Source organism: Acanthisitta chloris, unplaced genomic scaffold, assembly GCF_000695815.1.
Source record: "Acanthisitta chloris isolate BGI_N310 unplaced genomic scaffold, ASM69581v1 scaffold1405, whole genome shotgun sequence".
Classification (NCBI taxonomy): domain Eukaryota; kingdom Metazoa; phylum Chordata; class Aves; order Passeriformes; family Acanthisittidae; genus Acanthisitta; species Acanthisitta chloris.
Genome location: NW_008674094.1, coordinates 94,731 through 151,778, shown reverse-complemented (window position 1 = coordinate 151,778; position 57,048 = coordinate 94,731). Strand labels below are relative to the sequence as shown.

The 57,048-nt window shown below is 40.7% G+C and overlaps 1 protein-coding gene across 1 annotated transcript; it reads right to left on the bottom strand.

Moving 5' to 3' along the window:
• Nucleotides 1–10,811: 10,811 nt before the first annotated feature.
• MSANTD1 (Myb/SANT-like DNA-binding domain containing 1) lies at nt 10,812–32,375 on the bottom strand. The gene is given in 4 exon segments (XM_009075181.1): nt 10,812–11,869; nt 21,456–21,740; nt 31,655–31,919; nt 32,342–32,375. Coding segments are annotated over 4 exon segments (825 nt in total). The 3' UTR covers nt 10,812–11,628.
• Nucleotides 32,376–57,048: the final 24,673 nt, after the last annotated feature.

The following is a 57,048-nucleotide window of genomic DNA, read 5'->3' as shown; positions in this document are numbered from 1 at the left end:
TCCGCTTGTCGCCGCACTGCGCATGCGCGGGCTGACGGCGCCCTTTCGAACGCTGTGATGGAGGAGGAGGACGCGTCATGCAGAAAAAAGGGAAGATTGAACCGAATCTGTTTGATTTTCCTACAGAACCTGGAAAGATTTTGTGATCTGTGAGGGAGATTGGGATCTTTATTGTTAACGGGGAGTTGTAGAAATCGTTTGTGTTTGGACGATTGCTTCGTTTCAGTGTTTGTGTGCTGAAAGCCTGAAGAGGAACTGAACCTGGCAGCCACAAGGTGAAGAAATGGTAAATTTTCTGGTTTGTTGGTTATTTTCCTGTCTCCAGAGCAGGACATCTATCCCACAACTCGCCGTTGCTGTTATGTCCCTAATATAGCTTCCAGATCTTAAAACTGTGGGTTGATAGTTTAACTTCAGTAATTTGTCTAATTTTTATCCAGTCTAGGAAATATTCTTAGTAACTCCTTTCCTAGCTAAAATACTTATAGTATACCATAATCTTCAGGGAAAAACAAAAACACAGGGGAAAAGAAAAAGCTCTATGAATAAACAGAGGATCGTGTCCCTCTCCTCTGACCTCCACCTTCTCATTCTGTGTTTTACTTTGTCAGTCCATCCCAAGGAGATTTCTACCAACATGAGACATTTCAGATTGACTTAGATCCCAGTTTTGTTCTCCCTCTCATCAGGTTTTGTGGGAAAAGCTTCTGAAGGGAAAAATAACCCAGTAAAATAAGCTTTGTATCTTTTTCTCATCCTTAGAGAAGACATTGTGGCAGACCAGTGTAACAGACCTCCTAACTTCTTCAGACATACTGTATCCTATAAAAGTAATTATGAATCCTTTAGGGAGGCTAAAAGTTCAAAACAGAAAGAAGAAAATTGAGTGATTGATTTTAAACCTCACAATTGATTCTTTCGGGTGATGTGCAGTAATTTTTAAAAATACTCTAGAGATTTAAATTGGCCCAAAGAAACTATAGTTCTTGATCCCTTTGACAGGGAAAGAATTGCCTTCCACAAACCAAAGGTGTTGTTTTGCATTGCCATCCCTTAACAGCCCAATTATTTCCAGCTTCCATATGAGGCTGTCAAGATTATGTGTCTTTTCCACTATTGCTCATGTTACCCCAGCAGATGAAGCACTGACTTGCACTGTCTCCTTGCCCACAGAAAGAAAGATTGATCAACCATGTATTTCAAACAGTCTGACCTTGTAAACAGCTGTAACAGAAGAAAATCTCTTTGAAAGGTGACGCGTAGTAAAGTGGAATTGTAACTATTCCACAGGGATATCTGCAGGTCTCCCATTGAGTCTTGAAGGAGTTAATAAAAGGAAATTATGCTTTATTTTGTTTCAGAGTGATGCTGAAAAGTGGCTTCAACATCTACTAACTATAAACTAGTTAATCCATGCCAGTGTCAGATTATTCCTTCCAAATATACTGAACCTGCTCTATCTGTGATAGCTGACAGAATTGATTGGACTATTGTAATAGCACAGAAGTCTGTAGTTAGTCTGACTTCACAGAAGGCTGTTTTGTAGTACAGCAGAATTTCCTACGTTGGTGTTACTCAGCAAGGAAGAAGTGAACATTGAAGACTGGCAGGGCAACAGGTGTGTTCACACACTAGTTACAGTCAGAAAAATCCAGCTCATGAGTGAATTTAGTGCTTTGCTTCAGCAGTTTTGGAAATGGTGATTAAGACTTCATGGCAGAATCTGGAACAAGGTGATTCATGGCCCCTCAAAATCCACACAAGGTCTCAGCTGTAACTTACTGTTTCCACCGCTGTTGGAGAAAATAAAGGAATAAAGAGTGTGAAACAAAGTGATAAGGATTTGTGGCTTTGGGGCTGGAAAAGCTTTGGCTTGTAAAGCTAAGTAGCTTAATGTTGGGTGCACAGACATCTCAATCACACCAAGGGTGGCTGTCACAAAACGGCTTGTCAGGTTTCATCTGGGGAGGTTTACAGTGCATCCTGTAGTGAAGTGTGATTATTGCTGTCACAAACACCAGGTCAGAAGTCAGAAAATAAATTTAGTCCAGCATCTGACGCAAACTCTGTGGTTTTAATTACCCTTGTTTAATTAACTTAGTTAAAGAAATGGAAGTGTTGGTTGCTTCAAAAAGGTTTATAGACGTACAGAAAAATCCTCACGGAAATGTCAATTTTCTCATTTATTGTTTTCAACCTGTTCAAAGTAATAAAACTGTATATGATTATCAGTATTTGATGCTTGTTCAGTATACAAACATGACTCTGATTTTCCTACCTTAATTTTATTCTGAACAACAGGGAAGATTATGTATTGTATACATTGTAGTTAGCTTGTGTTGGCCAGTTAATAAATAGCTGGGAGCAAAATCCTCATTATAGAACTTATTTCTTAAATTCCAAAAGCTCATCCTTCTTCTGTTGACCATCCAATTCAGAGAGTCAGCAACAATCATGTTTTCCACACTGAGGACTGCAGATTGACACGCAGCCATCAGTAACTCCCTTGGTTTACTGGTTAATCTAATATTTAGAAATAACTTTTCCTTTATTTTAAACAGTTTTCTACCTAGTGTGAGACACTCTTGGCAGTGGGAAGAAGATGATATTTTTGTATGAATGCATTTTGGGTTTCCCACCCTAGCACAGTGATGTATAAAAAACCTTTACAAGGAGCTGTGAAGTAGTAGCACTAAAAGGGGGTAGATACTGATCTTGTTAAATCTTGACTGGCCAATAGAGGACATATCCTCTTAAATCCTATTTAGAGTTAAAAGGATTGTTCTAGATACCTTGTGCATCTACTTGACTTTGTAATTGTGTCCTTACTTATTTTATTATTTAAATAAACATTAAAATATGGTTAAATAGCTTTTGTGTCGAAAGATTCTTGTGTGCACATAAATATGGGAATGGTACCATTTGCAAAATTGAAGGTTTGGATGGGAAACTGTCTGGAACATTTTTTCCTGTGTGAAAACAGGCACAGCTAGGCCACAGTCCTGACTGTGCCCTGGGATAGCACCACAATATATAAATAATTGTTTTACAGGCTAAGAAAATTTCTTTCTCTGCAATAGAATGTGCTATATTTATTTTCCCAAATTCACTAGCAGGTATCAAATTAAGCATTTTGTTGTAGGCAAAAATTGAAAAAAACATATTATTGATCATTGATCTCAGTTTTTCTTCCCTTATCTATGACTACATGTGGTTAAAGCTGTTAAACCTTCAGTGCTGATGAGCAACCCTAATATACAGAACCAAAACATCTACCAAAGCATCTATTTCCAGGACACAAGCATACCTAATATACTTTTGCCAAGACCTGGAAATCCAAGAATTGAGTTTGGCCTTAGTGGTGTCAGTGGAAGCACAGAAACCTCTACCCCATCATTCCTTGTGGGCAAATAATTTATAACCAGGGTTGCTCAGTTCCTGAAGAATGCCTTGCTGAGCCTGAAGGAGTATAAAGTTTTAATTTCCTATTGTCATGGACACCTTTTAATATTGTTAAAGCAGATACACCAAAATGAAAAAAAAAAATCTAGTGTATTTCTTTCACTTTTTTTTTCTTCTGAGGGCATTGTTGGTTATGTTTGTTTATTTGGTTTTTGGAGCTTTAATTTTCTAATTCAAAATGGCCTGATTCATTAAGCTGCTGTGGCTTTGCAGCTCCACTGAAGCTGTGTCTCCTGTCTCATTGGGCTCATTTAAGCAGAGTGCCTTCAGTCCCACTGGGCTTAAAAATGTGCATCATCTAGCAGCTGAATTCTCATGTTCTGAAGAAGTATCATGTGTTTTTGGTGCTGTAAGGAGAATGGATATCTCAGGGAGGTATTCCTTGTGGCTCCCAGTACCATGCCAAAAATGTCATCATCATCTTATTCTGCAGTAGCTTCTCACAGAGCAAGCAAGCTCTAGCCTTGCACCTAAAGAGCAAGCTACATTAGGATCATGCATAGGATCTTCCAGTGCTCGACTCCTGTCTCCCTCTTTGTTCCTTTTGAAGCGTTTCCAGTGTGGCTCTCAGGTTCACATACCATACAAGGTGACACACTAGGACTCTGCTTACTAGGTTTATCACTAAGCACATGTCCTAAGTGATGAGGTGCAAGTGTCATAAAAATGCCACTCATATCCCTAAACCTCAAGAAAAACATGCTGAGAGCTCTTCATATTCACACATGATACCATGACAAGAAGCCACATTAAAATGAGAGCCTGAGGCACTGAAGAGGTGACATGAGTAATAGACAGAGAAATCGACTTTGCATATTCCTGTTTAACATAATTCCCCTGATAAAAGACCCTGGCTCCAGGACAAACTCTGCAGCATTAAAGCGAGGAGGAGGGATCCTCTACTCTAGTAGTTAACCCAGGAACCAAAGAACACATTTTACCTTGTTCCACCCAGGTTGTGACAAAGTCATGTCCAAGCATTTTCCAATTTCCTCATTCAAGCTTTTTATCTCCAAACTCTGGAGAAGACAGAAAGTCCTTTTGGACCAAGTTCAGTCAGTCTTTGGGATACCCACCAGAGACACTGCTCTGCTTGTGGTAATCACTTCTCCTGAAGTTCAGCTGACTGCAGTGACACTCAGATCCACCTTGGCAGAGGTGGTTTTGGTACCAGCAGCTCTCATGCCTAATAATGCAGAATGACAGGATTCTCCCCTGGCTCTCAAATCTGGTTTAGCTCAGGCTGACTTCATCTTCCTCCACCTCATAACTACGTCCTGAGCGGCTTTTAAGACTTGAAGATACTTCGTGGAATGGGTTAGGCTGGATGGGACCATGGTGGGTCATCTGGTCTAATGTCCCTGCTTAAGCAGGGTCATCCTAGAGCACATGGCACAGGATTTTGTCCATATAGTACTTGCTGATTCTGGGTAAAAATCACCACTAGTATAAATTCATAAATTTAAACTCATATAAAACTCATTAAGGTATACTTACATAAAGCAGAATAATTTCTTTGTGTTCTACCAAACACTTTCATTAAAGACTAGACTTGCAATTATTCTGAATGACCTTATGAAATGAAAAGAAATTGACTTCTCCATTAAGTGCATTTGCTAAGAGTCATTTTGCCCTTGACAGCATGTGTGGAGTTCTCAGTACTTTCACCATCACTTCTTAAGGTTCCTCTCAGAACAGGTTAAGATCTTGCCTGCTACTAAAATTTCTGTTCTGTGGTAAAAGTTGAATGTTGATGGATCATTTATTTGAACCTGTGGCAGCCACCTTCCTGCTTCCTCTTGCAGCTTCTTAAGGATACAACATTTGTGGTGACTGTTTTGGTGATCCATGCTGAAATTCTGGTGATTGTGGCTATTCCTACATCAACATTCTTTCCTTGATAACTGGCTTACTCCAAGTTATTGCCTAGCATAACACGCTAGTTTCACCTGAAATATGAAAAAACAAAGCATAGGCTAATTTCCTAAGACATATTTTTCTGAGTTGTGAACTTGAACCACATAATTTACACATCAAGTGCACTTCCTTTTTATTTGGAGTGGGCAAGACAAGATCACAAGACTTCGCTGTGTCCCTAGCTAAGAGATTCAGAGGCACAGCCTTAGCTGGAGGTGGGTGACTGCCTCCAAGAACTATCTGAGAGGAATTTTCTTCCAGGAATGCTGCACCAGTGTTCAGACAATTTAAACCTCCACTAGGCACCGTGCTGTTCCTCATGGTTCAGCCCAGGGCTGTCAACTGAAGATGCTGGTATCGCTCTGTAAGCAAACCACGGTGCACATGGGATGTTGCATGGAGTTGTTCATTGCACAAATGAGCACACACGGTCAGATAATCTCACAGAAGGAAAGTCTACTTAAGAATAAGGTTCTTCAGCATATACTGCATCTTTTTTTAACCACCTTTCTAAAATATGGCCATGACTTAGAGGAACACACTAATCAAATCACAAGAACTTCTCGGGAGGGAGCAGGGAGACACAAAGCAAGTTCATAATTCCTGGTGTAACCTGTATTATGCCATTGAAACTGTGGTGAAATTCGGTGTTATTTTTTACTGAATGTAAACCAATGTAAACCATCTCTAAATAGGCTTAAATCCATGTGAGATGTATATTTAAACCCTATGTGGACATTATTTTGTGAAAGATTTAACAGTGGTGTATTTCACCTAGTGAAGTTCCAAGTCAAGCTAAATTAAAAGGAAGGATATAAAACCTTATTCATGTAAGTCTAAAGAAAGTATAGCATCATAGTTAACAGAAGGTAAGTTCACTTGGGCAAGGTTTTATGTATTCATAAAAGAGATTGCATTTGATCTAATTATATTAAATTAAAGATAAATTATAGTTAAACCTGTAGGGGAAAGAATGAGGATCATGGAGAGTTTTTAAAGTAGTTTTAATTAATTTTCTAAATATGTTTACTTTGCAGTTCATAGAAAATTGATATTCCTATAGCTTCCCTCAGTGAAACAAGCCTTCCTCAAGCTGTGATAAGTACTTCTCAAATTTAAGTATGTTGGAAATTTTATACCTTTAATAGTATGTACCAATTCCTTTTTTTTTTCCCTGCAATGCACAGCAGTCCAGAACTTACCCCTAAGATAACATACAGTCAGGAATTTTGACTTTGATTGACAATGTTATCAACACATCTACAAATCCAAATTCAAATATATATGGTTTAATGTCTTACACATTTTAAGGGTTGTTTACCAAATTCATAGAACCTGATGGAAGCAGCACAGTTTAAGAAAGCAGAATCATAAAAGGATTCATTTTCAGATGACTGAAGACAGCTATTTTGAAAGATATTTTTATATGAGCTACTTCCTTCAAAAATATTTTAATATTGAACAAGAGATGTCGAATACAAGGAACACCCTTCACTACATTGCAAATATTTTACAAGGACATGGTTCCTAAGGGTGGCTTGAACTACCCAGACATTTGTACCCAGTCATTGTGACTAGACCATGCTTATGCCAAGAAAGGTTAGACCAGGGTCCCTTCCAACTACATGGTTCTATGACATCATTTTGAACTTAAGTGAGGATCAAACTGAGATCTTACAGGCAGTAATTAGTCAGCCCTTGATAACTGGATGTCATTTACTGCAGACAACTGGTGTGTTTTTTAAAGAACATACCTGAAATTATTCATGCTTGCTAGAAACATTGTTCAATAAAACATCTTCAAATAAGCTGTACTAAGAATGAAGAATTTCCAACCTGAAAAATTATGCATAGGCAGAAAGTTTCACACTCAAAATGGCAAAGTATTTTACATGTTTCTGTTAAAACACTAAAAAAGATCAACACGAAAGTTTAATGATGTAGTCTGAAGCTTGCACACACAGGAAGTATGCTACCCATAAAATCAGGGGAAATAGATTAGCAATCTAGAGACCAGATGGTTAGTATTTACTTGCTGACATAACACCACCAAATGTTCCTAAATTTCTTTTTCAAATTTGCCTTTCCCATTACAGTATCAGCATAGGAACTGAGCTTGCAAACCCATACGTACAGAGTTCAATATATTTATTCCTCAGAGCAGTTTCAATGGCTTTAGAACACAAGACTGCTCACAGAGCCAGGCTGTCAACTTTGGGTAAGTCCACAGAGTTGTAAACTATTTTCCTACACCAAATTGGGCAGACTGTGTCTGGAAAAATAATTTTAACATCCTGTATTTGTGTTTTTCTGCTGGTTTTGCACTTTGCAAAGAGATAGCAGTTTACGGAGAAAATGATAAAATACATTCCCCATCCATAAATATATTGCCTGGTTTGGTGGATAACTGTTAAACTTGTCAAGGCCTGAAATAAACTGAAATCTTGAAATGCTTTTCCACTTTGAAGTCAAGGAGTACAAATTATTTTAACCAGTGAAATGTTAACACCAACATGAGAAAAAGCTGCTTAATTATATTAGGATCCTCCTACAAATTACTTTATCTCTCTAGTTTGTGAAAAAATATTTTTGCTTCCAAATATTTGTCCAGAAACTTAATTTTCTCTGGTGAAAAAAAAAAGTCACTTCTTGCTGTATGCTATTTATAGCTTGTCTAAGTTATCTGTAGGAGCTCTCTACTCAAAATAAACAGAATTAAACTAGTGTAAGCTCTTCATACTCTAAGTTTTCTCCTTCAACATTATGCTTTTTCTTTCATTTTCACTTTCTTGTCCTTTGAAATGTTGTGTTCCTTCTCATCCCTGTCATTACTAGCTTTGGAGGCATTTACATTGCCCCTTTGCCCAACACTTTTTTTTCCATCTTTCATCACAATCTGCTTCTCCTCAATTGTTTCCTTGTTTCTCAAGGTCTTATTTTCACATCTGCCTCCTCAGGTTCCTTTTCCTTCTATTTTTACATCACTTACAGAGTCACCTGCCTCCAGGCGGTGTATTTTCTCCCCTATTTAATTTTTCCATTTGCACCATCTGTGTGTGTATATGTAATACAGGCACCTCATTTAGTGAAAGTGATTTCATACTGAGTTGACCCCGTTACTGCCCTAAAAAGAAGACATTTGTTTTCTTATGCTACAGTTTATTTGTTGATCACACTTCTAGAAGCCATGAGGGAGTTCCTGTAATGTCATAGTTATAATGATAAACTTGAGTAACTCCTGATGTGCTCCCCTTGAACCCTTATTACACTCAACTCCCTACTCATACAGACACTGTAACTCAGGTTTTGCAAAACCAGGAATTCTACCAAGCATTTTAATTCTAGGCAGGTCTTTTAAGTTATAATTCATCTGAAAATCTCAAACATTCAGATATCCACACCTGCAACTAACTGTCCCATATAGATGAGAAAGCTGTGCCTAACTTAAAACAAAAAAAAAAATCACAAGAAATGCTCAACCTATTTGTTCATGGAAATGTTAAGTCTCTGCAGGAACAAAATAAACAGCAGCTAAAAGAAGCTATGGGTAGGTAGGACATTTTCAACCTGTTAAAAAGCATTAGAAAAATTCTGTCACACATGAAATTACTAATATTTGTCTACAGCAGTGCTGTGTTCACTCTCTAGCCAAAACCAGGGCCAGAACACGGATAATCTGCATGGGTGGGACTAAAACCTTTTGTTAAAGAGATGAGGTTTTAAAACTGAACTTCTATATTTAACTGCTAAACATGATGTTATATATAGAAAAAGTCTCACAACCTCCAGAAAACACCACTTCCTTTAATCGTTTAATGTGGTTATGTAAGACAATGCTCGGAGTCTAATCTGGAATGCTGCAGATCATTCTGGTCATTCACCTTCAAAATGGGTCAACTCAAAGAGCTAAATTACCAAAACAGTCATCAAAATCCTACCTTATAAAAGCGTTGTCCGTCAGAAGGGCTGCGTGGAACATGACCTCTGGCTCTCAAGAGTGAACATGGCAAAATCAGTGTCAATGCAAGAAGAAGCTGGTAGCAATTGATGAGGAATAATCCCAGAAGCAATCTTCTAAATTGCAGTTTACCCATCTGTAATGCAGCTCATCATACACTTCTGGGGACAAAACACCTAACTCATTTTAGGATAGAGGTCCTCACATTTACGAAAGAGATTGCATGACGTGGTTCCTTATGGTAGCATAGTAGGAATACATGGATTTCCTCCATTCCTGTGTTCCTACAGCTCTGGAGCTGTAATAACATGCAAGGAGAGGGGCTACCTACTCTACGGTACAAAGTTCAAATATTCTGCCATTGTTATTGCTCATTAATTGGATTTAATTGCTTTATGGTTCAAGTAGATAATATCACTAAATATTATTAATTCCCATGGAGTCAGGGGAGAGTTTCTTTATATCTTACTGTTAGCAGGTGTCAGGAAGCTCTACAACATGGATACATCAGCCTACCTGAATCTGTGACAGATCTACATTTGAAATGCACAAAACCATCTTTGCAGAATCAGAGCAGACACTTGCCATTTTTCCAATCATGCAATCATTGTAATAAAGGTGGAGTGAAGGAAAGTTATTTCATTTATACTTCAGCAGCCACAATTTTCTGCAAGTTCAGTCTTCTACTACATTTGGTTACCCTGCTGTCATGAATTAAACTCCGTAAGAATGGGCCACATTTAGATATTTAATAATCCTTAATCTTCATAGTTGCAGGACCTTATAAGAAATACTTCTGCATATTATTCATTTGCTCGGTGAGTATAACCTTTATCCTGTTCAGCAAGCATAATTAAAGATTTATTTGGTGTGTCTGGGTTTTAAAATAGTTTGGCTCACCTTAGCATAGGTAGCGACACATTAAATTATATAGGAAAATGCAAACAGCTTCAAAAACACAGTTTCAAGAGGGGACAATATTTAATAGTAAGAATGGAAAGTGGCCTGAGTTCCTAGTAGTAATTCTATCATTTCAAGACCCAAATCAACCTTCCCTCTTGCCAATAGAATGAAAGCAGCAAAAATACGTTTCTCAAGGAGAACACAAAAAAGAAGTGGTGAATAGGAAATCCAGTGAGTGAATTTTTGAATTTAAGGTTATTACATTCTCACTTTTCACCGAAGAGCCAAAGACTTGCTAGTGCTTCATCTGAGCTCCCTAGACACAATCCTTCGTGCCTGCGGCTCCCTCGTGTGGTGCATCCCTGTCCATCTGCCTCGCAGCCCCTCTTCAAACACAGCTGTGCCAGCAGACACTGCTGCTGGGGTGTTGACTGTTCTTCCATCTCTCTATTTTGAGCATCAGCACAGGAGATCTTTATTCTGCAATTAGTAATTGCAAGCCTTTGCCCATGGTCATCGCTCCCAGTATTTTCCACTGTCCCAAAGCAGACTATCTGCCCAGCAATAATAAGTTTCTTCTTTTTCTTTATTTCATTTGATAGACGTTATATATATGTATATACACACAGTACAATATTTTTCTTTTGTGATAGAGAATAAATGAGAGTTTTCATTGCTGGTTGTTCGTTAAGTCAACAGATTCCAGTTAATAATGAAAAAAATTAAATGTTTAATATCAAAAGCAACTTCAAGTATCTTCTATACATTTTAGTATTCAGTATATAGTAAGGTGGTTTGGGGGGTTTCTTTTTATATCAAAAAGTGTATTTTGAATAGACTATTTTTACCCTAAGACTTTAGAGTACTATTCATATCAGGCATGGAGTTTAAAATTATGCATCTCATGGTCCCAACTAGCTCTTCACAAGAACCATAGGTCACTTATACAATCAGGGCATGTGTTTCAAAACAGGGTTTAATCATCAGCAAAGTCAAGATGCAATTAGCATGGTTTGTTTAGAAATGCACTATTTCATTCTCTTAGAACAGATCAAGCTGTAGTCCTGGATGTGAAGCAATATACAGCACCACTGTTTGTAAAACAATTCCTGACCTAGGAATAAATAGTACTTCAGTTCCCCGAGCTATTCTTCCCTTAACCTTTCCATATAAAAATAATTCAGCTGAGGCATATATTGCACTAATTTTACCATACTGGATAGCTCTCGCCCTGCATTATCTGTTCTCTTTGCTTAACTAAGGTTACACTAGGGTTTTAATTTCCATGGAAAACCTGGGAATAGGGAGGGCAACAGACACACATACGGTGTGCAATAAAGGGTTATCTATAATAGCAATAGTAATCTCAGAGGCAATCACAAAGGAAACTACACATTAGACTTGGAGATCATTTTCTCCAGTAGATTCATCATTCTCTCCTGTAGCTGTAAGCTTTGAACTTGAATGATGTTTTGCTGATCCAGAATCCTGCGCACTTCTCTACAGGTTTCTTCCATAGCTCTACTCAACTTCTTTTGTTCTTCCAACATGGCTTCCATTAATTTTAGCTTCTTCTTTTGGAAGCTGCAGCTTTGCATTTTCCTTTTCTTAACTGGTCTTTCTTCAGCTCTGAAATGTGAATATTTGTTAACAATTAAACTCTTAATTGTAAAAAAAAAAAAAGTTAGAATCTAAAATTCTCTAGCACATTCTCAGCCAAGTTACAACCAAGTCATATTTTTAAAGCCTTGTGCTCTCCAATAAATTCCCTCTCAGTTCATGCCAAAACATAAGTAATGTACTCTATTATTGCATAGTGTTACAGACTGTAAGGACAGTGGAGCTCGTGAAGCGTCTTGGAGCACAAGTCTTACAAGGAATGACTGAAGGAGCTGGGAGTGTTTAGTCTGGAGAAAAGAAGACTCAGGGGAGACCTTATTGCTCTACAACTACCTGAAAGAAGGTTGTAGGCAGATGGAGGTCAGTCTCTTTTCCCAGGTAACAAGTGACAGGAAGAGGACATGGCCTCAATCTGTGCCAGGGGAGGTTTAGATTGGATCATTTCTTCACTGAAAGTGTTGCCAAGCACTGGAACAGGCTGCACAAGGATGTGGTGGAGTCACCATCCCTGAAAGCATTTAAAAGATGTGTGGACGTGGCACTAAGGGACATCATTTAGTGGTGCATATGGCAGTGTTAGGTGTATGGTTGCACTTGATGCTCTTAAAGGTCTTTTCCAACCTAAATGATTCTATGATTGATCACATTTCATAGCTACTTTCAGAGGCATTTTCCAGTCGTGCTTGTATGAATTTATTTTTGTCATTTAAATGTATTTCTCACAAATGCAGCATACTAGGGCTATCTTCTTCTCATATTTAGGTTAATGACAAGATTAATCAAGTAGGAGAGCTAACAAAACAAACCAGTCTTCCCTTCAAACACCTCACTGCATTTTAACAGTCATTTCAATCACACTGTAACATTCTGCCCATAAATTTGTTTTCACTACAATATGTGAGACTATGTATTCAATGTAATTAGTTGCCATTTGGATTAAAGTTCTTCTGAAATTCAAAAACAGTATTTGTAGCCCTTGCAGAACACCAAACTGTTGAATCCAAGTCTATGTATGTACCCAGTCATGCTGATATTCCTGTAGCAGAACGTCTCTGACTCTCTCAGGGCACAGAAGTTAGACAAGCACGCATCAAATTGTACATCCTCATCTGAGATCTGTGGAGATTGCTTCTGTGTTTTATCATGCTGAGTTTCTCTTTTGGAGGAGAGATAAGCCTAGCAACAGAGACAGTGTTCTCAAGGTGTGTAGTTCACATGGCTGTCCAATCTTGGGGTGTCAATGCAACATGTCAAAACCAGCCTACATGACTGTGACAACACAGAGAAATCTGTTTCTCGTAACCTGTAAGCTAAGAAAGGATCATGTCAAAATGTGAAGAAGAAAGAAAGGCAAGTAGAAGGCAAGTGCCCAAGTGCACTACACCATCTGAGAAACCTCCAGTTAGAGCTGGGTAACTTCTAACTTAAAGTGATAGTCCAGGTCCTCATTCACACTTTTGGTAACTCCAGACTGGATTCCCTGACATCAGAGTTATCTGATGATATGACTTGAAGTCCCTTGACACAAACAGCAATCTCAGTCGTGTTCTGCCAAATACAGTATCCTTTCTAGGTGAAACACTATAATGAGATAGCACAGTTGTGACTAGTATGCCAGCCATGTCAACATCTTGTAGATTTGAAGACATCCTTGAGCAAGGATAGCTTGAACTCTTGAGGAATGTGTTTTTATTAATGTAAAGAAGGTAGTGGAGGTGAGGTCACTGAGCTGTGGCAGATTTGTATCATAATTTCATTCATGTTCTTATCCTACTTGACAGGTTTTCTGCAACAGTGACTGTGACATTCAGATCTCTCAGCAAGAAAAATAAACAATCCTAAGCACCTGAAAGACTTAATGCAAATATAAGAAAAAGACTCAAGCCCCTTGACATTTAAGAGTGCAATGACCCAAAAAAGATGTCTGTGGAAAGAAACAAGTAGGTAAAATTCAATGCTATTGAATTCTTAGAGAAAAAAAAACTTAAAATTGGTCACAAGAGAAACTATTTGAGTACTGTTTAGTAATTTGAATGTACTGTCACCCTGTGCATAAGCATGAACAACAATTTTCTTTTATAAATGTACACTACCAGGGTGAACAAAGGCCTCTGGCTTTCAGACTATCCAAGAATCTAAAGCTACTTGTACAACTCAAGGGATTTCATCAGCATTACACTGCTATGTTGATGCCAAGGGAAAGAAGTTATCATCTTTATGCTAAACAAAAGTTTGGAAGGTATACAAAAATAAACCCACCTTTGCAGGTTCTATATAGCATATGTAATTTGGGGCATCAAATAAATGTGTATAAAATAAATACATGCAGTTCTGCTCAAACTGTGGGTCAAACTTGCTGCTGACCAAAATTATCACAGCCAGAATGCAAGCATAGGTCTTGGCTGACACCAAATTCTGTTTGTCCCAAATAACTCTAAGGGACAGAATTATTCCCAATGTGGTTCTCAAAGAGGTCAAGCAAGTGAAAAAGGTCTACAGCAGTCTAAGGACAGCACTGAATCTGTTATTCCAAGCTTGCCATCACTGCACTCACATTCACAAAGAACATAGGCTTTCTCATATGCTTTTTTCATATGAACATATGAAATAACAAGAAACTTTCTGAAATGATGGTATTATTTTAGCCAAAGTCACCTCTTCACAGACGATTTAAATGTGAAAAATTTGATGACTCTCTATCCTCTTCCCTATACAGTATGAGAAAGCAGCTATGGTAAGAACTCTTGTCTTGAAACAAGTAGGAACTGGATCTCAGAGCCACAAGAGGGCTTGTGTGTTGTCAAAGTAAGCCCTGGTGAGAATGGCCCTTAGTAAGGAATGAGAGTGAAAATCTGACACTTGTCAATGGTACTGAGATGCACTGTGTATTGTGTGGCTTTCTTGGCAATTGTGGCTGCTGTTTGGTTTTTAATTTCAAATGAGACCAAAAATGAACCCCATGAAAACCAGAGATGGAGTAATTTAGATTGAAAGATCTCAAATAAGCCTTATTTTTAAGAGAAAAAAAAAAAATCTTTTAACTGCTTTTCCTGAAGTCTGTACAGGTTTTAACCTGTTTATCAGTTAAACAAATGCAGTTCATCAAAAGCCTGTAAGATGTAAAACCATACAGCCAAGACAATAACTGTCCTGCACAGCTCCAGAGAGTAAAGAGCAGCAAAATGTCTGGTGGTGGTGGCAGCCACATGGGGAACTGTGTCAGCAGTATCTGCAGTCTGCTGATAACTAAGAAAAAACTAGCTCAAAATTGTCTTTCAGCACAGAGAAATGCCCCCAAAAGCCAGAACACAAGGATTCTTCAAGGTCTCCAAAGTACTCTCTTTGGTTTTTTAGAATTAACAAGCACAATGTGGTAATTAGACAGCCTTCCTGAAAGGAAATACTTATTTCAGACACCCCTAGCTTTGGTAGCAGTCCCGACCTCCTTTTCTCTCCAGCCACAGTGACTGTCAATGAGAGGGTTCTATGGTGACTCACAAATTCATAGTAAGGACTTGGCATTTACAATCCTCTCCTCATGCAGAATAGCTCCTGAAGGAGAGCTCTTGAGAAGGATCTAATGAATCTGATTTATGAGTCAAGGATGCTCACAACATGAAACAATGTAAAATGTCCAGTGATGCCTGAAGGAGTTATTGGAATACTGATGTGTTTCCTCAGACACTAAGCCATCTTTCTTGAGAAGTTCTAGGTGTCCTAGGCAGCATGGCAGAGAGACCTTTCTCTGTCAATAACTTATTAGAACAAACTCAAGAGGGAAGCAGGGTTAGGAATACAGGTTCAGCAACAAGTAACCCACCAACATCAGTATCCTCAAACAGTTTCAGCTAGGAGTATATCTAGTTTGCCAGTCTATAGGCATGAGCATAAGAAACAACTGACAATTGCTGTAGCAAACACCAGTTGGTTTCTGTTGCGGATTTTCCATGTGCAGCCAACACCTCTGTGACAACAGGGGTACAACAGATCCTGACAGCATCCACAGCCTCTGCCAAAGAAGCATCTCCCTCTTTGCCAAGCCTAGTCTCTGAAGGTGCGAGATCTGGAGGCGAGAGGGGTCCGGGAAATCAAGGACCTCAAATACAATCTGCTGACATTCTTGGGCTTCCACTGTCTGGAAGGGAAGGAGCCTCCAAGGGACTGACACTGGTATTGCCCTGACCACATGAACAAAGTGTAGAAGAACTTTGCCATTGGGACCATGTTCCAAGCTGAGCCTCACAAAGTTATTTCCATGCTGTGCAGACAGGTAGGGTACAAAGGAAGCAAACCAAGAGAAAGAAAAATTTCTATCTCATCACCTAGGAGACTGAGCAGAAATGACAGTGTGTATTGGACACCAGGGGTAACAACGCAAAACCTCCAGATATAATCAGGCAAGATATTAGGCAGGTCTCAAATGCATTTGCTGTCTGCCTATCTAATATCAATTTAACTCACTGTTCAATTAAAAGTTCCTTGATTGATTGCCTGCACTCATCCAATACAGCTTGTTTCAGGGATGTGTGTGAATAATTAATTGAGCAGGAGCTGAATACAAACAGTAATCTGTCTATCAAAATGTATTACCTTCCCAAAACTATAACAACCATTCATTCTGGGTATTTCCTGGCAAATGGGTCTCCAGTACCATCAGTTTCTGGAATTTATGGCTTTCAACACCTAACAGCTGTTTGTGGCTTGTTTGTGGTTTTTTTAGCTAGTACAAATCCGAACAGACCTCCATAGTCCATATCTTCATGAAAAATAGTTAATGATCTGGAAACAAGTTATAGTAATATTAGAGATGCCACAAAGATCTTCAGACTATAAGGACTGAGGATCAGGCAACCTGGATTTTCTGGTAAACTAGGCTCATTCAAACACAGCCAGGAATTAACGAGGCTCATCCTTGAACCAAAGCATAGAAAGGAACCACAAAAATGTCTTGGAGCCTGGGCAAAGCACCTTGCTATGATAACAAGTTTGCATAATGAGTTAAGATCCACTACATAATGCACATAGCCTAAAGCTCAAACTTCTGTGTAGATGATGCCCATTCAGATTTAAATAGCCATGGCATGATTTTAGAAATACTAAAGGCTTTGCCAAATCACAAATTAGCATCATCACTAAGTTTTAATGCACTGCTTTTAATTCATATCTTAGTTAATTCTTGTTACCAAGTCTTACTCTTTCTCTGTGTGTAAACGTTCTCTACCAAATTATTTAATCTGCATTTAAAAATAAAAGAATACCAAAGACGGTGTGATCATGGTACACAACTACCCTGAGGCAAAGGCAAAAAATACTTATAGGGTCTCCGATATAGAGAAAAGAAAGGTAAAGAGAAGGAATATCTGAGAGTTTCATTCACTAAATTCACATTAGAAACAAGGGACTGGTTTAAACAAGGGTTTGCTTATCACTGGAGGGAAGGGAAGAGCGAATTCTCCATCTTCTGAAATTATCAGATCTAGACCAGATGTCTAGTAAAACATTTCCAAGAGTTAAACAGATGATAGAAACAAAGAAGTGGAGGACAGCAGAGACATGAGGCTCTGAGTGCAGCACTCCCCTGCTAAGGGAAGGATGTCACAGAACCCTCTCCATAACATTTCTGGGCTCCACACCAGAATAACCAAATTCAAATGGTACTTAACAAGAAGTCAGACTAGATGACATGGTGGTTTTATTACGGTCTTTGATTTTCCCCCCCGTTTTCAGGATAATAGAAATGGCAGAACAGATGAAGTCTGAACCACATTCACAGCCTGTATAATTACGTTCTGTCATTACTTAAACAATGAAAATCAAGACCATAAATTAGTCCACAGGGTGAATAAACACTGTTTTCAATTAGATAAAAAGTCATTTATAGCGGTGTCAGGAATTTGGATTTTAAAAGTTTGAGCTGCAGTACAAGGCTCCACCACATTGCATTATATTATATGACCGTAATAGAATTCTATTATTGTCAGATGTTTAGTGCAGTATAATACAAGTCTCCTTGAAGTCCAAGAGCAGTGTTAGAACAATACTAAACAAATAGCAGACATCCCATTAAAGGGAAATAAGGACTCCAAATGTTTTCCTCAGCTGCAAATCAAAACAAAAATTAAAATTAATTTTATCCTACATTAATCGTATTATGACTAACTAGCAAAGTCTGGGGTTGGTAAGAAGGTCCCAAACTCAAAGTCTTTCAAACAAAACACAAAAAAAAAGCAGTTTCAATTGTTTTTAGCTTGAGAATACATATATTGATTGAAGTAGAAAACTTGACATTTTTCTCTATCATGAAAGCTAAACATTAAATTAAAATTATTTTTTAAGGTGTCATTTATATAGCCAAGTACCTCCTGCTATGTTCAAGGATACTGTGGAAACCAAAAAGTTTAGAAGAGCTGTGTTGGAGAATTTAAAGGAATTACAGGAAAGTTTTCAGAAGTTTAAAAGCTGACTTAGAAAAAACTACAGTTTGAAGGGATTTTTTCACTATCCATTGTTGCCATAACATTAGGATTTTTATTACTGAAGAAAAAAAATCCCATAGTGTAAGCTGTAAAATATGCAGCTGTAAAACACATCTATATTTTACATATAGATACGTGCATATACTTTTCAAATAATTGTTTCACATAGCCATAAAGTACAAAAATTGAGAGGGAAATTGAGGACCTAAACATCTTTTGAATTTTAAAGTATTGTCTTTAGTTCCTTTTTTGACTCTGTTGGATCAACTCTGTACCATTTAGAGACAAAGGCATTTATAAAAAAGCCAAGATGGACCTGAATTTTATATGTTCATTCTTTTCTCTCTTGTTGGCTGTTTCAAAGTGTTTTTCAAATACAGGATGACACACTAATTGCTTAAGCTGAAAATTGCTTCACAGTTCATAATTTTCCATTAGTAATTCTAAGGGAATTAACTTCCTTGTCTTACCACGGCAGCTCTAAGTGATTTTAACCCATCTGGTATTAGCAAGCACTGTATTTTCTTCTGGCCAGGAAAGAGTTCCCTACTCTTCTTCCATTCAACAGACTAAAACAAACAGGTCAAAACTGGACAAGCTTTTCAAACCCCCTAAGACTATTGGAAAAACACTTTTTCTCCTTCCAGACACATTCCCCATTATCACAAATGCCTTCTAATTTTTAAACCAGTCACGATGCTCACCTGAAACATTACACTAATCTCTCAAGTGGCATCTTCTGCTCAGTTTTTTCTTTTAAACACAGTGGAACCGTATTTTAAATTGTGTGTACACATCTTGCTGTTAAATGGTATGCACAACATTATAGTGCACAAAATTATTTTATAGTAGAGACTGTGAGGGTACAGCTGCATTCCTAAGTTAGGGAGCAACGTGTTGTGGAGGTCCTACCACACTGACAGCTGCACTGCCCTTCCCTCTAGCTCCCAGACCATCCTTAACAGGGAACAGCAGCACTGCAGCCTGACCTAGAATCATAGAATCAACTGGGTTGGAAGAGACCTCAAAGATCATTGAGTCCAGCCCTACCATGGTTACTAGATCATGGCCCTAAGAGCCACATCCAGTCTTGTCTTGAAAACCTCCAGGGATGGTGAATCCACCACCTCCCTGGGCAGCACATTCCAGTGCCTGATCACTCTCTCTGTAAAAAATCTCTTCCTAATATCCAACCTAAACCTTCCCTGACAGAGCTTGAGTCTGTGCCCTCTTGTCCTGCTGCTGGTTGCCTGGGAGAAGAGACCAACCCCCACCTGACTCCAACCTCCTGTCAGGGAGTTGTAGAGGGTGATAAGGTCTCCCCTGAGCCTCCTCTTCTCCAGGCTGAACACCCCCAGCTCCCTCAGCCTCTCCTCATGGCACTTGTGCTTGAGTCCCTTCACCAGCCTCGTTGCTCTTCTCTGGACTTGCTCCAGCACCTCAGTGTCCCTCCTGAACTGCAAGGACTAAGCAGCATTACCTGCTACACAGACTTGCAGCCAGTTGAAAGCCACCCTGTGCCACTAGAGGCTAGATTTAAATGAGCTGCAGTTTCTAAAGGAAAGTTTAAATATTTTTTACTAAAACAGGTTAGGTAATTTCCTTGGGCAAAGTTAAAAATACCCAAAACCCACTGAACCTGAAGCTGTCTAAAATGCTATATAGCCTAAATTTTCCAGAAGTTATCACTAATAATTGGGTTTGACTAAAGTAAAATCCACTTCAGCTGTAAATAAAAGCCTCTACATGAGAGTATTGCAAACTACAAGCACAATAGATATGGGTTTGTGGTTGATTAGCTTGACTACTGTGAGAGTTGTCTATGTTCTGTAGTGAAACCTGTCCTCCCTTATGGTACAAAATCTGTGTTGTCCTGGCATTGTCCCTAAGCTGAAACTTTTTAAACTACCTGATGTTATCAAATAGTCTAGTGAATAAACTCCACCACATCTGTGGAGAAGTGACCATCTACTAAAATATTAAATAACATTACTGTAAATCAAATAGTGAATTGGAAATAAAGTTATTGTATCCAAAATGTAACTGTGGAGCCAATCCTAAAGTCAAGTGAGTTTGTGTATCAAGAATATCAACTACTTACAATGAACTAGGATGAAAAGAACTGTTGCTTGTGAACAAAAAGGTTGCTACAGTTCAATTATACACTCTAATAAATATTCAGTTGCCAAAAGAAACTAATCAGCTATTCAAGTAGTCTCTGCTTGAATGAGTGAATGAATTTACCCTACTTTTATTCGTCCAAGAGTGGGTCTGGAAACAGTAACTCAAACTTGTTAGGTTGGTTCTTCTTCCAGCTCAACATCTTCACAGCTGCATGACTGACAGGTAATTTTACTGTGTCAGTTAAAGCTTCACAGACTCGTGATAAGGATCTCTAGGATCAACTTTTTTCCTGCCAGAAAATGGTAATCAACTCTTATTTCACACCACTCTGGATGAAAAATGAGAGCAGTATAAAGTCTAAACTTTGTATCAAGTGTACCACCCTGCCTTTTGTTAAAACTGCCTTCCAGAGAACTCCGGTGTATCAAAAAAGGAAACACATGTTTGCATCTCAAACTAGCATTTACTTTGAAAAAAAATTACATTCTCAACTGTATTTAAAATGTTGCCATGTACTTTCAAACTGCATAAGCAACTTTTCAGTGTCCATAGAAATATCCAGTCTGCAACTTGTCACCACTTTAATAATAACTGAAGCCAGAGAAATTTCATACTCATATCAAAAGCAAAACTAGAGCACGCCAAAAATCATCTAAGCAGTATGTTATATCTCTGATTGCACCACAGGACTCTCTTGAACATGCCTGTACTCCTATTATAAACACTCTACCTGATGTGAGCCATGATGTGCATGCTGAGTTTTGGCAATAATATAGAACTTTTTGCCCAGTTCTCCTACTCTCTTACAGTCTCTCACAAAGGAATAAAGAAAATGCCCTAATTCAGCAAAGTGTAGAGACTGGGGAACAGATCTCATTTGTGATTTACAGAAAAAAATGTAAGAGCTGTTAGAGAAAAACGTGTGAGGGTGTCCCCATTAGACAGCAGATCCAGTTCATTCTGTGAAATACGAGAAAGGGGGAAATAAATTATACCTCAGCTTGTAGGAAAGTAAGCTTGACGAGCTCTCTGAATGTTCATCTTCAAAGCATTCTTCCCTTCCTTCATATGTAAACTGGTTATATGGCAAATAAAGAGGTGTAGACTTAGCTGATGGAGACTGTGAGGCCTCTGTCTGTGATGTAGAAGGACCTGGCTGCTGATTTTCATGCATTTTCACATCGCTGTGGTCTGTCACTTTGGATAAGATCCTATCAATGGTTTTGTAGTAAGGCCAGTCAGGTGCAACAGTCTCACTGTCAGTCATGCATTTTAATTTCCTGTAAGAAAAGGCACATAGCATTAAAGGCTGTTTTCCTATAGAAGTACTCGTCATACAGATCTATCTCAAAACATTTGTTCCCATCACATTAAGGAGGAGAACTGAATGTTTTCAATGAGAATAAAATTAGACACTTTTTTTTTTAGAATCTCCAGCGAAGCCTTTCAGGTTCTTTTCCTAGTTTTGACGTGTGATTAAAAGTTGCATGTAAACCCCAAATTAAATTCAATACAAATAAAGAACATTACAACTCCTAATGGAAAATGGACTATGTTGGTGGTTGAATAATTTTTCTTCTCCTTACAGAATACCAGACGAACCAATTTGACAGCAGCCCCTGACAACTAGAGTAGGCAACACATCACAGCCTTTACCAAGCTGTAGGCAGCTCTGTCCTTCCATGCTTTGAAGAATGAATATTTATTTTCCATAATGAATACAAGTGGCTATAAACATGATCCACATTCTTTTCCTAATATTGTCTAAAAGCTCTGAATTGCCTTGGTAAACATCCTAGTAACAACCATGAGATGTAGATGTCTGTTCATTTGTTACACAATGAAGATCAGTGAAGGCAGAAGTACAGAATTTCATTAATTTACAAAAAAAAAATAAAAGATATAAGCACTAACTGAAACAGTTAATAATGCATTAGAAACAGCATGCACAAAAACATTACAGTTAAAGAACTATCAACCATGACCTTGTCTTTTCACATACATCTTATGAGATCTATTATTCAGTCCTCACACAGAGTTCACTGCTATCCCATTTGGTACCCATTGCTATTTTATTTGCTTTTACTGAGAAATATAAAACTGAGGTGTGTAGATGAATTATATATTTCCAAGAAGCTCCAGTGCCCAGTTAGAGTCCCAAACTTTCTTTTCATTTGCCTTTCCCAGGCAGGATCTTGTTACTCAAAATCAAAAGGCAGGAAGGAAACACAACAGGAAAGGCAAGACCAATGACAAATACTCCATTTTCATAAACCAGATTTCATTCAGGTTAGGAAAAAGATGAACCAAATCTGATTCTCACAGCTAGCAAGAAGTTCCATTTGCAGGAAAGAAAAAGAATAAAAAGTATTCCTGGACACCTGGCCCACCCCCTTGAAGCCTTTCAGGTTTTTCCTTCTCAGAATCCATCCTGCCCACACCGGTCCTGCAAGGGATAGAATTAAATAACATGTAAACATGATAAAACTGGTGCCAAATTTAAAAGTGAGTCAGAACTTGAAGCTCTTCCTTTTAAACAGCTCTCAGCCTAGAGTAAGGGGAAATCCACTAGTGAGAAAAGAAGGCAGAAAGATTTGCTTGGATTTTAAAGCCATTTAAGGATTCTTTTTCTCCTTGTCCTTGCAAGGGCTGATGAGCTTTTCCAGCTCTTTCGAAATGCACATCATAGTCCTGCATCGCAAAGCCTCACAGCCATCCATACTTTTATGCCCTCTATGCATTCAAAATTTTAATTTCATACATGTTTCACAACCTACTGCTGCGATTTCATAGTCAGAGAATATCTAGCACAACCTACAAATACATGCATATCTACCCAGCACAGAGAGAAAATAGCTGAATACAGGGCTGACAACAACCATCAATTGATATTGATTATTTTTAGTTCAATTGTTTAGGCCATTTGCATGAAAAAGATATCAATTAAACCACTATAAGCTACTAGCCAAGTCTACATGCCACATTTGTTTGCCTGTGTTGGAACCCCCAATGTATTCAAGCTATGGGGTTTAAAACATTACCATCCCCAGCTGCTGGTTGCAAAGCATTCACCGTGGTCAGTCATCCCCACGGGTGAGATGGCAAAAAGCCACATCTCAGTTGTGCCACTGTGAAGTCCAGCAGCTGCATTAAGACCTCATGGGACATGGTTTGTGCCTTGTGGATTGCAAAACATTGTGCCAAAAAGGGCAGGAAAAGCTCAGAGCTGATATTCTGCTAACTTTGCTCTGAGGACATACTTGTATTTAGCCCAACGTTAGGCAGGACCCCCAAGTCCTCAGCAGCAGAGCTGCTGTCAGTCCCCAGTTTGTATCAGTGCAGGGCACTCAGCCACCCCAGGGGTAGGACTTTGTGTTTGTCCTTGTTGAATTTGATGGGGACCCTGTCAGCCCATTCCTCAGGCCTGTCTAGGTCCCTCTGAGTGGCAGTTCTGCCCTCACACATGCAAACTACAGCCTCTCATTTTGACATCACCTGCATCTTCTCCTTCCTCGGGTTGTTGATATTAAACAGGGCATGTCCCAGAACAAAACCCCCACAGTCCTGCCCTTGGAATGAGACCCTAGGCAGAGGACAAACCATGAACAACTACTCTGTGTGTTCCAGAGATCCAGCCCCTTTTCCTCCCAGCTGGTAGTTCTTCCATTTGGAGTATAACATCCTAGCCTGGATACAAGGACGTTCTTGAAGACCATGTCAAAAGGGTTTCTACTGTCAAGCTTTGCTCTTCCCTCATCCACAGACCTAGTCTTTTCATCACAGAAAATGAGCAAGTTAGTTAGATGTGATTTGCTCCTAGTAAACGTATTCTGGCTATTCCCAGTCATAGAATCATAGAATCAACCTGGTTGGAAGAGATCTCAAAGATCATCGAGTCAAACCCTACTATGGTTATTAGACCATGGCACTAAGTCAACACCTCCTTTATGTGATTGGAAATTACTTCCAAGACTGCTTACTCTACTGTCTTCCTAGGAGTTGAAGGGAAGATGATTGACTTTTAATTCCTATTCCTGCCTTTTCTGAAGATTCAACAGCTTTTCTCCAGTCCCCAGGGACCTCCCACAACCTTCATAAACTTCCAGAGATGATTTCTGACTGAGTCGTTTTCTACTACTGGTGTTTCTGCCAACCCTGCTCCAGGCACACCCAACTGAGACACCTGGGCAGTGAGGACTGAAATAAAGAAGATACCACGTATCCTCAGCCTTATTAGTTGCATCTGCTTTCACTAAATCACCACTGGTGGTGATTTTTCAGGGCTGGGAGATGAAGGGACTGAGAGCAGCCCTACAGGGAAGGACTTGAAGGTGCTGGTGGATGAGAGGCTGAACATGACCTGGCAATGTGCCCTTGTAGCCCACAAAGCCAACTATTATCCTGGTCTGCAGCAAAAGTGTGAGCAGAGAGGTAATTCTCCTGCTCTACTCTGCTCTCGTGAGACCCCCCCCGGAGGGCCACAAAAATTCTCTGAGGGCTGGAGCACCTCTGCTATGGAGAAAGGCTGAGAGAGTTTGGGTTGTTCAACCTGGAGAAGAGAAGGCTCCAAACGACCTAATTGTGCCCACCCAGTAATTAAAGGGGGCCCATAAGAAAGATGGGGACAGACTATTTAGCAGGGCCTGTCGTGACAGGACAAAGGGTAATGGTTTTAAACTTTAAAAGTGCAGATTTGGATTAGGTATCAGGAATACATTTTTAATAAGGGTGGTGAGACATTGAAACAGGTTGTCCACATAAGCTGTGGATGCTCCATCCCTAGCAGCATTCAAGGTCAGGTTGGATGGGGCTCTGAGCAACCTGGTCTAGTGGAAGATGCCCCTGCCCATGGGAGGGGTTTGGAACAAGAGGATCTTTAAAGGTCCCTCCCAACCCGAACCATTCAGCAATTCTATGGAAAGTTTTCAGGAGTAGGTATTTTGTCCAAGTAGGTCAGTACCTTGTTTTTTTGTGTTTGAGCTCAGGTGTGTGCCCAGACCCCATTTTTTACAAAACTATGATGATTTAGAAGGATTGTTATTATCTGTCCACAGAGCTGTAGAGCTGCAGCTATATAAACCCAAGTATTTCTCTGGCTGAATGGATACTAATTCTTCTACTTCTGAGTGCTTACCATAGCTCTGAGCTAAATAAAAGGGATCACTACCAGGAGGCAGCAAGAGAATTGTGTTAGCTTAAAAGCAGCACCAGCAGCAATCATCTACCTGTATGGAGACTGGCTCACACATACAGAAAAAAAAGGATGAAATAGATGGAGAGATAAGAAGATAAGGGGGAAGGGAGTGTCAGTCCATTGCAAAAGAAAAAGAAATGCTGCAGGGGGAGATAAATAGGGAGAACATTCACAGGAATAGTGGTGATGGTTTAGCTTTCCGGTAAAACCAAACTAAATAGCTAGCTTTGTAATATTCATATCAAGTTTCAGGATTTACTGATTTTTAAATACTTTTTTTCTATAACTGCCAGTAATCCAGAAAACCTAGTGAGACAGCTGAGGTCTTTTGCCTGCATAATCCTGCCAAAACTGAAGTCTAAAGTAAAGATTCATTCACCGCCATCAGTCATTTCTGTAACTCATCACAGCAATCTTAGTAGCTTCCAAAAGATAAAGTGGGGGGGTTTGTTTGTTTTAATGAAACATGAAGATGTTTAAAAGAAACAGGACAATATGAAGGCTGGAGTGTGATAGTCCAGAAATGAGAGAGCAAAATGAGCCAAACATTAACACTTGGAAATTGGGCAAATCACTGATTGAGCAAGTCAGGCAGAAAAATTAGGTAAGAAACAGGGGTAAGAGAGAAAGTCAGCAGAGCTTGCAAAATACATTCATGCTGAGTTTATCTAGACCTGTTGCTGTTTCATGAGGCTCTACTAAAATCCAGCTGAGAGCAAAGGCAACTGAGAGCTCTCTCCAAAAACTCAGGGATCACAGTCAGATTTCCAGTGGACAAATATCTGAAGCATGTCAATCCAGTCAATTTGAAAGGTGGTTGCTTGTCTTAGTCCAGAGAAGTGAATAAATTAATGGACTTTGAGATCCTACTGCCAAAATGGTCCACTGCATGGACTGAGACAAATGTTGAGTCACTTGTGCTGCCATTGACCTTCCTTCAGGCTTTATTCTCTGTGCCTATTAATCCACCTTCTAAAATAAAATTATTCCATTATGAAGTGCTAAAGAAATTTCTTTAAATCACCGTTATTCAGTCAGCAAAAAGCAAGCAATCTGTAACTTGCCTCTTTTTTTAGGCTTTGCTCAAAATAGATTGCTTTTTTGTTGTTATTGCAGTATTTGATATTACTACTTGCCTTAAGGAATGGATACAAGATCCATCTCCTGCAGTTTCTAGGAAAAGCTTTCAAAATAAATAATAAATGTCAACTGTTCATGAACCAATCAATGGTGAGGAAAAGAAAAATGTATGAAAGTACAGTACTAAGTTGTGCATCTGCTATAAATTATTGAAATTAAAGAGAAAGATGGTAAAATATTCAAATTCAGCTTTCTGCAGTAATTGGGCTGCACTCATATTTTATCATTTGCTGTAACAGAGGTCAAATACTCCAGTTGCCTAATGTCATAGAGTACAGCAATGGATTACACAAGCAACAATGTTTAATTGCTATCATGTACACATGAAAATAAAAAATTAGACTACTCTTTTATTCAAATCATGAGACTGATTCAAATTTACCAATCATTAACATTAATTGACTGCGATTCAAATCAAAGAGCAACAGCTGCATCCTGTTTTCCAGGCTTTGGGGTGGGTGATGTTTTTGAAAATAATAAATTTGCATTCACACAGTTCTTATTTTTAAACATCAGAAGGAATCAGTCAAAACTGTAGGCCACTGTGCAAGCTGTACAAACCCTGCTGCCTTTCTCTAAGCCAGTGTGTAAAATGTCAGTGGAAATATAACAGCAGATCCAGTGCACCATTACACAGGAAGATCACCAGATTAGCAGTGACAGGATGGTGCTTTCTTTTGGAAGGACTACTTGCAGGTTCATATGAGCTGAAAGCCCCAAGTAGTCGGCATAACAGAAGGAATTTGGCACATAATCTAAGTGATGCTGAACTCCAAGAGCTGGCATGCTAATCTCAGCACAACTTTTGATGACCAGCACATCAGGAAGCTTAACTTTGAGTTTTAGGGAGCTTGACTCAGCCCTTTCTCCTACTAAAATGGATAAATAGGGAGGTTCACACAGCTCACTGCACAGCTGTCTGAAAGGTAACATTAAAAACCTGGGGGCTCATCTACCCACAGCAGATATTTTGGATTTTACAGCAATGCTTAAAAGTAGAATTTTACTCAAATGCACCCGCAAAAAATTTTTTTCCCTTCACCTATGATTCTCTGCAGAAATTTCCACCCAGTCAATTTCTATGGTGGATGAAATGGTCCCTTAATATACTGAGACTCCAGTAAGAATTACTTCAGGTCACAGTATATTTTCCCCTGAATCACTTCCTCCAAATGCACTTGGTCTGCAGCAATGCAGAGGAATACAGGAAGCACTGCCAGATCAGTGCATCGTCTCACTGCATCACTTCTGACAAAGGTCACTGCTAAATGCCTCACAAGTAATTTTGACAGACAGGTTTGAGGGCACATTCACCCATAAAAAAACATGATTCTTTTTCCATTGACGGCTAGCAATATCCTGACACCCATTGTCTTTTATAACTCTAATTGGAAGGCAAACAACATCTGCATTTTTATTTAATAAATCTAATCCCTAGTAAAAATAAGAATAATAATAATAAAACAACCTACCACTGTCTTGGTGTCAATGATATTCAGTGGTAATGAGTTCCACATGCTTATTATGCAGTGCAATACAAATGTTAATACAAACTTTAACTAGTTTTCAATTTTTTGCCTTGTAATTCCAATAAATAACTTCTTGTATTACAGCTAAAGAAACACCTGCTTTACATTTTGAAAAATAGGAGTGTATATTTTTATGCACCTCTAAAACTCCTTCACATTTCTTTGCCTTCACAAACTTTTCCATTTCTCTTAATAAAGACAGCTTTCCACATCTCAGCCTAACTGTGTTTTCTAAACACCTTCTCACTCTCTTGTCACCTTGTTGAAATATAGGGCAGTCAGAAATAAACACAGGAATTCAAGGAGGGATAATGAGTCTACATGGCATTTTACCACCTGAGTAATGTTTTCACCTCAGATGTGGAGAAACGGGATATAATCACCCTCAAGTTTCTTTTGTGATCGATGCTCATGCACTGAACTACACCCAAACTAACTTTATCTGGCAGCACAAAATTCTGTGTAGGATCCCAACGTACCCAGACCAGGGTGAATATTGGGCTGGAAGCCCATTCTGAGCCCCAAACCACTGTACACATGCACAGAATATTGCATCAGCTGCAGCTATTGCAATAATTACTGGCTAAGAAATGCTCCTCCCCTACCTATGCATATGTTTGTCTGACACCTTTTGTGCAATAACAAATGACTCTACTGAGCAGAATAAATAAAACAATATTTACTTAAAATGCCATGGGATCCTCAAAGTGGAAAGCACAATTATAAACATGTCCACTCTTCCTATTTTAGATCCTTGTATGCTTCAGATCATTAATATCTGTGTCAGGAGATGTGCCAGGACAAGACATGCCAGTGCTAACACTCCTAACACTGAACTTGGTTAAAAGGACTAGTAGAACTATTCAAGTGCTGCTTTTCCTTTTATAGAAAAAAATAGACATATGTATCCATTCATATGCATGGCAATTTTTAGGACAGACTTTTCATGCTCCTTTATGAAATTGTGACACATAGCTAGATAATGATATGATCTATATTTTACTATATTTTAATGCAGTTCATTTCTGACTGTTCAAGGAAGACTAGAGACCACTCCACCTGTAAACAGATGCCTAAAAAAGTAAAGGATCCTGACGTGGTGGGAAGAAATAAGCACTTGGGTGCAGAACACTCCCCTCACTCCTGCTACTGGTGCTACGTTCTCCCATGTCACACTTACTTACACCCTACGTAATCATTACGAGGTATTAGCTCAAAATAGAACATTTTCCTGCTTTCAGGTTTCTCTTTTCCAGTTTATGCCACAGTGAAGCGATGATGCCCAGAAATACAGGGAGAAATAAAGTATCTTCCTCAAGTGTCCTGCAGGCACCAAAATGTGGATTAAAACTCTCTGCCTTACAGCAAAGCAGCAATCAGTGGCCACTGACATCATTTACAGTTTCATCACAACCTTCCCTACCCTCACACACCCCCAAAAAAGTACCCAGAAAACTAGAAATTGTAAGTCACAGCTTTTATTTGCCCATTCTCTGTCCCACCTTGCCCTGAAAGCAAAGCACACAGCCGTGCTCTGGGTAAGAACAAACTAAGAAGATGCTTTACATGTCGAAGAGGACAAAATGAAACAGTGACAGTGCAAGGCAGTTTTCTAACTCTGCTAAATTAGCATCTCAATCTGTAAGCAGAGAGCTGCAGTGCACTGCAAAACAGAAAACCAGTGGGACAACATGCACCAGAAGCAATCTTAGAAGTTCACAGAAACAGAAGGCTATATTTTTGAAGTGCAGTTTCTCTCACACACACAGTGTGCATGTATGTGATTTCATTTCTTCCCTTCCCCCAATGCAACTTTAAAGTAGAAACAGTAATTAGAAAGAAAAAAAACGAGACTCGCTGATTGATGACAACACAAAAAATTTAGAACAAAGGCTGACAGAAATAACCTATTCCACTTGGCAATTACGGCACTTAAATATCTTGCAGTGTTGCTAGACACCTGTAAAATCTCAGCGCCGCGAGATGTATTTCTCAGCAGGGAGGATTGCAGATTTAGCAGACTAAGCAAAAGCCTGGTAGCCAGCAGCTCCCGACTTCTACATCTGCACCCGAGTGTGAATTGCAGGGTGATGCTGGGCAAAAATTTCTCTTCCAGCTCTCTCATCTACAGAAAACTGTAAGGATTACGGCAGGGTTAGTGAAACATTTTGGAGACATCAGCATTTGCTGCAAAACACCAGGTTTAATATCATGGGGAATGGTGTTAAACACTGTGCTTGTGGATCATAGAAATGCAGAAGGACATTCAAAGTTAAGGGGTTTACAGGATTTTCCCTAGTTTCCCATTTGATGAGCAGTCTCTGCATTAAATACAGTGAGGGTGCCTTACAGAAAAGCGAGCAGTTTTAACATGGTTGCCTGCTGTAATAACCTTTTTTATTATTAATACGAGCTTTGAGGAGAGATTAAATAAAAGAGTCACATATTTGATTTTCTTGCATTACAAGCACATAGCTCAAATCACCACTCAGGATTTCCAGTAAGAGGCAGTTTGTGCTTCACGGAGATAAGAATTTAAAAAGAAAGAAAGAAAAAAAAAGGGGGGGGGGAAGAGAGAGATATGCAAATATTTCTGTTAAGTTCTAATTATTTTTCGCCCTACAAACAACAAATGCCTCACATTTTCTGAAGCAAACTTCCCCTCCTGCCTGCCTGTTCTTTATCATCCCCTTGTAGACACCTCTGCCCTCCCCCCGACTCCTCTGGAGCAGTATTGACTGTGCACATTGATTCTCTGCAGATAGAATAGTTCTTTCGCTGCTGCTGCTTATAATTATAGCAATGTGTGTCACTCAGTAATAAGACATTCAATTATTCTTGGCCCCGTGAAGTGTAACCCTTCAACTCATGAGACCAAAAAATCCAGGAGCATCAGCCCCCCCAAACAACATTTTTTCTGTTCTAGTTTTATTTTAACTTTGCCTTGCAATTCCGATCCTCAGTGGCCACTTCAAGCTGCAGGAGTTTCACTGCAAGGAGCTGGCTGCCAAGCTAACACAATCAGTCACCTCAGCAAAGAGCAAAAAATATAAATCTCTTTTCCCCACTAAATACATTTCCATCCCTCTGCATCATAACAACGCCAGCTAATTAGAAAGAAACAAAGTTGTCCCAGAGTTTGACATGAAAAGGGGGAAAAAATTAACAATGACGTAACAGCACTGGCAAGAGAGAATTTTAAAAGCGATATGAACAATCTTTAATCTTTTATCGACAGATTTCCTCCAGGAGACTTCTTTCCAAAAGGCAAAAATCACTGCGCCGTCCCTGCTAAAATCTCTTAAAATAAAAAGAATGAACTGAAGCTTACCTGTACTGGAATGTCATATTTGTAATTTTTATCTTTATTTCCTCTCCGTGGCGAACTTCTCCAGTCATTTCAAAGAGTTTGTTAGCCATTTTCTCATAAACTTTGGCATTCCTTTTAGTTTGTTTCAGCTCATCAAAAAATTCTTCCCAAACCAGCATTAAACCTCTCATTTCTGCATCAGTCCAGTTTCTGGCCCTCCTGTGTTTCTCAGTCTGAGAAGAGACAATGTAACTGGGAATTTCTGCTGCAGCCATTGCTGACTGACCTAAAAGGGTTTTAAAAGAGGACACTTAATATAGATTGAGTTTTTAGTTGAGGTTTTTTGTAGTGCAAGACATGCATATGTGGATAAAGAATTTGAATGACAACAGAACATATGAAACCTTTTTGCAACAGCTTGAAGCTTGAGTGCACAAAATGGGGCCTACATCTGACAGGCAGGAATTTAGTTAAAAGCTTTTAAACAGAGAAACGTCATTTTGATGTCACGTTTCCATAGCAACAGAGCAACTGCATAAGCTACAACAACAAAAACCTTTTAACTGAAAGCCAAAGAATCAGGACAAAGTTGACAGGCCATCAATATTAAAGCTTTTAAACACTTTAGGTTTAACAAAAAAAAAAAGATCTATGCAGCCTTTGAGAAGCTACTTTTAAGTTTCTACTTCTTTTTTAGCTTTCCCTTACCTTTTAGGCAGACAATCTGCTAGCAGGGGGTCATGGTCGCCTGAACGAGCTTTTAAGTTGCGCCTTGACAGACTCTCTAGGAGGTTGCAAGGACTGAGGCCATGTACACAAAAAAAAAAAAAAAGCCCTTTTTTTCGCAAAGATATTCTGCAAAAAGAATCAGCCAGCTTTATGAAAACTATACATCTCTAAGCTAATAAATGTTTAAGCAGGCAGGCTCATTAAAAAGGAGCTTGCATCTGGGTTTTAGAACATGCACAAAATAGTATTTAAGTGTTTAAATATAGAGAGAAACGCATATAAAATTTCAATACAAAGCCACTTTTTTTTTTCTTCCCCGAGATGTTTTGCTGCTGATAAGCACACACTGCAGTCCTGTCAGTATGAATTTGCCTTTGTAGGTATGTATTACTGTATGTGTATTTTGTATTCCTAGTAATTTAGATGCTATTTATGCAGCCTGTGTTCTGCCTTAGGACTGCAGCAGAAGCATTTCACCTGCTTTATGGGCAACCTAAAAGGATTATTCAATGAGTTAAAAAAAGGCTGCAAGATGCTTAGAACTGTGAATAAATTGCTTTGCTGTAAAACAAGCATTTTGAGCTGGTTTTTATATAGGGCTAAATTCTGCCAGCAGTTATACCAGAGAAGCACTGCTGTTCATTGTATTAAACACTGCAATACAAGCATGGGCCAAATCCTGCCCTGCTCACACTCCTGCAGCCTGACAAGAATCTTTCACAAAAGAGTGAGATGCAGGAACTGCATTAATTCCAGCAGGACGATCAGCTAAAGAGAAAGATGCTCATTTCCTACAGTCCCAATAGAACCATGTTATGTAAAATATAAATAAATAAACCACGGACCTTTCTTCTTATTATTTTTCTGCTTCAGCATATAACAGCAATAACGACCTCACTGCAGGGCATTTCCTGAAGATTAATGGCAGGCAGGGGTTAATGGCCTGAGGCTCACCCAGTCAGTCGTTAATCCCCAGGAAATGTTCTGTGCCTCAATCCTTAATGCTTAAGTATCCTATAAATTGTAAGTCTTCTCATAACCACATCCTTGATCTTAACAATAGTTTAAAAATGCACAGCTTGGTTTGCATCCTGGAGATGGCAAAGGGAACACATAATGTTCCTGAAAGGTGCACTGCTGACATTTGTAGTATTGTTGCCTTCTATTTTATTTATTCCACTGTTTATTACAAAAAGCACAACAGCATACCATAGAACCAGGCAGGGGGGTCAGAGGGGGGGAAATCACATATACTGTATATAGGAACTTCCACTGATCCAACCCTGAACATGTCTCTGTCAGAAATATACCTGCTGAGTCACTGCCTTCCTAAGGAAAAAAAAAGAGAGAGAGAGAAATAAAGAAAAAATCCCCTAGCTTCCAAATAACTGCTTTTAACTACTAATATGACAGCCTAGCAACTATTACCTTTAAAAATGTGTAAATAGCAGCATATGTTGTGATGATGATCTTGCATGGTTTGTCTCTTGGGTGGCCAGCTGGGAGACATCACATGATCAGGGGACAGATGGTGGTCAGAAGAGGATCAGCTGATGACACATTCATTTTATTAATTTATTGTTTTGTTTTGAAATTCCCATCACTTAACCTTGGGCTCCAGGCAGCTCTGTTAATAAAACGGTACCAAACTCAGCTGCCTGCAGCCATAGCCAGTGGCTGGGGATCACCAGGACAAGTTTAAGGAAGCAACTCTGTGTCAGAGAGGAAAATACCACCACTCTGGGTCTGACGTGCGACCAACACACGCTACTGCAAAGCCAGGCTTGCTTTTCAACCTTTAATCATCCATTAGAGGTTTGTTTTTCTCATCCAGACTTTAATCCACCTAGGTTCTGAAAATGCTATTACCACCGCTGAAACCCACAGCACGATAGACACACATCGTAAAAACCCAAAGATGCTCGTGGTATCTGCTTAAAAGATGTTTTGAATCTGGTTTCAAGTACAACAGCCAGGACAGGGTGGGTGAAAACTCTTCCAGCTGCAACAAGTTCTTTCTGTGATAGTCCACAAGTATTCCTTCCCCTCTCCATCCACATGTGCCTGACATATGTGCAACTGCTCCTTGTGCTCCACACTGGCCCCCAGACCCAAACCCAGGATCCTGCAGAGGGGGGTGGTGGTTTCCCTGTGAAATCTACATCTCAACTTTTCTGTATGCTGTTTCCTATTAGTGTACTTGACAGATTGATATACTGGTATAGTGCTGTTTAACATCTGTTAAATAAAAGAAATGCTTTCTAATAATACCTCCCTTATTCCCCTCCTCTCGGCACCAGAAGGGAATCTAAGTTTCCAGGACACAGGTTTTATCCCCTCCTCTGAGAAAGTTGTTGATATTAATTCTGGAGACCCCGCATGCCTCCTCTGCCTCGCTGAAGCACATGTGCCAATGGGTTGATAAAGTGACTGTTTTCCTACGCAGAGCTGAAAGCAAGAGAAGGTTTTTTTTTACTCCCAAATAATCCCTGCAGTCTTCACCAGAGCCAGGAGATGGAAAAAACACCTCTCCAGGCTGTTCCTCTCTCTGCTGATCTTCTGCAGATCTGTGCAGTCCCTGGGAGTCATTAAGCCCTTGTCCTGGTCCCTGATTTAGGACCAACAGCTAAGCCAGGACCAACAAACCTTTAGGGGAAGAAGAGCCCTGCAGCAGCAAGAGAGCTGGTCCTTACTGGGATGGGGGCAGAGGGAGGTAAAGCTCCATTAGCACTTGGCTGCTTCTTGCCCCTCTCAAGCTACAGGCCAATCAAGATTTGTCATCTACCTCAAAGACTGGCTGGTCACCAAACTCTGAATAACTGCTGGCATGACAAGCTGCAACTCTGCCAGACCAAAGGCACCAATATCCCTCATGTGCTGTACTCTGACATCTCTGCTGATGGCAGAGTCCTCCAGCATCAGCCTCCTCCAGACTGAGGACCAGCCTGGCACCAAGTACCCCACAGGCAACTGGAGGTGTAACTGTTCTCATCAATAAAATAAGGATGTTAAGGTCTTGGAAAGCACTGATACAAAGAGCAGAGCCACTGAGTACACCTTTGTAGATTACTTCCCTCTGGAGGAGAAAGCTCTTCTCCACTCTTCTGCTCATCCCAGTCCCTCCTGTGATAGGTACTGCTGTGACCAGTCCAGAAGAAATTCTTATGAACATCAACCTCAGTGGGCTTGAGGATCTCACTTGTGCCTTTCCTTTCAGTGCACACCTGCTCCTGAAAGCTCAGAGGAACATGAACTTAATGATCCTCTTGCAAATCTGTTCGTTATATCATCTGTCTAAACACCCTACCTTTTTTTGCAATCATTATATATCAGCTTGAATAATAGCTCTCACAGCTGTTCCACCTTTCATGGTGATCTCTAAAGATAACAAACCTCAAACAGGGTAGAAAGGTTTCTAAATTTGCAGATGTGGATCTAATGAAGTTCTCCTACAAATGCTGCTATCACAGAGTTCATACAACTCCATTAATCATGATATACCTTTGACTATACTTCAGGTGATCTGTGCCAACCAACTGTGTATACAGCCTTCAGCTTTGCAAGTGTGGGCTAATGCATGCCAAATAAAACTTCCTTTAGCCAGGTTTTAGGGAATGGTGTTTTCCCTTGTATTTGCAGGGGAGTAACAGCCCTAGTCAGTTAAGCACTGGAGCCCAATCCACACACTGAGAGCCAGTACAGTGTGATTACAGAAGAGCATGTCTGATCCTGCTGATGGGACTGTGGTAGAAGTGAGGCAGAAGCTACTTGACAAATCAGAATTTATTCCACTAGGATACAAGAAATTTCTGCAACTTTTCCTAAATGTGTTTCTGTGTCTGAAATCCCCACAGGTAGCTGTCCTATAGGGGTGCTGACACACAGGTGCTGACACACTGGTTGTTGCCTATTTGGATTTCAGAAATGGAAGTATATTAACTTTAGTTCAGGAATGGGGACCAATTGGTCTGGTCCCAGTTTTAGCACTACTGGCAGCCATCACCCTTTTATGCGGTGACTTGGAGGGAGGAGGAGGTCCCCATTGAAGGATCATCAGAAAGATGCATCAGCCCTCATAAAAACACATGGGTATCTCAATAGACCATCCTGTAATGTCTTGATTACATATAACCCAAAAAACCCCAATCCTAGAATCATAGAATTTTAGGGGTTGGAATGGACCTTACAGATCATCTAGTCACAACTCCCTGCCCTGGACAGGGACACCTCCCCACTAGACTAGGATGCTCAAGACCCCCATCCAGGCCAAAGCTCCTTTCATCTTTTTGTGTTTTGGGGCAAGCTGTTGAAAGCAAAATCATCCAAAGCACAGGTTGATCACTACTCCTTACAATCCTTCAGTCTGGCCCACCAAGAGCCTAACACGTGGGCAGCAAAAAATCTTGAAATTGGATAGTGAATGCAGAGCATGTGTTCATCCTCCGGGAATTTCAGTGCAGACATACCTTGATAACTCTGGTTGAAAGAGGGTAATGTATGTGTCTATCTAAAAACAAAGCATTTGGAGTTTGCATTGCAGGGGGATACTGTGTTTTAAGTTCAAAGAGCTGTCTACATATGTTTGAGGCTGTCTCCCACCCCACATTTTGCCATGCACGGGGCTAAAACACCTACCTTTTAAGTCTTACTGAAAATGATGTGTTTAGTGTGTCTGATCACTGCCTACTGCAGTTTGCAGAGGGTTAAATGCAATGCAGTTCCCCAGTACATGCAGGCTGGAGAACAGTGCCGTGGAAAGGGACCTGTGGGTCCTGGCCAATTATGGGTCTGCAGTGTGCCCTGGCAGCCAGGAGGGCCAACCTTGTCCTAGGGTGCATCAGGCACAGCATCACCAGCTAGTTGAGGGAGGTGGTTGTCCCACTCTGCTCTGTGCTCGTGAGGCTTCACCTTGAGTCCTGTGTACAGTTTTGAGTGCCACAATATAAAAAAGATATAAAGCTATTAGGGAGCATCCAAAGAAGGGCAACAAAGATTGTGACAGGCCTGGAGGGGAAGCCATACGAGGAGGTCACTTGGTTTGTTCAACCTGGAGACTGAGGGGAGACTCACTGCAGTCTACAGCTTCCTCACAAGGGGAAGTAGAGGGGCAGGCATCAGTCTCTTCTCTCTGGTGACCAGTAACAGGGCCCAAGGGAACAGTGTGAAGCTGTATCATGAGAGGTTTAGGCTGGATATTAGAAGAAGGTTCCTCACCCAGAGGGTGACTGGGCACTATAATAAGCTCCCCATGGAACTGGTTCCACCAAGCCTGAGAGTGTTCAAGAAGCATTAGGACAAAGCACATGATGTGGCTCTTGGGTTTGTTCTGTGCAAAGCAAGGAGTTGGACTTGATGATCTTCTATGGCACTGTGATTCACTGTGAGAGGGGGAATACTGTATGAAATACTCTATGGGAGACAAAACACTCTTCCATTACTTCTGAAAAGCTTGGCCAGAGGACACAGGCAGGGTCAGGCAACCATGGAGGAGAAACTGCCTTCTTTTCTCCTGCATTGAACCAACAGATGCATGGGAGTGAAGCTGTTGTGCACAGGAGAGTGCTGGACACCAGGAGCTCACCCTGAGGTAAGGGAGCACCTTGCAGACAGCAAAGCTGAGCTTGGGAACTCTGACAAGGCCCATGCACCCTACACAGTCTGCTGGTCTCCTTGGGTGATGGAGTTGTGTGGGATTGTAAAGACTCAGCAGCTACAGAAAATTGTAAGGGCTGTGAACAGAGAGTCATCAGGTCAGCACTGTGAAACTGCACACAAACACAGCTCATGGTGTCCTAGCACCTGCAAGGGAAGTTTAATGGGACAGAGGCACTTATAAAAGAAACTAAAAGCTACCTGAACTGCAGGAGGACCTGTTACAAGACAAAGGAAAAAAATATTCAGGCTGAGGAAGTACAGTAGGTGTCCTGAGGTACATAAAAAAAGGACAGTCCCTTTCCTCAAAGGGTCTGCAAGTTAATTGGGACGTGCCACAAGGGACACAAACAAGAAACCAGAAGGGACAAGTGGCAGTGACACATTGCTGAGCAAAGGACATGGCATGGTTGAACAGCTTTCATGTCCATCTAAAATAAATAAAGTCTGACAACAGAAGTGGGTGCTCTGGAGGAGGCTGGCTGAGGGCAAGACATCCTGGCTGATGTGGGGCGAAGAAGATTTTGTGTGGCAACACTCAGAACAAAAAGATCAAGAAAAATAAACATTTCCACACAAAAGCCCTGCCACAGGGCTGTCTGAGTGGCAGGTTTCCCCTATGGTGGAGCAGGGCACTGGGCAGCCCAGGACAGTGATCTGACAAAGTGCAGGTGAGCTGGAGGAAGCTAGAGAGAGTTTTTTATTGCATTTTGTAAGACAACGTCCTGCTTGAATTTCACTGTAATCAGAACATTTCCCAAAAGCATTTTGATCTTGCTGAACTGGCAGATTCTGACCAAAAATATCTCCTTTGCCTATTTTAGTAGTAACCATGGAAGCCAGCTCTGCACAGACGTTCAGTTGGAGAGAGGATGGCGAGAGACAGCGAGGTGAATGCAGACAAGCTGGGAAATGAGGCTTCAGCAGTTTTTGTGGTCAGATCAGGAAGCATTAGCAGGCAAGGGGGAGAACTGGAATTGCATGAGGCTTTAGAAGAAGGAGCTCATGGACTGCAGGGAACCCAAACAATTCAATATTTGGAGAAACCAGGTATAGACTGGTATGTTGACAGCAATCAGATGAAAATTACAATAATAAGAATGATTTTTCTTATTATTTTGCATTTTTATGAGTTTAGCAGAAACACAGAGACTTATGCTACAGACCCTAGTTCAGCATATTGAAAAGGAAACAAAAAAAATCCCTTATGTCCAGAAGGTACAAATAATCACTGCCCAAACGTCTGGCACTTAGAACAGATGCAGGCAGGATGCCAAACTAGATGGACTTTCAGTCACACATGTTCCTAAATTTCCAGCCATACAGGGAGAGACAGGCAATGTTTCTTTAAAAATTAGTTATATAGTATTGTAAGCAAAAGACATCAGTTCTACTTGTGCCATACTCCCGGTTCAATGTATAGCAAACAGAATTTCTGAGATTTCCTTACTCTTAAGAAATCATTTGCAGGTCCTTAGCATACGGAACAGCCCTGTGGTATGTAGTATCAGACATACTCCTTTTCTGGCAAGCAAGCAACAAATCATATTACAATGAAAATCACTCAGTCCCAAATGAATGGTTCCCCAAATCCCACTTGAAAGAAACTATTTTGGCCCTGTTTACTCATGGGAGTTAGTCAATAAGTCCTCCTGCCCGTGTTTGGATTTTAGCACATTTTAGCAAGCTACATGGTGAAAAGTGTCTAATTCATTAAAAATTGCTCCTAAAACGCTATGCAAATATTGCTCTTTCATAAGGAAATTCCTCTGAGAACCTGTTCTAAACAGTTCGTTTTAGACATAAACCAAGAGTTAATCCAGTCTGGATTTGAGATGTATCACAAAAGACGAAAAATAATCCCTGTTGCACAGAAGTCTGCCCTGTGCCTTGTGCTAAGTGAGTTCCCATGACTCAGCAGGGCAGGAGGAAAAAGCCATGTCATGAAAAACCAGATGACAGCAGCTGGTTTGACTGTGGTGCTGCTGCTGCTGCACACAGCATTGTTTCTGCCCCAGCAAGAATGAATGCTCCTGGTGTCATGCCTTGCTCACAGCACCGTGAAAGGTAGTGATATTTAAATAAATGCTTGGAGAAGGTTATTGATTCATTGATCCATTAGAAAGAAGCCACCCCTCAGATTCAAAACAAGGAGAGCAAGCCAAGCACAGAGAACTTGGCACTGGTGCAGGACTCCAGCTAAGCGAGTTTTTGCAGTGTTGTGGTAGCATTGAGCTGCATGGAATAAATGGGTTCTAGCTTGCTGTTCTTCCAGAAAGAAAAGCAGTGTGGGCCCTTTTCCAGCAACCTCAGAGAAACTGCAGTGCAAGTTGCTGGCAGTTCCCTGCCAGAAGCCCAGCCTTGCTGCTCAGAGCTTGCTACTGGCTTGGCAGCCTTCTGCATCCACCTCACAGCTGTTTGCAGCCCCACACGGTCTCTCCCCGACTCCCTGCCAAGCCTGGCAAAGGACACGGGGAGGCTGGACCAGTCCCTTGTCATACATCCCCTCAACACACAGCCAAGCTGCAGGTGAGCACAACAACTACCAGGGAACACTCACACTGGCTCGTCTCAGTGGGGGATGGCAATGGGATTAGGCCCTGCTGTTCTGCAGCCACACAAAATAAAATGCATTAAAATTCAAAGATGCCTGCCAAGTCAAGAAAGGCAGGAGCTTCTCTGGCTATCCTGCACTTCTGCTTGGAGATCCCAGATTACCTTCAGCCCTTTCCCCTCTCAAGGGCTCGCTCGGCTCTACAGCCCCTCAGAGGAAAATTTAAAGATTTTAAAAAAAATATTTCAGATAAAATATTTAGGGCACGGGAGATTTTTCTCATCGGTTCATAAAAGATTTAAATACTAAAATGTAAATGGTGTTTTGGGTATTACTGCAAGGCAGCCTCAGGAATGGAAATTCAAGAAAAGTGTTGCAACCTATAAAGTTCAGGCAATGCTCGTTAAAGCCTGACTGATCTGAAAGCTGCCAAAAAGGTAAGTAAAACCAAATTCACCAGCAACTTCATGCTCTGATAGCCAAAGAGCTTATCTGCTTGAGTGGCTGCTGGTGGTTGAGACCATACAAGGGGTAGGTACCATTTCTGGGCCAGGCTGCCAGCAATGTCACTCACCCACAGCATCCACGTCCTCGCATGGGAAGCATACACAGCTCCCAAGGGACTGAACTAGAAGAATCACACAGCTTTATTCCCAATGCCATGCTCAAAGTGTTTCAGGGGAGTTTAGTTCCCCATCAGAGAGCTACTAGTGGGGCCTGTGTTTGCAAATCCTTCCCCCAAAAGGATGACTTCTGCCTTTGTGAGATGATCCACACAAATTATTCAGCTACTGGGACACTGAGTAGCAGCTCCAAGACAAACACAGTATTGGGAACTTAATCATTAGCACTTAACATCTCGTGCTAGGCAGGAGGATGACCTATCTCAACACAAAAAGGTTTACTGCAACATGCATGTAGCACTGCACCTTTTCACACAAAGTAGTCTGCAATATTTGGGGTCTTGGGATTCCTTTAGATTTACTGGATGCACTCTTGTTCCCTGGACATCCCAGGCACAGCCAGGAGGGGTCATCTCCCCTCATCTCCCCCTCCCAATGTGCCCCTCCAGCCAGCCTTCTCCCCAGGTCCCCATATCTCCTCTCACTGCCTTCACTGTAAGCCTGTACTGCAATTGCTGTTATGTTCCTCACTGACTCCTAGCTTCTTCCAGCTCTTTTCCTCTCCCCACAGCTCTCTACTGTTTATTAGGCACAACTCTGTTCCAACCACTCTCAAGCCACCAGGGTTCAGTTTGTATTCCAGCCTTAACATGCTAGTTCAACCCAGGCATTATCTTCTGTTGTTTCAGCTTTCACTAATCCAAGAAGTGTGTACTTGCTTTCTCTCTTGGCTGCAGTGCAATGCTGCCAGCAAACCCATCAGCCCACAGACCAAAGAAACATTTTCTAGCCATCACACTCAAGAGTTTTCTGGCCAGCCTGAGGCAGCCAATCTGCCTCCTTTCATGAGTTCTCCTGAACTAATGCACACGCACAAATCATTTCTCAATGTAAACCAGTGATTGTAAAATCTTCCCTGGTGCTTTTCATTCCAGGTGGCATTCAGTGTTGTAAATCAGAGGATATGCCCCAAGTAATTGTAGGTCTGGGCAGGAAAAAAGCAACATCATTTGCTTGCCAATTGCCACTGCAACAGGAGTATTCATAGAACCATAGAACACCTCAAGAGGGAAAGGACCCATCAGGATCTTCAAATTCAACTCCCTGCTACTCAAAGGACTACCAAAACCTGAACCATATTACTAAGAGCATTGTCCAGACACACCTTGAACGCTGACAGGCTTAGTGCTGTGACCACTTCCCAGGAGCCTGTTCCAGTGACTGACCACTCTCTCAGTGAAGAGTCTCTTTCTAAAGTCCAATCTGAACCTCCCCTGATGCAGAACTGGAGGCAAGCAAAGCTAATACTACCAAAAGGAGTGACAGAGTACCTGCCACCATCCATTTTTCAGCTGAGTCAACCATGCAAGTGCAATCAACAAGATTAATTTAAATTATGGATTAACTGGCCTCAGCTCGCCTGTGGCAGATTAGCAAGCACTTAAATTAGCAAGCACTCTTTTTTTGGCAGTAAAGCTGCCTCCAGTAGGTGAGCAAAGATTATTCTGAATAGTATCAAAACTGAAGAGCTACAGACTGGATTTTCAGTACTGCAGAGCCTACCTATTTCCAGCCAAACTCCACAGGGGGCCAGGCATATGCAGCTTAAACAAGAAACCTAACCCAGATGTTTGAGGGGGGAGTGCAGACCTGAAGTGTGTGGAACCTAAAACCACACAGAGGCAGGAGACATTCAGCGTGAAGATGCAAATACAGACAAGCTGCCTGAAAGGAGTCCATGGCACACGTGAATGGCACTAGGGAACTCTTATTGTGTTCCATCCCTTAACTTTCAGTTGACAGATTTCTGCACAGCCAGCAGAAGCATTTTTGGACCCCTATGTTCTAAGCAAGCCTTCAATTGCTCAGAATGCCACAAGTTTTGAGTTGTATAAAAAGCTTTAATGAGTGTAGAACCAGAGAACTAAACAAAGAAACAAGGAACTACCATCTGATTGCAGAGAAACAAGACTAAACAATTTAGAGAAAACCAAGCCAGCTCACAGTGCAGGGCTCCTTCTCTTTATTGAAAGTGTCCAGTGTTTTCCCTTCACTGTGCAAACAGAAGGCAATGGTGCATTTCCCAGGGGAGACACTCTGGTGCAACTGTTTATTAGAGGCAATCGGGCAACTCCAAAGGACTTAGCAAGTCAGTCCTCTTCTCCCACCACCTCACTCACCTTATTGTAAAGACTACTTTAGCTACAAACTGGCTTTAGCTCCTATTTTGCTGCAGATTTTAAACAGCCTGATCCACAAACCTTCCCAACCAGGGGAAAGACAAGTATAAGCCACATAAATGAAAACATTCCTCACTCTGTCTTTAAGGCCCAGTAGCAATATCCCAGTGGCTGAAGCCACTCAAGCAGACCAAAAATGCATCACAGGCAGCAGTCTAAAATCTTCAGTGCTAGCATCATGGTTTTCTCCTCTCTTTCCCCTCTGCACCCTGTGCTTCATAATAACTGGACAGGCAGATTATATTAAAGCTCTTGCCTACCTTGTCAAATGTTTTTTTTTACTAATTGAAGATTAAATTAATCATTCCTTGAGGCCTCTTATGGAGTGTTTTATCACTTTTTGTGAATACATTAAGGAGAACTTCAGTGAAGTGCTGATCTGGCAGGACCACTGAGCACACAAGCTGGAGTGACTGGACAACCCAACACACGTCTGGGAAGTGAGGACCTGGGACATGCTCTATAAATGGGACAAGACAAATCCTGATCTGTTTCATCTGGCTGTAAAAACCTGTCTAACAAAATGGCAAGAATAAGTGTTTTCCAAAATATCATCCTACCTTTCTGAAAACAAAGGAGCAAGTCTGACAAGGGCTGCTTGGCGTTACATGAAATATTCCTGAGGAACTCTCTGATCTTCTTTGCCTTCTGAAATCTGAAGAATACCACAACCAGCCACCAATTACCAGCCCACTATAACTTGTGTTGATCCCTACTTTAACCTGCTTTCACAGTAACCAAATTCTTTCATCGACCGATCTGTAGCTCCATCCCTGACCTCTGATCCACACAGTTCCTCTCTGGGTATTGTACATGGCTATCAGATAACGACAACTGACATCCAGGCTTCCTCCAGCCTCTGGGTAAAACCCATAACGCTGGGTCATGCCAGACCCCTGGCTGAAAAAAATTAATGTGCTTTTTCTTCAGTGCCTTGCAGGGTTAAGGAGTCATTTAACCCGAGATGAAAGCTGAAAGAAAGGACCAAAAAGCTTTTTTGTTTTGAAGCAACAAAGAACACCCTCTGGAATGGCAGAACCAGACACTTCACTCAGTAATAAAATTTGTGGTCCCAAAAGCAGGATCAGACATATCCTTACTAGTGTTTGCTTTGACAGAAATACACATTTTTAAGCCTTTTCTGTTGTAGAGGCAGAAGAGAGCCCTGAATACTGGTCACCACAACTATCGGGAACGTTTTGGGAGTATTTGATATATCTCAACACTGTAAATGTTTCAGAAACGTTATTGTGCTCTATTCTACTCTGCCTCCCTATTTTTATCTTACAAATGAGAGCTCCTCAGGCAGGTATCACATTGCAAGTTCCCAGCTAAGCATTTAAAATATTACATGTGGTGTGAGTTATCAAAGTTTCTGGAATCACTGTCACTTTTAAGATAACTTAGATGCTTCTCACCACTTTCAACATGCTACAATATGGGAAAGCACCATCAGGCTTGGTTTAGATTATTAACATAGTATGATTGCAGTGCACTGAGAAATGGTCAAAAATCAATTCTCTTTCATTCCCAATTTCTCAATTCTTTATGAAACCACAATAAAACAGTAAACAAATCTTGGGAATAAGGTTTTCATTTATATTTGACAGAGAGCCAACATTTGTGTTGCTATTTTATTTATACACATGCATATATATATACACATATACACACTTTTTATACTTTTTATATATATATACACACATATGCACATTATTTTGCCTGATTGCTTTCTAACAGTAACTAGCCCAACATATGTCTTGGCAGAGGAGGAGAAGGGACAGTTAAAGGAAAACTTCATCATAGAGCCCAGAGAAAGGTCTCTACCTGCACATTGACCATTAGAAAGTGGAAGAGCATTGTGTTTTCCCTCCAAAAATTTCGAAATGCATTGCTTGTCCTTACCAACTCTGCATCATCTCAGGACAAATCCAAGACTGCTAAAAATCAAAACCATGCTTGGATGCCACAAGTTGTTTTGCTGTGTCCTGCAATGTTACTTATTTTGTCCTCCTTTAATCAGTATTCTCATCAGAGAATTCTGCATGTAAAAGCTTAGGCAGGTGATAAGCCCAATATAGAACTGCAAGAAGGCATGTCCACCATGAGACACAAAAAGTTCTTGGACTCTCAAAACCATGAAAGAAAATGTTAAAAGTCAACATGTTTTAAAATACACCCCTCCAGCCTACTGACTAATCTCTGAAATGGTCCAGTCACACTGGACCAGTCAAAGCCAGTGCATCAGAAGGAATCAAATGGGTTCACAGACAAAGCAGCGATAAGTTAAACACTAGGGAAATCACCACAGGGAAATTGTGGCCAGCAATCACCACAGAAAGTGGGTGCTACAGCACAGACTCCTCTGTGCACTAGGTACAGACTGTGAAGTGACTCCCTACAAGGGACTGAAGCAGTGACTGACTTGACTTCCTCTGGCTGAAGGGAAGACAACACAGCACCTTCTCCACACTCAGAAGTTGCAGCCCTGAACCACTCAGCTCTGATCCCTTTCCCAACTTTTCGGAGGTGGAGCAGAAGGGAAGCACAGGCTCAGCACACAAACCCACACTTTCATATCTTTCAGAGTTTTGTGGTGTGGAAGAAAAACTTCAGTACCTGCTGTCCTAGGAATAGAAGATCCTCCATGAGCCTTAAAGTCAGTGCAGGACTCCTCGCTGCAGATCACCGACTCAGAGCAGAACTTCACATCTGGGGAGAGAGACTTTGGCAGAGCAAGGCACCATGTGGGGAAGGAGTGAAACGGCATTTCATATTGATCAAGGAGGAAGGTCAGCTGTGCTTAGCCAGGATTATCTTGTAAAGGTCTAGCAAGGTGGGTTTGGTTTAGTTTTCAAACCCTACCCTTTCAAACAGCACCGACAAATGTATTCCCCATGCTGTATAGTCCCATCGTAAATGACTGGAATTGGCCCATAAGCCTTAAACAACCTCATTCCTGTGTACTGAAAGCTGCTCACTTTAAACCTAAAGAATACGACACACATCCTCATCTGCACATCTTACCACTGCCGGCATAAGGCATCTCTCTTGTGTCATCCCAGCCTCACCCAGGGCACCAGCAGGCATAATTTTTCCTGACTTTTCTCTCGTCTGCCCAACTTTTCCATGAGTGAGTTAACGCTCGATGCTCAGCGTGTTGTCCTTCAGAGGATCACACATCTTTTTTAAAACATTGGGGGTCCTGAAGGTATTGTTATCCCTATTTTACACAAGGAGAAGCCAGAGACAGCAAGGGGAGAAATTTCTAAAGCTTCTAAATGACTGTGAAACTGAAATAATTTTCAAAAGAGAATTGGATACTCCAGAGGTGAAGTCAACCTTGCACGTCCTTCAGTTGCATCTCACAATGAAACATGCTCTCAATTCACTTCAGGCAAGGTCCTCAAAGCCACTCAGGTACCTGAAGAGTATTGCAACAGCAAACAATTTCCAAGTCTGAGACGCAGAGCTAAATCAGCCATGACTTCTCCCCTCCTCCAACCTAACATTCCGTAGGAACCCATTTTGTCACCAAAAGAAGGTATTTGGGTACCTCAAGTTTTTCTTCCTCCATGCTGAGATCCAAACATTTTGGCCAAGCTGAACCTCTTAGCACTTATGACCGTGAAGTCCACGTGGGATTGGGAAGCTGTGAGCACGGCTAACGATCCTGAGTGTGACTCTGGCTAACGATCCCCAGTGTGGCTCTGGCACCAGTACGAGGGAGCAGCCGCTCAGACTTCCATTTAAAGACGTGGCTGGAGGAAGAGGGTGTGGTTGGGGTGGCACCAAAATAGCACCCACTGCCAGGGCAAGGTGTTTGCAATCTCTCCCTGCAGATAGAGGCGCTGGGTTTGGACTCTGCCTCCAGGGCCGGTTTTGATTTTTATCCAGAGATCTTTAAATGCAAATCATATAGAAAGCAGCCTTGGGAATGCCGCCAGATACCTGTTCCCCATCTCCCTCTAGGTAGGCCACAGTCAGGCTCCCACTTGCTTCTCCTCTCCGGCTCTGCGAATCGTTCTCCACACTATGGCACAACTTCAATAGGAAGGGCTGAGAGGTTGCCTACAGCCTGGGAAGGGACAGGTGGATTTGAATATCCCTTGGGAGAAGGAGGACCCAAACCCAAGTTCGACCACTTCTGACATGAGTATTAAAACCATTAAGTTATTATATGAAAACCACCACACCAATCATTTGTATCTTAAGCAGCATGGGCAAGGCTGTGAGCTGAGGCCTCAGCAACAGGGGCAGGTTTGACTCACCTGGCTGGGTCTGGAGCTTGCAGAGTGTGGGAGCTGCTCGAGGGATGCAGTGGGAGAGCTGGCATGGGGATGCAGGTGGGAAAAGGGTCCCCAGGAGCCTGAACAAATACCAGGACAAGTATTGGGAAGGGAAGCAGATCCTGCAAACAAACCCTCTTGAAATCACCAGATACATCTGTTCCCACCATTTGAAGTCCTAACCTTACTTTAGGGTTAAAATGTCAAAATAAGATCTCTTTTATCATCATCAAAGTGCTTTCACCTTGAATTTCTAAGTGTTTGTTTAAGCTGAGCTTAGAAAGAGTCTTGACTGTTACACAGATCACAAAACTCTCTGTAGTCCAATAGGCTATAGAACGTTTCTGTAGTTTTACTAACTATTGCATGTGTAGTTAGCTTCCTGCACCTTCTTCATCAAACTAAAAGAGTTTAGCTGCAAAGCTTTAAGTAAAGGCATTTCTTAAAGGAATTCTGAAAGTAACTGTTAGCGAACGTGTTTTTAGCACAACCCAATAACAGCTAGTGCTATGTTTAACTGTTAGGAAAAAATCTGTAATTAAAGAGCAAGTCTACACATGTGTTTTTAAAGATTGTGAGCTGATTCTCTATGATTTTCTTCAAATTTGTTGTTTCTCCTAATTCTTTAAATACACATCTGACAGAAGTAGAAGGGCAGGCAGAACTATTTAGAAGTTGCAAATAAGTTTTTTGAGAAAATATGTGCATTTTAATCTCACTGAAACATACTAACCATAAATTTAGGAGGTATGAGGTAGAAAAGTGGCACTTCTTGACAAAACAGAGGAGGTATACCCCTAAATAGGTATAGATAAATAGGCTGAATAAATGGTAATACTTGCAATTCATTTTAGACAATTTGGCAAGATAATTTTGTAGGTAGATGTGTGCAAAAAAGCATCAGAATTTGTTTCAGGCCCATTCAGAAAAAAAGCCTGACACAAGATTTTGATTTGGATTTCAGACTCATCTTGGTGATAGTCATTAGTTTATTCAACAGCATTAAAAGTGAACAGCAAGTGCCCCTAAAACCTTCCTCCCACAGAATAAGAAAGTGAGAGCTAAAATTCTCCATCATTCCATGCTGATGATTTTTAGACAGAATTTCCCACTCACCTTAACAAAGTGATAATTAAAAAATCTCTGCCAGGGAACACAACCTCCTCACTGGACCCCCGCAGCTCTGAGCACAGCTGCTGCTGGAATCTGATATCCTCTAGCTAGAGCATCAGAGAGTGTTTGGGAGACTAGTGTTAGGAAAAAAGTACACAGTTGCACAGAGATTAAATTCCTTTGAGGTGGTTTTTTTTTACATTCTAAGGAAAAAGAAGAGAAGATCTTGCTAAGTCTGAACATAAGGACACAAACAGAGCTGATGGTCCTTCCAGCTAAGCACCTGATGGCTACAGAAGAAATAGCACACATTGGTGTCTCCACTGACTTGCTACAGCTGCTTTTTCAGCATTTGCAATGGTGTGGGAGCATTACAAAGTTTAACATTGGTTTTGTCATTTGGAGAGCAATGCTGGCCAATCCTGCTTTCACTATCACATTATTTAATTAAATAGCCAAAACTTAATTATGCCAACACACAGTGCAATCTTACCAGCCCTAACCTAAATCAGGGTCAGGTTTATGTGTTTATAACCAGTACCTTCTCTAAAGACACTCAGCTTGAATGAGCTGTACCCTCTGACTGAGAATGATTGCCCATGTGCATTTTGCATGATGGATCCACACCCTGTAGGGCACAGCTGAACTCAGGCTTTTTTCCCCCCACAGAACAGTGAGGTGGCAGATCAGAGCATGCCTGACAGCTGTACCAGCTGCTGTGCTATCTGTCACTTTATGTTCTGCACCAGAAAGAGAATCCAGACTGCAGAAACATCCACTGCACAGTGCACACACCATCACCTTCCTCTGAATTCCATGATGAAGAATGTGTTTGAGCCCACAGGAGGAAACCAACAGTGTCACTCATCCAGCATAGGCTGCTATCCAAACCCACAGCTGGCACCACCACCAGCCTGTTTTTCAATGGCAAACAAGATCTCCTTGCCCCACGTCCTTCCTCCTCTTTCAGATCTCAGTCAAGACTTTTCACCCTCAAAGTCCTGGAGCTCAGCCTCAATTTGGCATCGTTTGTTTTCTCAGAGTCATCACTGTCATTTTCCCAAAAGAAGGAAGCAAAGATCACATAAGAAAACCCTATGTGGGTTGAGCACTCCTACATGGTACTGTGTAGCTCTACAACACTCACTAGCCAGTACCTTCATGCCAGTCTACACCACCTTCACACTCTGGAGCTCCAGTTCTTAGGCATATATTCTTGGTGAGAATATGTCTCAGTGAGGCATTCACTTCAGCAGTGAGAGCTTCATCAATGAGACAGTCACTCTGTGGTTGCTAAATACACCCCAAAATCTGAAAAATCCCCTCTAATTCACACTTCTGTCTAGACTGGTCACCAAAATGCTCCACATAAGCTAGACATTGGGTGTTGGTCCAGAACTCATTAGCCCTAAGAAGCAGAAACTCCCAATTAATGCTAAAAATGATAGCTTCTAGTCAGATTTAAGCTATGTCCCTAGACAAAAAGAGGGAGGTTCATCAGAAGACAGGTCCAGACTCTGAAACAAATGCTTCAAATTCCAAATGTCATTTGATTTGATCCAAATGGATGCCTTTTCTGGGCCTGGTGCTAACCAAGATAAACCTACATGCTTCAAACAAGAAGCAGCACCAGAATTGCAAACTTCTGTTCCATGGACCAGGGCAGTATCTCTCCTCCTCTCTTCCTACATGTTCCCAGTCTCACAATCAGAGGCTGATCAGAGCCTTGCCAGTTCCTGTGACTCTCAGGGAACAGTCTATAGGATGTGTGTATTGTAGCATGTATAGATGTAAAATGGTTAGGTGGATCACTGAAGGCATCTACCACTGCTTTGTGATGCATCTCAAGAATTTTACCAGCAAGCAAATAACATGCATCAAGCAATGACAATGAAGAATTAGGTTTTTTCCTTCATAGATTATATAAGTAATTTTGGCCCACTTAAAATAGACATCTTCAATTAAAATTAGATTGCCCTACAATGAGGTAAAGATCTTGTTATGACTGAGTCATCACTGCACAGACTTGATTTTTACTATGGAAAAAAAAAAGAGTTCAGTGGTATGGAATTTTTCTCAAATAAAGTTATTCAGTTAGGAAAACTAATATAACAAAAGGGAAGAGCCCCTTTAACTATAGCTATACAAGGGATTTTGTCAGCCTAGTTATTCTGCAACCATGAACTGCTCTCTCCCAATGATTATCTCATAAGTATCCCCCAACAGTACAAGCAAGAATTTGTGCTGTACCTTGCTTCCTCTAATGATGACTCTAGGAAACAGCAGAGACATCAGACACTTTACATGCTTATTTCTCCCCATATGTCCCACAGATGCCAAAACTCTCAAAAATTTCCCTTCCCTGATGTCAAAACAAACATGAAAAAGGATTTTCACAAACATAAAAGAGACAGGGAAGGGAAAATTGGGCAGCTTTTCAGGTGGATACAATAGATAAATCAGACATGACCTAAAAAACTAAATTAAAAAAAATAGTTTTGGAATCTAGCTCAGTTTTTGGATGAATGACACTGCTGAACAAGGGGGAAAGACACAATAGGTGGTATAACAGGAGTAGGACAGCTGTCTGCTGACATGTAAGCAGAGCTGAACAAGCTTAATGCATTCAAATCACAGACCAGACAGTTCTCTGGCAGCGTTTGAGACACACATGAGAAAGCTGCATGCCATGGTGCCAGCAGCAGCAGAGATCTGGGTACAGTGACCCTGGGGTCCTTCCCAAGGCTGTTTAAATCTCTCAGCACAGAAACCCTTTTGTACCTATGCTCATTCTTGCAGCTTTTATATGTGCTATTTCTACTTCTACTGTATTCAAGACACAGTTCAGGGAATCATGGAATCAGCTGGGTTGGAAAAGACCTCAAAGATCATCGAGTCCAGCCCTACTGTGGTTACTAGACCATGGCACTAAGTGCCACATCCAGTCTCATTCTGAAAACCTCCAGGGATGGTGAATCCACCACCTCCCTGGGCAGCACATTCTAATGCCTGATCACTCTCTCTGTAAAAAATCTCTTCCTAATAGCCAACCTAAACCTCCCCTGGCAGAGCTTGAGTCTGTGCCCTCTTGTCCTGCTGCTGGTTGCCTGGGGCAAGAGACCAACCCCAAACTGACTCCAACCTCCTGTCAGGGAGTTGTAGAGGGTGATAAGGTCTCCCCTGAGCCTCCTCTTCTCCAGGCTAAACAACCCCAGCTCCCTCAGCCTCTCCTCTCCTATCCTCTCATTATCACACTGTGCAACACTTGGGCACATTGAGGATTTACACACAAACCTTTCTTTTTAATTTTAGGTTTTCTGTAAAGTCTTTTACGTCTTAATTTTGTTCTTGATCACTACTAAGGACTGAGCTAATGTATTCCAAGAGGTACTCACAATGATACCAAGATATTTTCCTTATTGGTTACATCTCTGTGGATGCATAGGTATGGTTCTTTTTCCCTTATGCATTACTTTGCACATGTCTAGATTGGGTGAGCAAATGAAGAATATTCACAGCCAGTTTTAATTTTAACTACCTTGAAATTTCTTATCAGTGAAGTTTATCAACTCTCCTTTTTTCCCTAAAGCATTAGTAGGTAATTTAACAGTGGAGATACAAACAGAGATTTTTGAAGCCTGGAGACTTCCTACAATTGGAAAAATGATGACTCAATGCCTACCCTCTATTTTATTACCTTTAACTAATTAGAATCATATCCAGTTCAGAACTACAGGAACGCATTCCCTTTTCTTGACTATTAAGGGGGTTTGATAACTATTGATAAGGAACCTTGAAAGTTCAGCTATACCTTATCACCTTAATCATCTCTACCTGAAGGCTGCTGGGCTTCAAAGTACACAGATTTATGACAGTTTCCTTCTATAAAATTCATTTTACATTTACTCACTATATCATACTCACTCTGCTAATTCAAGTCTTCATTCAGTTTCCATAAATTTGCCCAAAGAAGGCTCAATTTACCAATGTACACAGCCCTTTAAGCAACGATTGCATTTGCCATCTTCACTTGCCACAGCAATTATTTAATTCGTATCACAGGAAACCATTAATTCAAGAACTCCACATTTGGGACTCTTGGGTGGCTACCATGGCTACCACCTATTTTTATCAATAGCATTACGCATTCGATCCAATTGTTCTAAACCTGTTCTGCTGACACTTCAGTTTGAAACATGCCTTTAGATGCTTTCAGATACTTAAATGCTCCAGAGACAGAGCTCCCTGAGATCCTTTATAATGAACAGCAAAGCAAAGATTTATTTAGCCTTGCTGTAACAGCCCTGTGTACTTTGAGTGTCCTTATCACACTGCAATTGCCCATCAAGCCTGCTGATGGACAGGCTTCCTGCCCTTCACATGTTTGAAGGAGTTTTCTCATTGTTTCTCTGAGTTTGGCAAGTTGCTCCTCAAAATTGATTTTACCTGCCTTGTTTGACTTGCCTTATTTAACTTGCCTGTATGCTCTTTTCTGTTTTCTCTGTTCAAACTAGACCTCCACATTCTGAAAGATGTCTTTTTACTTCGAACATCTCTCTGCTCTTCCACTGAACACCACTAGCTTTTCAGAGTCCTGGCTCAATGATTTGGATACACACTTCCTTGAGCTCACAGTGTCTTCTCATCAGCTGCATGTTTTCTGCGAGTATCTTACCCTTTTAGCTGCTCCTTTGAACAACAAAATTCACAGAATAACATTCATCTGTTTCTCTATTCCACCTCTTAGGGATTTTTTATTTGCACAGGAACAAGAGAACTGAGTTTGGCATGCTCATTGCACATTGCTCTGGGTTAAAGCAAGTGTTGTCTTTTCCCCATTCCATTAAAGCATAGAATCATTGAACAATATTAAGTTGTTTCACATCCCTATGTTGCTTTCCCTGTTGCCTCTCACATCAAAGTCCTTCTACTTTTCTGATTCTATATTCAGTGTCTTTGGTATTTCTCCATTTACTTCTGCAGAGAAAGGCCCTTTCTTCCCTTGCATTTCACTGAACACTCTCCTGATAACAAGCACCTCAAACAGCAGCCTCTCCTCCAAATGAAATTGCTCCATTTGCCAAGACATGAACAGTCCATATTTCCAAAACAGAGTGCTCAGATTTTCTCAGCCAGCGTTTTGATGGTTTCATGATCACGTTTCAGTCATCACTGTGCAATAATACCAATTACAAACACAATACCAACTCTGCCACCTCCACACCTCCCTAAGATAAGAAATGTATTCCTCTAGCCTTATTTTTCTTTGTTTCCCACAAAAGCACTGAAATTCCCTGGAAGGGCAGTTTCTTCACACCTCCAGGATAGTTTGGATGACAAGTCTAAGAAGATTAGCTTCTGTAATGTTTTCTAAAAACCACTGTAAGGAGGATCACTGACATGGATGACTGATTCTCATCCAGGAGATTCTAGCATTGTTCCACTATCTCATGCATTTATTAGGATTTCATTTCCTTCTGGAGCCTCAAGGGAAATTTCATAATCAGCACACCTGGTATGTGTAGTATAAATAATTAAGGGGATGCCCTCTCTAACGATCTGTGCAGAAAGGCTGTTCTGCTGTAAGAAATGGCCTGGATCATAGCCTTATTAAAAGAAAGAATTAGGGTTATAAAATACTCTCCATTTTCAGACTCAAAAAAAACCTCACGAACATTTACTGAACCAAATGGAGTTAAGATTCTATCTGATTGAGGTAGAGAAACCTCCTCAATCACTATGTTTATGAGTTGTTTCAACATTATTCTTTCTGTGCTGTCAGCCTAAATGGTACTTCATCACCATTTTTCTATCCCACAATATAATTTATTGCTTGCCTTAAGAATAAAAAGATCATAACACCAGTTTAGCTTATAATCACATCAAGAAAAATATGTGACCAATTTGGTAATAAGTCAGCACTACATAAACTGGTCTGATGACAAAAATACTTAGGGCAGATCATGTTAAAGAGGCCAGAGATCATGAGACACTCTCTGTACTTGGCCTTACCCGTCCAGCAGTTTGCAAGGGCAGTAGTTGTTACAGCTCAAGCTCTGGTGGTCTTTGGTAGTTTTCCCCCCAGACACTAAAAGCACTGAAGTCCTCACAAAGTGGACATTATAAGAAGGAATTACTTTATTATCACAAATGATGAAATAGTTAACACCTCCTTTGCACTGCAGGACAAAACCATGTCTGATGGCTCACACTAACATGTTGGTACCATCTGCACAATTTTGATCTGTAAGAGCTATTTTGGTTGTGGGGTGTTTTTTTCCTGATGGCAAAGCTCCTCAGTAGCTGGACAAGGATTGTACATCCAGAAACTTTCATTTAAGTGCTTTGTGTCTTTCTCTGCTTTACTAACAGAACCCCTTTTTTTCTGAATTCTTCCTTCTGTTACCTTTGATCGAGCCCTTGTCTTAATCTGTATTTAATACTCGACAGATCCCTCACTGGAAACATTTTCTTTCTCTCCCCAAACCTCAAGTTTTACTTTAAAGCTTCTAAAAAAGTTTTATCATATCATGTGCTTCACTTTATGCTGCCATCTGTAACTAAAGTACAGCACAGTAAATGACAGATTTGTGATTGGGAATCCAGTTTTGCAGATGAAAGAGGTGAAGCAGTTCATTTAAATATGCCTCTTTGAAACGTAACTGAAATAGATCCAAACACTGAGATTTGCTCACCATCACCACTCCCTTCTTTCAACACATTATCTGGATAAAGGCAGTCAAAATAAGAAAATCAGTTTCTCAGCAAGGACTGTGTTTTAAATTCTGATTTTTTTCTACAGCTAAAAGAATGCTAATGAATTGTTTGTGACCAGAATATTAGACCTGATATGAACAAAACCAGACATATATGCAACATTGGGTAAACCTACTCCCAATTACCTTAGGTCCATCGAAGTTCTTACACATTTATCTAAAGCAGATTTGAAAGATCTATGACTAATTAAATCTATTGCTATTAGTGTGAGTAGGCCACATTTAAATTAAATTTTTAATAGGTTATGATCCATAAGCATATTCATTACCAGACTTTCTCTCTAAAAGCCTGATACAACAATTGGATCTGATGGGGACCATCCTTACACCTGTGTGTTGCTCTAGTGAGAATCTGGGTGCAAAGGTTCCTTCAGTCACAGAATGACAAAGCAGCACAGGATCATAGTCATTCTCCCAAGACAAAAAAGAGACATCTTTATCTTCTAACTTTGTTTTGGTAACATCAAGGCCTTACCCCTCAATTTAGAAAAAGACAAGCACGAAGCAGTTACCAAGGCAGAGGGAATCAGACAACCTATGATAAAATTCAGTGTTTGGTTTCAGTGCAGCCTTTTTCTTACCCTACACAGAGCAGCAGGATGCACAGGATCTGATGCATTAAACCCATTCAGAACCTCCAGTAGAAAGTGGGTTTCAGCTTAGGAAGAGATTACAGTGCTCTGGGCATGTCTGGAGTGAAAAGTCTACTAGTAAAGCTTCACAACCTTCACAATATTCTTCCTCTCTTTGAGAGGTAAATGTATGATTTGATAATGCACAAAACTGATTTACTTCCATCAGACACATCTTTAGGTATTTCTCCTCTGCATGCTCCACACTGCTCTAGTGGGAACCCTCTATCCTCCCCAACCCTGCTCCCTTTGGGCACAACTGTTTGAGCCCACTGACTTCAATGTGCTATCAGTTCTCCCAAGCCACAGGGACTAAGGGGTTAATCCATCTCACAGGGGTACATTAAACCATGCTAAGAGCATTCCACAGAAATACCATCCTGAGCTAGTCCAGAAGGAACAGCCAACCTGACACAAGCTCTGTCCTGGGCTTTCAAGTCATTTTGTGGGGCACTCACAAAACCCTTGGGCATGGAAAACTAGCCAGTGTGTGAACAGCTGCAGGGGGTAAAAAACCCAACCTGAAAAGCTTTTTATGCAGCATTAGCTGTGAAAGTTGTACTTTGCTTTGAGCAGACTTATTTCAAGACCTACCACCTGTTTAAAAGGCAAAATATTTCCTCATTTGTTTTAAAGACTGCAGCTTTGTCCCCTCTCCTCTACATACAAAGATGTGGTAAAGACACACACTTAGAGGCGAAGAAAGAACCCGCAGTTTTAAGTATCCCAGATATTGATCTCTATCAGGCTATATAAACCAGAGCTTTAACAGTCTCTTAGGAGTTTGCTGTAAAAGCAATAGGAACT